The sequence below is a fragment of the Copadichromis virginalis genome, unplaced genomic scaffold, assembly GCF_057382275.1.
Source record: "Copadichromis virginalis isolate Kocher_CV1m ecotype Utaka unplaced genomic scaffold, C_Virginalis_male_GT1.1 unmapped_scaffold_1, whole genome shotgun sequence".
In the NCBI taxonomy this organism is placed as follows: domain Eukaryota; kingdom Metazoa; phylum Chordata; class Actinopteri; order Cichliformes; family Cichlidae; genus Copadichromis; species Copadichromis virginalis.
In genome coordinates, this window is record NW_028188589.1 from 4,978,363 (window position 1) to 5,033,632 (window position 55,270).

A 55,270-nucleotide genomic window follows, 5' to 3' on the forward strand; every position below is an offset into this window, starting at 1 on the left:
CTGGAACCTCAGGTTTAAGGCGGCACTCATGTCCCATCACAAAGGGGCAAACAAAACTGGCATTTACTAAATCTTTGCTGGTGCCAGAGAAGTTTAAAAAAGAAACCAGAGACAAATGTGTTCAGTTTGTTTGCCAAGACATTCGACCGTATGATACCATCTCTGGAAAAGGCTTCACACAGCTGGCCCAACATTTGGTCGACACAGCAGCAAGAATAGGAAAATTCGATGTCTGTGAGATACTACCACACCCCACAACGGTGTCAAGAAATGTTGAAATGAGGGCTCAGAGTCTACGTAAACATGTTGTGGAGGAAATCACTGCAACAATATCGAAGTTTGGATGCGCTGTTACAGCAGACATATGGACAGAAACATATCGAAAAACGTCCTTTTTGTCTGCAACCATCCATTACGTTAATGAGCAATCTGAGCTACATTCAAGAGTGCTTTTTGCTGCCCCTTTTGACCCAAGCACCTCAAAGACAGGTGAAAACATTCGAAGGCACCTGCTGCAGAATCTCAGAGTGTTTGGCATTGATGCGACAGACATGGGCAAAAAGATCATTTTTGTCACAGATCGTGGAGCCAACATGATCAGTGCCTTACGAGAATACACGAGGCTAAACTGCACAGCGCACATACTAAACGTGACTCTCTCCAGTGCGTTTGGTACTGCCATAATCGAAAAGTCTCCAGAGATCGCTAGCCTTCTGACTGATGTTAAAAAGTTGGTTACATATTTCAAACACTCAGGACAGCAGGGCAAGCTTAAAAAGTCACTGAAACAATCCATAGAGACACGATGGAACTCTAACTTTGACATGTTAAATTCTGTCTTGGAACAGTACGAAGACATTGCATCTGTGCTGACTGAGAGCAATAATTATGACAAGATCGGACGCATTAGCATCAGTACTCTTAAGTTACTAGTATCATTCCTAAAACCCTTCAAAGAGGCAACTGACGACTTGGAAACTGATAACACAGCTCCCAGTGCCTCACTTGTTCTTCCGTGGTCTGTGCGATTAATTGAGCACTGTACATCAGCCACAAAAGACCCTCTGCTCTCTGAAATTGCAACCGTCTGTGTAACACGGCTGAAAGAATTACTGTCAGCAGACAGCACTTCATCCCATTTTGTTCACATGCTTTATAAAATAGCAACCTTTCTGACACCAAATCTGCGAGGTCTGAGAATGTTAGATGAAAGAGGGCGACAGAATGTGATACAGGGAGTCAAGGAGATGATCGATGATTTAAAGTTTGATCATGCACATGATGAGGATGTTGAACCAACACCTGCCAAAAGGCCTACTGTTCTTCATAAATTTTCAGATTGGGAGGAAGAGGAAGAATCATGTGGATCAAAATCACTAGATGTTCAGATTCAGGAGTACAGGACCATGAAACTTGAATTATCAAGTCAACAAAACATTTTGCAGTGGTGGAATTCCAACAGTTCCCAGTTCCCTGCCCTGAGCAACCTTGCAAGATTTGTCCTCTGCATCCCGGCAACGAGTGCACCTTCCGAGAGAGCATTCAGCCTTTGTGGTCGGATTTTGGAGGAGAGACGTTCAGTACTGAAACCCTCATCAGTCAGTGACATTCTTTTCCTGCATGGAAATTTAAAATAATTTGGATTTTTTAAGTAAGTTTCGTTCATTTGATTAATAGTTTATAATTTTGAGATGTCGTTTATTGTTGTATTTATATATGCATATTTTCTTTTGTAGGAGAGACCTTGAATTCGACATTGGGACATTTTTTCGTTAAACTGATAGTTTAAACAACCATTTAATTTCGCAGTGGCCAACTATTTTGTTCTTTTGTTTACAATTTTAAGTGACTTTTTTTTTTTTTCGCGACACTTTCCCTACTGTGTTGACAGAAAAATGTTACGTTTGTATTTTACATAAAAATAACAAGTAGGCCACAATGCTGTATTCGTTTTTATTTATTTTATTTTTGCAACACGTTTTCCATGTTAAAAGATAAATGTTGCATGTTGACAGATAAATGCATCTTGTTTAAGAAAAATAAATACAATCATTGCACAACCTGCAGTTTTATCTGTTATCTCTATTTTTTGGTGGTACCCCATTTAAATGTGAGATTTTGGAAACCAGATCTAAATTTAGCGGGAACGGTCGGGTCGGGTAGAAAATTATTCTAAGCGGGCAGCGGGTGAACAAAGACTGAATATACAGCGGGAGCGGTCGGGTGCGGTACAAAACCTTGCGGGAGCGGGCGGGAGCGGGACTAAAAAAACATTCCCGCGCAGACCTCTAGCTTACGTGAATCGCAGCAGCTGCACATGTGCTACGCTGAATTAGAGGATATCTTTGCTCTGGATTTCTATTTCTACTTTTTCATTTCTATATGATTCTTCTTGCATCTAAACAAAGATGATTCAATTTGCTAAATGTTGATGGCTCTTCGTGCTCAGGTGTAAATGAGACGTAATATTTGCTCTTGGTTTGGTTCTCCTGTACAGAACCTTGCAGTACAACAGAAACCTAAAAACATTATTTGTAGTTGTTATTCTTAGTTGTTCTGCTGCCTAAATACCACAGGGTCTGATTATGAAGTTATTGAGCTGCACATACTTTACGACCTGCTTAAGTTCGAGGTCACAGCGTCTGTAGAGCAGCTGGAACATAATGAAGTCTACAAGGTTAAAGTTTTCTCTTCAGTTATTGTTCTTTCTGCTGCTTGGTTTGATGGATCTGAGAGCTTTTGTTTTTATTATTGTTATTATAATTATCATTAATATTTTACTCTCTAGAAGCTTTAAAATAGTGTTTGTGTTTGAAAAAATTGATTTAAGAATTGAACAGAAACATCTGTCCTTCTGAAAATCGCCCAAAGGCACGGAGACAAAGTCAAAGGATGCAACCTGTAACTTTCTCTTCCTTCATGTCAGGACCATCATCCATGATTTATATAAAATGCATATAGCAACAGTAGCACTTTAGTTTGGACTTTATGATTTCTGTAACTGGAAAATATTATTTTGTTTAAAGACAGAAGTGACCGCATAGTTGCAACATCAAAGGGAAATATTAATTAATTAGCATCAAGTATATTTGTTGCTTAAGCGTTTGCACTATAACTTAAGTAGGATTATAACTTTTAAGGAAGGAAAGATTTCAGATATTTAGTTCACTGTTTCAGTTATTTTATATGAAATTAAAACATTTACGTTGGTCAAATATGATGCTCTAAATCAAATAAAAGTTTGAAAATAAATGATGTATTTTTAAATGCTGCAACAAATGTTCACAAAAAGTAACTATAATTAAAACCAGTTAAACAAAATCAAATGTTTGAATCATGCTTAACCAAATGCCAGGCTGGAGAGCTGAACCTAAAGTATACGTAGAAAGATTTCAACATGTGAGCAGTTTTTAATGTTTTTATCACATATAAATGTCACAGCAGTGGGTCCTGGCCCAATGCTTTGTGTTTTTGGTTTTCTTTGACTCTTGTTTTTCTTGGTTTTTGTTCTTCTTATTTATCAGGCTCTCAGTAATCTTAGTTCTCCCTCCCTCAGTGTTCATTTCAGCCTGTGTTTAGTTTCTGTTCCCGTGTCCCACGTTTCATCGTTTCATGTCGAGTCAGCCCTGTCTCTCTGTTTCCTGTGTCTCCCCAGTCAGCCCCGCCTCCCTCGGGCACTCATGTGTGATACAGAGTAATAAACCTGACTACATTTGCTACACTCTCTTTATTACCTGTTACTTTAAAATTCATACACTAATTATGTCTGCCCATCTCTCTAATGTGAAGGTCAAAGGTCAACATCCCAGTGACATAAGAATAATCCCAAAGGGGCAAAGGCAGCGGTTAATTTAGCACATTTAGCATTAAGGGTACAGCAAGGATATACTTTTACTTATTGTGGCAGGGGTGTGGTCTCTGGCCTGCTGCAGTGGAGGCTGGTGGCGGGACGTTGGACGGCACAGGTGAGGGTGATGGAGCTCATGACTCTCCCCTTTATAGTGACGGAGGAGACTGGCGTGGGGGAAGCGTGTAGTGGAGGAAGCCGAGGAGAGAGCTGGTTTCTGGCTACTGAAGAAAATATAATCTGATCAAACATTATTCAGCTTTAAATATTGTTCAGCTTTAAAGTTACTGTGCAACTGTGTGCTCACGACTTTGGCCTTGAGAGCGATAAGAAGCGATCGCCTCATCCTGCAGGTGGAAGATATCTGCAAGCGAAGAGGCTAGAACACCCAAGGCCGATTTCCTTTTATGGAGTTGTTTTTCTGCTAATGCAGCACTTTCCTCACAACCCCCTCCTGTAAGTTTTAGAGAATATATACCCATCCTCACAGCAAATATTAGGAATCTCCTGATGTGAGCTGTGTTGAGAGATTGTCTCTGTCTCAATAAAAGTTCACTGATTCCCCATCTGCTGCAGGTGTCCGGTTGTCTTCATTCTCCGCCAGCCTGGTTAAGTCAATTCCTCCTTAACATCTAAAAGAACCTATTTAATGAAGGAAGACGGGTTCACTTTGTGTTTAATATTATTCTATTGCTGTTGTTGTTTTTTTTATATCCTTCAATTGGCGTCACGAACAGGATCCGCTCCAGGCCAAACTGGAACGGGTGGGAGGACATCGGCAGTGGTCTGAGTGAACGGAGTTTGGACAAAAGCTGTGTGCACACAAAAACAAGGTAAGCAGACCTTTTATTTCTGCTATATTGAACATTATAAAAATACTTAGTGTCCAAACTCCTAGTAATTCATAACCAAAATTGTCTGGCTTACTTAAGGCTTGTTGAGAATCAGACAAGTGAATAAGAGATAAGTGAATAAGAAATAAGTGAATAAGTGAATAAAGATAAGAGTGAACTGAGGTCTGACCACGGTTGCAGCCGACGGGTTGCTCTCCGGTGTTGGATAAATACCTCAGTGCAGGTCTGGGACCTTGAAAGGGTTTATTAGTAACGCCTTTCTAAACAAATTAAAAGGTTAAAGGCCTTGAGAATATTTTTTAGTAATATTCTCTAAACTACAGAAGGGTTAGGAAGGCCCAGAGGACTTTATTAGAAAAGATCCTCTAAAACTTAAAAAGGAGAAGTACTGGTTGGAGTCCAAAGGAGGGGTCCCTTTGATCAATAGGAGAAAACGGATCTCTTCTTAAAACCCCGATGATTTTAGTGTTTTAAATGTTTTGATGTTCTGTTTGATATTGGACACACATAAATACACGCTGAATGCTTGCTGTGGAACACTGGGCAGGACAGTTTGGTTCTCCGTTGTTCACAGATTACACAATTAAAGGAACTAGGTTCCTCTTTTGGTTAAAATAATACACCACACATAGAATTTTTTTTACACATTTATTACATACATAAGGAGGGTAATGAGTGACTGCAGGTAATGTATGAAGTGTGAATGAGACGTGTGAACAAGGTGACAACCAACTAGCACCCCTATCAGGAAGCTCTAGGCAAGGTTACCCGCCAGACTCCGGTTTGGTAGAAGCCTGGTAACACCTGAAGGGATATTTCAGTGCTGACTCACCTTTAAAGCAGCGCCCCAGCTGATTAGTGCCTAACAGAGGCAGAAACCCAGCTGGCCCAAATTCTCCTTTAAAATCAATAAATAGAACATAAATTACCGGTGTGTGTAAATAAGTTGTATAAATCTGTTAGATCTGAAACTCCTGCTAAAAAACTTCCTCTCTACAACTCTTTTCTCTTGTCTCCCTATTTCTCTCAGTTGGGATTCTGTGTGTGTATGTGTGCTGGAGAAATAAAAAAAAAAGGAAAAGGGTCTCTCTCTCTGTCTCTGTGAGAGGAAAAAGGTGGGGGCCGAGTGAGCCCGCGGGGCCGAGCGGGTCCGCGGGAGCGAGCGTGTATGCTGTATGAGGAAGAAGGGAGTGAGAGGGAGCGAGTGAAAAGAGTAATCGAGTATTTGGTGATTTTTTATTATTTCAGAGGCACTGGGTAAGAGTTTTGACTTTAGCTGTGAGAGTTGTGAAAAGAGCAGGTTTTTCTTTGGTTGTAGACGGTGAGTAATCGGTGTTTTTCTGCCTATTGTGCTGCGTGGAAGACACAGAAGTGTAGAAATGTTTGTGGTTTATCTTTGTTTGACGTTTTATATAGAGTTGGTTGATTCAGGGTGATTTCTCCCGTTTAAGGGAGGAGTTGCATTGTGGTTATGTTAAAGCTTTGCTGTAGGGGTATGTGTGTGATTTTGTGCTGGCTTCGCATGTTTAAATGGATGCATAGAAGTTTGTCAGTGAGAAATTGTTATGGTGGGGTTTTAAAGTTAGTAAAGAGTCAAACAACGCCCACTGTTTTAAAAAGGCCCAAAACATAATAAAAGACACCTCACATCCTGGCCACTCCCTGTTCGAACTGTTGCCCTAAGGCAGACGGTACAGGGCAATCAGAGCAAGGACTAATAGACTGAAACGCAGCTGTTATCCAACTGCAATAACACATCTGAATACTACAAAAATGTCCACCATGCCACTCTTGTGTTAATCTATGCACGGTCTGAAGCATGACGGTGGGAATACTTAGTATTTTAAGTATTCTATCTATTTTATTGATTGAATTTTATTGTTTTTTATATTTGATATTACTAGGGATGATGCAATGATCGGGGACCATTCTTAATGTCGTCGGTCTCATGACAATGACAATAAAGTTTTTGATTTTGATTCTGATTCTGAAATACACCCTCCTCAAGAGTTCAATGATTTAGGCAGTTATGTTTATACAAATACTAAATGTATGTTTAGTGTCTTCATACAGGTGTTTTTTCTTAACCTGGAAGCCTGAGTACGGCAGCAGAAGACAGGCCAAGCTTTGGCTAAAATTCACGGCTGGACACCAGAGTTGTCCTCACCCCTCCCGGTAAAACAAAAAAGAGAGAATGTAGTTTGAGGCGGGTTTTTTCTCGCTGAACTGCTCTGGGTGCTGTGTCCCTGAATCTCACCAGTGTTAACCTCTGGCGGAAGACATGGAGAAAAGGAAAAGATGTTCCTGGTAAATCACTGAAACAAATAAAACCACACACAATCAGAGAAAGATATGAGAAGGGTGAGGAACAGACACATGTGCGTGTTAGAGAAATGCCTCGTTTGAGAAAAAGTTAAAGTAACCCATATACAGACGCACCCATACATGCAATGAAGAAACAGCTTACATACATGTGCACGTACATGCAAGGTTAAAGTAGCGACACTTAACATACACCTGTTTTTAAATGATATAGTTTATACATTACTGACAATTAAACGCTTTGGGTTGCAGGACAACAACGTAACGTCAAAAGACAAAGACACTGGTCTGAGGATTAAGTGAGGACACGACAAATTTAGTGGTTAAAAGGGTCGACTTGGGACATGTTTTTGTTGATTGTTTAAGACAAATGACTACTGAATGATAGGAAATTCCTTTTTAGGTTTCTAAACAGGATCTTAAGAATTTTAACACGTACCTGTGTTGTCCTGTCAACTTGAGGGGTTATGAGTTGATTATATGGTGAAAAAAAAAAAAAAAAAAAAAACAAAAACAAAAAAGGGGGGAGACGAGATCTCGTTGTTTCTCCCCTCTCGGGATAACACAGCCAACACAGCACAGCCAACACAACATCATTTTCCTGTTCGCCTGTTTTGTTTTGTTTTTGTTTTTTCTGAGAGCCGAAGCTGACCTGGACTCCTACCCTCCCCTCTACCATCGTTGCCCTCTCCGCGACCATCTTTGACCCTTTGACCCCTGAAGGCCACAGCAGCTGGACTCACAACAACAACTTGAGGATGTCAACAGTGCTGCAAAAGAGTGATCTCATGCAGCAGAGACGGAGAGCACTAAACCTAAAGCCCATTTCACTACACGGGGGAAATTCCCAGGCTGCGTCAGCTGACAGAGCTGTGACGAGACGCGCATTAAGCCCGGAGGAAAAGGGACGGTGAGCAGAAGGATGCTGACCTCTGAGAAGAGCCGAACAGCAGAGCTGCAGAAGGCCGTGGAGCAAAGTAAGCAAAAGGGTCAAGGTACAAGGAGAAGATGCAGGCAGCTGCAACAACGGATGAAAACAGACCCAAAGAGGAGGGGAGGACCCTAGGCCATGCGTCAGGCCGCTGGTTTACCTAAACTACAGAACAGGAAGGTGATGAACACAAACATATACCAACACACGAACACACACTTCTGCATGCGCCTACTTAGAATGAAGGGAAACACACACATGAACACTTATGCACTTGTTGAGGGAGTAAAAACTGATACATACCCATGCACTAAAATCAAAATGTTGATTTAATTTACTAAGAAGTGACACACAATGCTCCAGCTGCTGCAATGAAGAATGCTTTACTGACAAAGGCTCAATGCTGCACACAACAAAGTCAAATACAGAATTTGCTATAATAATAAGCCCAGAGGGCATTTGTGTGGTCTGGGGAGCAGAGTCCGGAGCGGTTTGGTTATGAAAATGATGCCCGTGCGAGATATCTGGGGCTTAAGGCCTCGACTTAATTGTTTACTCTACACTAAAAAGAAAAGAAAACACTCTGAGCAGTGGTGCAGAGTGAAAACGAGGAATTAACAGTGTGAGTTTTATTTCAGAGCGCCACGTCATTGTGATGGAGATTTAATAAAGGAGGAACACACGGACAAAGAAGAAGAGAAGGGGGGGCAGCCCTTGAACGCGATTGCCTGAGGCATTAAAGTTCTGTACTAAATTCTGGTTTCCAGTGTGAGAAAAGTCGCGCAGGGCCAGTAGTAGAGCTAGGTTGAGTGATGATTCTAAATTACTGTAAGTAAATCATCGTACACCGTTCAAGTTTCATGATAACGGGGATCTAGACTTTGTTGAACCCTAGGCAATTTGAACAGGTAAAAGTCGAGTGACCAAGTAGCAGTTGAATAAAAGTCATTGAATAAGTGTTGAAATAAACTGGCAGAATTAAGAGAATTAAAACATTTCAAGAGCTCAACTTACTTAATGGTTCAATTTTGTTTCACGAACGCAAAACATATAGGTTTATGAATATGAAAAGGTTGAGGTGGTGTTGATTTGACTCTGTGTAGGTTTAGGTTGGTATTTTTATTGATGGGAAGAATATTCAGTGACAAGTCCTAAGACCCGGGCGTCTGCATTTTGTTTTTGTTATTTTTCATTTTATTTTGTTTTATATTTACTGATTTTTGTTTGTGAATCTTTTCTTTAAGCAGATCTGCACATCGGAAATTACAAGCATTACACGTCGGCGAGAAAATTGTTGTAAGTGAGTTTCTCCGCATTGAAATGGGTTCTGGAGGAAACACTTGTGGGGACAATTAGGAACGAGAGTCCCTGTTTAAAAAAGGATTCAGCGAGGTAATCCAAACTCAAGTTCTTGTTTCTTTTTGAGATGACGTCATTTTGCTGAGTGTGGAAACTAGATGCGACGACAGGTTTCACTATCAGCAAAGAACGGATGAATGGATGAAAGACTGGGAATAAAAACAAACGGACTGACTGGTAAAAGATGACAAGACTTGACCATGACTCAAGGTTAACCACCTCCACCTAGATAGGATAAAAGGGTGGATGAATTTATGTGGGTTTCTTTTACAGGAGTAGAAGGATGACAAAATATTCGAGGATGAGTGAACCTGTAAATGCCATTTTTGTGTCTTGTGTTGCTTACAGAGGTAACTGCGCAGCGTTACCATTTACATTTTCTTCCCTACAGGGTTACAGTTTTAATGTTTTTCTATTACAGGATTTCTGGGCGGATGTGTGAAGAAACGGTGTTTATGGGTTAGGAGTTGGGGATGCTATTACACTGTATTCAGGTGAGAGTGTTGGGGGAGACACATCCTGTCTTGAAAACTGTGATTCTTTTACAGGAAATGTTTTATAGCACCTATGGAATGAGGATGCCTGACTACGGTCAATGTGCTGCTAATGTTTGCTTTGCTTTGGTGAGAGGGGTGCAGTAGAAAACAGACAAGTGACATGAAAACAAGTAATAATAACAAATAACAAATTTGGGGACAGTTTGACCTAGAGCCCACTAACTGGCCATTAGGGGCTCTCTCGCTCTCTCTCTCTCTCTCTCTCTCTCTCTCTCTCTCTCTCTCTCTCTCTCTCTCTCTCTCTCTCTCTCTCTTGGAATAACATTGCCCAAAGGGTGAATAAAGCAAATTGTGGCAATAATAGTGATTTAATGATTGGAGAAACCTGAACATGATACTTGTCTGTTGAGCTGAATCGTTTATTACTCTTATGATTTTCCGGTGGGACTATGAAGATTTTTTGGTACAGATTGCAGGTTGTTGCTCTTTAACTCCTAGAACACGCCCTTGGCGAGGTGGGGGGAACTGGACCACCTTTCTGTGCCCCATCATCCTCTATTAGAAGACATCCAAGCTAAGTAAACATGTCTTGGCCCTTTCCCCCTGAAATGACAGGCAGGCAAAGATGTTGCGTCTTTGTTTGCTTCCTGGCCCTGGGTCTCATTCCCATTGGCATAATCCTGATCTGTGAAGGGCCCCCGACACTTCTGACACCTTCAAGTTCAAAAGCTTCGCCCCCTTCTGACAGTCCCAATCTGACAAATGTAGCCCCTAGGGTCTTGCCCACCACTGGATATAAATTGTTTTTTTTCCACACCCCTTCCTCACGTTTTACCATATTCACTTTTGAATGTCCTTAGCAGTTACCGTTCTGGGTTTATTTTACGATTGATTTATTCTTTCACATTTTCACGTTTATATCTCTCATTATTATAGTATACTCTGCACTCTCCACATTTTTATCATTACTTATGCTTTTTGGTTGCTAGGTTACAGGAACTGTTAATTTTGTGTCACTACCCTGGTTGCACTGACTCGTTGTATCCTTTTGTGCAGGACAGCTGTTACTGCTTTCATCGGGAACCGAGACTGCTTGCAGCCGACCCCTGGGCAGGGTGGTGCCTGGACTCTTTTCTCCTCATCTGCAATGACAGATAAAGACAAATGATAAGACCCGAGGAGTTTTTCGAGCCAGGCTTCGACACGTCTCTGTGTTCCTTTGAATGTTACTTATTTTTGTGTGTTGACCCATTTAAGATGGGTCAAAAGGGGGATTTGAAGAAAATATAATCTGATCAAACATTATTCAGCTTTAAATATTGTTCAGCTTTAAAGTTACTGTGCAACTGTGTGCTCACGACTTTGGCCTTGAGAGCGATAAGAAGCGATCGCCTCATCCTGCAGGTGGAAGATATCTGCAAGCGAAGAGGCTAGAACACCCAAGGCCGATTTCCTTTTATGGAGTTGTTTTTCTGCTAATGCAGCACTTTCCTCACAACCCCCTCCTGTAAGTTTTAGAGAATATATACCCATCCTCACAGCAAATATTAGGAATCTCCTGATGTGAGCTGTGTTGAGAGATTGTCTCTGTCTCAATAAAAGTTCACTGATTCCCCATCTGCTGCAGGTGTCCGGTTGTCTTCATTCTCCGCCAGCCTGGTTAAGTCAATTCCTCCTTAACATCTAAAAGAACCTATTTAATGAAGGAAGACGGGTTCACTTTGTGTTTAATATTATTCTATTGCTGTTGTTGTTTTTTTTATATCCTTCACTACAAAGACAGCGTCAAACCAGAAAAGATTGCTCGTGGTCAAATGTCAAAGGAGCTTGCAAAGAAAAGCGTCTGGACTTCTTTAAGTTACTTGAAGACGTTTCACCTCTCATCCGAGAAGCTTCTTCAGTTCTAAGGTCAAATGGTGGAGAGTCCCAGATATAAACCTAGTGGGAGTGACCCCCCACAGATGGACAAAAGGACCCCCTGATGATCCTCTAATCGCCTGAGCCAAGGTGTGAAACTGGGTGTGGGTCCCAATCAGCCAGAGTTTCAGGTGTGTTCATTGTGAAACCTGGCCCCACCTTATCATGCGAATTCCTGAGATCAGATGGCCCAGGATGTGAGTGGGCATTAAGGCGTCTGGGAAGGGATCTCAAAACTGGATTATAGATGGCAGAGAGTTGGTGTCGTAAACCCCGCCTCTGTTCAAAGATGGTCGCTCACAGTGGACATAGATGGCTTCTTTCACTCCTCTTTCAAACCATCTGTCCTCTCTGTCCAAAATGTGAACATTGGCATCCTCGAAAGAGTGACCTTTATCCTTAAGATGCAGATGGTCTGCTGAGTCTTGGCCTGTGGAGGTGGCTCTTCTGTATTGTGCCATGCGCTTGTGAAGTGGCTGTTTTGTCTCTCCAATGTAGAGGTCTGGGCATTCCTCGCTGCACTGTACAGAATACACCACATTGTTAAGTCTGTGTTTTGGCGTTTTGTCTTTTGGGTGAACCAGTTTTTGTCTGAGTGTGTTGCTGGGTCTGAAATACTCCGGGATGTCATGCTTGGAGAAAACTCTCCTGAGTTTTTCTGATACACCGGCTACATAGGGGATGACAATGTTGTTGCATCTGTCTTTCTTATCCTCCCTCGCTGGTGTCTGGTCTTCTTTTCTGTGCCTCTTTGCTGACTTTAAAGTTTAAAGTCAGCAAAGAGGCTCCTTTGACTACGATGACCTGGATGACTGAGAACCTTCACAGACACTTGTGGTCAAATAATGTGTCAATCACCTGTGAATCAAACTGTGTGTGGCTCAGTTCATGTCACAGTGTTGTTTAGTATATCTTCACTTGTCTCACTCTCCTTCTGTTCTGTCCATCAGGACGATCCTCAGCGCTTACACAGATCCTCCATCGCTGTTGTAACTGTTGGCATGATGACATTGTATATAATTTGGATTATTTCTTTATCTTGTCAAGATCTATGTCATGATTGTAAATTGTTTAAGCTGTACATTACTGTTTGTTTTTTGTAGTCAACGTTTTGGTGCTTTGTGCTTTTATTTTGAAAGTCAAGTTCGTTTACAAGTTGCGCTAGAATAAAGGTTTTTAGTGGTTTTATTATAAAGGTTTTATTATTATATATTAATGATAATAATAATATCAATAACATTGAGGCACATTGTGTGGAGGAGGTTCAGTCATATCCTGATCATCCAGACAGATTTGATGTTTATCATCAGCTGCTGTGTAGAAATGGTCTGACTGGTCGCTGTTACTGGGAGGTCGAGTGGAGAGGAAGCGTTTATATATCAGTGAGTTACAGAAGCATCAGAAGGAAAGGAGGCAGTGATGACTGTGTGTTTGGATACAATGATCAGTCCTGGAGTCTGATCTGCTCTGATGATGGTCCTCAGTCTGTCAGGCACAATTACAGAGACACATTCATCTCCTCCTCCTCCTCCTCTGTCTCTAACAGAGCAGCAGTGTATGTGGACTGTCCTGCTGGCACTCTGTCCTTCTACAGAGTCTCCTCTGACACTCTGATCCACCTCCACACCTTCAACACCACATTCACTCAAACTCTTTATCCTGGGTTTAGGTTCTGGTCTCGTGGTTCCTCAGTGTCCCTGTGCTGAGTGGAGTGTAAAGAGTGTCTCCTGTTACAGAAACACTCTGACTGTTGAACAGATAGTTCAGTCTGTACATGTCTGTCTCTTTCACTCACAAACACGTTTTCAGATTCATGGATTCAATCAGTTGATGTTTGAAACTCTTCTAAATGATTCCTTGTAAACTTCTTCCTCTTCAGTCACAAACAAACAGGAAGTGATGTCACATGTGTTCCTGTCCACACAGCAGAATGAGTCTATTGCTGACAGTGATGTACAAACAGAGTGAGCATTTCTGAGGCCCAAAATAAACTGAGTAGTTCACTGAATGAACAATGGACTGTGAGCTCAGTTCCTTCATCATTAGTATGGATTATATATGTATATGTATTATATTAGTATCATATATATCAGGTGCTGCTGCTTTCAGTCATTGTGCAAATGTGCTGTTTGTAAGCTTGTAAAGCTGCAGTCAGCTGAGACTGAAGAAGTCACCTGATCAGTGAGCAAACGTTTCTGAAAAGGTCCAGATGAACAGAATCAACCTTTTGGGATCAGCCAGCAATGCAGCATCATTGTTGTTCAGCTTCAGAGGTTTGCAGGAATGAACTGATGACCAGAAACAGCTGCAAAGTCCAAGAAAATACCAGCTGGAGTTCAGCTGCATTTGAAGAAGTCAAAGAAAAGTAAGGATGGCAAAGGGCGACGTTTTCTTCCAAAGAGCTGCAAACATGGTCGACGCCTCATTAGAAGAATCATCTGGACATTTGTGAGGAACTCTAACCAAGAAAGCAACGTCACACAGATCCAACAGACAGTTTCCATGACTGCAAGTGTTCAGTGGAAAAATGCTACATTGCATTATTGCATCCTCTCACCACAGGAGGCGCTGTTGGCACCACTGATTGCTGATCAGCTGTTCTCTGATGATCTGATTGATACTGTGAATAACGGGACTCACTGAACTCTGTGACACAGTGAAGATTACAGAGTTTAACTTCAACATCTGACTGACGTCACACAGACAGAAGGATGAACTAGTGAGGCACAGAACACCGTTACTGGAGATACTGGATCAGCTCCATGTGAACCTCTGATGGAGAAGCTGCTGAGCCAGAGAAACATCAGGACATGACAGCAGCTGCACTTATCTAACAACATGTAGCAGAGCTGATCTATGTTAGAGGATCTATCACAGCAGCTGCAGCCAAAGTCCAACACTGGATACCAGCTGAGCCTGTGCTGAGTGTAGTGTTACAGGAAAAGGGCAGAAACACTGGTATCTCCCAGTGATGCTGACTGGGGCACAGAGCTGAATGATGCAGCATCAGGACACTGTTTCAGTCTGACTGACAGAGAAACCTGTAGCTGTATCTACATGTGAGGCAGAGGCCACACAAGCAGCTTTCTATGTTTCACAGTGACTGAGATCTTCAGTGGGGGTGGACATGCTCCTGTACAGACCTCTGAGGAGAACCAAGGTGCAGTCAAAGAGTCCAGTCTGTCCTCACAGATGTGAACATGTGCTTTCATCAGGTCTGCTGTCAGCTAGCAGGCTCACATCAGAATCACTGTTCCTGAAAAACACAGTCTGTGTGACATCATCAGTCAGCTGATGGTCCCAGATCTGAATGGTTTCTGTCTCTACTGAGGAAGTCAGAGAATATCACTGAGGTGTGGATCAGGTCTGAGTGAGCTGTGGAGGGACAGCTTTAAACAGTCCACAGGTCTCACGTCCTGCTCAGTCTGGTAGCAGATACCTCGTATTGTTCCAGATGTGCTGACATCAGCAGCAGCACAGCTGTGTGATACCATGAATCTCAGTTATTGATCCAACACACAGTAAATACAAAGATCAGGATTTCTGAGAGTAATCATTATGAGTCTGAACACATGATCACTGAATGTTAGTCTCCACAATAATAAGCTAACACAAGCAAACACAGCTTTCAGCTCTTATTTTGAAACTGGCTTATTTAGAGAGCTGTGATGTGAGCGTGCCTGGCTCTGAGGCACTTGGGTCAGCCTCTGTTGTTTAGAAGTGTTACAGACTGTGAATGACACAGACCTGTCAGTTTCCATGTTTGTCTGTAACACAGCTCAGGGGCTCCATGCTGAACGCATCCATCCAGTGTTATTGATCCAGGACTGATACCAGCATTGGGATCAATACTACAACACACAATCACATGTGTCCACGTGATGTGTTTGACCAGCTTTATTCATTAATGATCAATCAGCTTATTTACTGCATCTGAGTCCAGCTTTATTTAAATGATCCAACCATGAAAATGACATCAGTCCTACAGAAGCACTTCATGCTAACAGGAAGTCATTGATTAAGGTGGAATAACACAGAGACACAACCACTCACAGCTAACCTGACCCCACTAACTGCATGTGTTTGGACTGTGGGAGGAAGCCGGAGTACCGGAGAGGACGCACACAAACACGGGAGAACATGAAGCTCTGAAACAAAGATGGTGGATTTGACCTCAGGCAGGGTTACGGGGGTCATGACCCCCCAATAATAGATCCAGCTACACTGAAACTGTCAATTTCATTTACTTTTACTGTTTTAAAGCTATCAGGCTGCTTTGTGGCTCACTCAATACTAAACTAAGAAACTTTCAGTGTGAATCATTTGCAGGAACACAGGCAGGATTTAAAGTGCAGAACTTTACAGTCTCTGTCTCAAAGTTGGTCTAAACATGCTAACAGCTCTTTGTTTTTTTCAGTTTTCACTGGTTTGATGTAATGAAAGAAATTTTAAAGAAGCAGACGATTGTTGTTATTTTAGTTCTATAGTTTCATAAATCGTGGTGTGGATCTAAGTCAACATTCAGAATAAATAAGATAATACAGCACTTTGATGGTTGCCTTTGTATTTTCCCAGCAGTGCTCAGGTTGGTTCTCGGCTACATTTACATACAGATGTTAATGTGTTCAGCAGCTGGACTCATCTGAGGAAGGAACATTGGAAAGGTGCTCAGTGCACAACTGCATCACTAATTTTATGTAAGACCCTGTCATGGTGAATTGGATTAAAGGACTCAGGTGCGAGACTCCTTGCAAAATGACAGTGGATTTATTTACAGTGAAAAAAGTGAATTAACAGTTCAAGTCCATAATCCAAAAAAGGGCAGTGCAGTGATACGGTGACCTCTCCTCACAGTGACAGTGCAGTTACAATCCACAACTACTCCTGGTGCCGGCTCCTCCTCCAATCCTTGAACCCTGGAGGCAGATGAGAAAAAACACACGCTCAATAACGAAACGTCCTCTCCTTCACAAACCGGGTATGCTAATCATGACTACGCTACCCGGTTTAGTTCAACGTTCCAGCGTTGGTTGTGACTCAATCGCCCCGTTAAATAGGTCTACGCTGGCAAGGTAATTCTGCACAGGTGCGATGATTCTAGCTGAGTACACTCCCCTCCGGTCAACTGCCGTTCCGTGCCACGGCTTCCGGAAGTACATGTTCCAGCAGAAAAACACATGCCCAGGATGGAGAGGAGAACACGACATAGTACACACAAACACCACAACAAATTGGCAAGACGATCAGTGAAGACCGTCTAGCCATGACAGTACCCCCCCATTAACGGGAGCCTCCCGGCGACCGACCAAATTTGTCAGGGTGCCGGCGGCGGAATTCCTTCACCATAGCACCATCCAGAATCGCAGACCGCGGCACCCAAGCACGCTCTTCCGGACCATACCCCTCCCAATCAACCAAAAACTGGAAGCCCCTACCGCGACGCCTGGCATCCATAATCCGCGTGATGGCATAAGCAGGAGCGCCGGCAACAACCCGGGCGGGCGGCGGGGGCCTGGAAGGCGGGCACAAAGGGCTGGTCCGGACCGGTTTCACCTGGGAAACATGAAACACATTATGAATCCTCATGTTGCGAGGAAGGGCCAAACGAACAGACACCGGATTCAACACAGCTTGGATCGAAAAGGGCCCAATAAAACGCGGGGCCAACTTCTTGGATTCAGTTCGTAAGGGAATATACCTGGAAGAGAGCCACACCTGCTGTCCAACACGATAGGCAGGGGCCGGAGTGCGGCGACGATCGGCCAACCTCTTATTCTGTGCCGTCGTCCTTAACAGAGCCGCCTTGGTGGCGCGCCACGCCCGCCTGCAGCGTCTCATATGATGCTGAACAGAGGGAACGGCCAGCTCACCTTCAGTGATGGCAAGTAATGGTGGCTGGTACCCCAGCGACGCTTCAAACGGAGACACACCAGTGGCTGCCGACGTGCTGGAATTGTGGGCGTACTCAATCCAAGCCAACTGGTCACTCCAGGTGGATTGGTTCGAGGAAACCACACAGCGTAACATGGTTTCCAACTCCTGATTCGCCCTCTCCGCCTGACCGTTCGTCTGAGGATGAAAACCTGACGACAAACTCACACGGGCCCCTAGTCCTGAACAAAACGCCCTCCAGACCCGGGAAGTAAACTGGGGGCCCCGATCAGAAACAATGTCTTGTGGAATCCCATGTAACCGAAAAACATGCTCGGTAAGAAGCCGAGCCGTCTCTAAGGCAGTCGGGAGTTTGGGCAACGCCACAAAGTGCGCCGCCTTGGAAAAACGATCTACAACAGTTAGTATGGTCGTGTTACCTGATGACGACGGTAGACCAGTGACAAAATCCAAAGCAACATGCGACCAGGGGCGCTTGGGGACTGGCAGAGGGTGCAAGAGACCGGCCTGGGGGGCACTGGGGGTCTTATTGCGAGCGCAGGTAGGGCAGGCCGCAACGTAGTCCCGAACATCCCTGAGAAGAGAGGGCCACCAAAACAAACGTCGCAGGAAACTCACGGTGCGGTTCTTACCAGGGTGGCAGGAGAACTTTGCTGTATGGGCCCAGTGTATAACCTTGCCCCGGACCGTTGTGGGAACGAACAGTCGTCCGTCAGGGCCCGTCCCTGGGTCCGGCTCCTGTTGCTGGGCCTCTTTAACCATCCTCTCGATCTCCCATGTGATAGCTCCCACGATGCAAGTGGCGGGCAGAATGGGTCTCTGCTTCTCTCCGTCATCCGTGTGTGGTGCAAATTGGCGTGAGAGAGCGTCGGGTTTCGTGTTGCGTGATCCTGGTCTGTAGGTTATAGTGATATTGAAACGTGTAAAGAACAAGGCCCACCTGGCTTGACGTGCGTTAAGACGCTTAGCTGCCTGGATATACGCCAAGTTCTTATGGTCCGTCCAAACCACAACGGGGTGTTCACTTCCCTCCAACCAGTGCCTCCATTCCTCCAGGGCCAGCTTAATGGCGAGGAGCTCCCGATCGCCCACGTCGTAATTCTGTTCCGCTTGGGTCAGCCGTCGAGAGAAGTAGGCACATGGATGCAGCTTGCCACCCACCCGCTGGGAGAGAACGGCCCCTACCCCCGAATCCGATGCGTCCACTTCCACCACAAATGGTCGGGTGAGGTCAGCCTGGATCAAAATGGGAGCAGAGGAAAACAGTTGTTTCAAACGAGCAAATGCCTGCTGCGCGGAACTAGACCATAGAAAGGGCAGTTTGGGAGAAGTGAGTTGTGTGAGGGGAGAAACCACCTGGCTAAAGTTCCTGATGAACCTCCTGTAAAAGTTGGCGAACCCAATAAACCTTTGCAGTTCTCGACGCGTCTTGGGTTCGGGCCACTCCACCACTGCCTTCACCTTAGCAGGATCGGCTCGTAGCTGCCCCTCCTCCACAATAAACCCCAAAAACGGCACAGACTGAACATGAAACTGGCATTTCTCACCCTTGACGAACAGTCGATTTTCCAGCAGACGCTGCAGCACCAGTCGCACCTGTTTCACATGTTCGGCTCGAGTCTTAGAGAAGATGAGAATGTCGTCTAAATAGACAAACACAAAATGATTAATAAAGTCACGCAGCACATCATTAACCATTGCTTGGAAGACAGCGGGGGCGTTGGTGAGTCCGAATGGCATGACCAGATATTCGAAGTGCCCCAAATGGGTGTTAAACGCAGTCTTCCATTCATCCCCCTCACGAACACGAACCAGGTGGTATGCATTACGGAGATCGAGTTTGGAGAAGATAGTCGCCCCTTGGAGTAGTTCAAACGCTGAGACAAGAAGAGGGAGGGGATATCTGTTCTTGACGGTGATCTTGTTCAGGCCCCGAAAATCAATACAGGGGCGGAGAGACCCGTCCTTCTTCTGTACAAAGAAGAATCCAGCCCCCAAAGGGGATGTAGATGGGCGAATTAAGCCGGCAGCGAGAGAATCTGTAATGTAGCGCTCCATCGTCTCACGTTCAGGCCTTGAGATGCTGTAAAGCCGGCTGGTGGGTAATGGGGCGCCAGGGTGCAGATCTATCCCGCAATCATAAGGGCGATGAGGCGGGAGAGACACTGCTAGGTCTTTGCTGAATACTTGAGCCAGGTCGTGGTACTCTGGAGGGACGGCTGAGAGATCGGGTGCCTTCACCTGAGCCGCCGGATTTAGGGGCACTAAACTGGGCACCGCTGCACGTAAACAATGTTCATGGCACCACTCGCTCCAGCCTGTCACGCGTCCCTGAGCCCAGTCGATCTGCGGATTGTGCTGTTTGAGCCATGGGAACCCCAAGACCAAAGGGGTGCCGGGGGCTTTAAACAGAAACAGGGAAACTCTCTCAACATGGTTACCAGAAAGAACTAAAGTCAGATCGACAGTGCGATGGGTTATAGCCGCTAACGGGCTGCCGTTAAGAGCTGAAACCTGAAGAGGCTCCCGGAGAGGAACCGCGGGGAAGCCCAACTGCCTAGCGAGCGATTCATCCAAAAAATTTTGTTCAGCTCCAGAGTCCACTAATGCACGGCACTGGTGAGTGTGAGATTGAAAAACCAACTTAGCAGGACAACTCAGATGGGGAGCTACGTTCATGGTCGCACCCGTCAGTACTCCCACAGCTACTGACGGGCCTGGTCGTTTCCCCGAGAGGGGCATGCGTCAGCAAAATGTCCCTTCTTTCCACTCCAGGGCCGGTAATCCAGTCCGCCACCCAGCGCCTCCCGGTGTCCGCTTGCTGAACTCCCGAAGGTGATCGTCCAACTTAATACATAAATTAATCAACGCACTCAAGGTTTTAGGCAATTCTTTGGAAGCCAACTCACGCTTCAGTCCCTCGTTCAGACTGTTCAAGAAAGCTCCCCGGAGCGCCATCTCCTCCCAACCAGTCTCCTCAGCAAGAATCCAAAAATCCACCGAAAAGTCAGCGACACTCCTCCGGCCCTGTTTCAAAACAAACATCCTATGTGCCGCACTGTCAGGGTTAGTTCCTTTATCAAAAACACTTCGAAATTTGCTCAAAAAATCAGTGTAGGAAATCTGAGGCTGGGAGTTTAGGACCGCTTGTGCCCACTGCAAGGCTCGACCTGTCAACAGCTCCACCATCAGGGTGATTTTAGAACAATCAGTGGCGTAAGCCTGAGGCTGCTGCCTAAACGTGAGGGCACACTGCATTAAAAAACCCCGACTCTTGTCCAAATCTCCGGAAAATTTTTCTGGGACTGGTAACAAATGTTCACGCCGTGGCGGAGGAGGGGAGGGGGGCAGTGGGCAAGCAGCAGCGACGTTGATCGGAGGTGGCACTGGTAAAGGCCCCCCAGCAGCTCCAGGTGGAGATAGCAACATACCTTTTAGCTCTGTCACAACCTGGATTAGCGCTGATTGCTCCTTGGAGAAATGTTGTAACATGTTCTCATGGCGTTCTAGTAGCGCCGCCTGGAGCGACAGCTCGCGCCGCCAAGGTGCCGAGTCCGCTGAGTCCACTTGGCTGGAACGTTCTGTCATGGTGAATTGGATTAAAGGACTCAGGTGCGAGACTCCTTGCAAAATGACAGTGGATTTATTTACAGTGAAAAAAGTGAATTAACAGTTCAAGTCCATAATCCAAAAAAGGGCAGTGCAGTGATACGGTGACCTCTCCTCACAGTGACAGTGCAGTTACAATCCACAACTACTCCTGGTGCCGGCTCCTCCTCCAATCCTTGAACCCTGGAGGCAGATGAGAAAAAACACACGCTCAATAACGAAACGTCCTCTCCTTCACAAACCGGGTATGCTAATCATGACTACGCTACCCGGTTTAGTTCAACGTTCCAGCGTTGGTTGTGACTCAATCGCCCCGTTAAATAGGTCTACGCTGGCAAGGTAATTCTGCACAGGTGCGATGATTCTAGCTGAGTACACTCCCCTCCGGTCAACTGCCGTTCCGTGCCACGGCTTCCGGAAGTACATGTTCCAGCAGAAAAACACATGCCCAGGATGGAGAGGAGAACACGACATAGTACACACAAACACCACAACAAATTGGCAAGACGATCAGTGAAGACCGTCTAGCCATGACAGACCCTGTGTTTTATTGTATTTATATATTTGTAACATTTGACTCAAACACTTTTGGGAAGGATGAAAATGTTTTCAGGAGGAAGTTTTTCCTTCTGTCCGACTGCAGTACACACAACACTGCGTCTCCCCCCATTATCACACTTCCTCAGGCTGCTGATGAGCGCCCCCTGGTGTCAGTGTTGATGACGTCATGCACAGTGAAACATAAACGGTGTCTGTTAATAAAAAATCATGTGTCCATTTTCATGTTTGCATCATGTTTCTGTAAAATCATCAGCTGTTTCTGAACCTTCTTCATTGTTTGACTCATTCCAACAGCTGTGAGCTGTGATGGAGTCAGAGCAGCTTCATCACTGATGTTCAGGTGAAGCTGAACTTAATAAACTGTAGAAATGATCAGGATTCAGGCTGGATGTGTAAAACACTTCTGTGTGAGGTCGCAGTGCTTCATATGTGTGTGTGGGCTGAAGCACACACGTGTGAGTCCTCAGAGGTTTCACACACATCACTGCACACACTTATAATCCTAGTTTAAGCTTGTGGATCATATCGGACACATCAGCAGCTCTTTGGAGACAAAGATTTGAGATTTAAGATGAGTCATAGTCTTTCTATCCATGGCAGCTTCCACTGCTGAGGCTCGGAAAACATGAAGAGGATAATTAAGAGCAAGCATCAGCTCTGTCTCATCTAACTACACAGTATTATGATCATGCACTTATGTCTCAAACTAAGACACAATGAGACAAAATGAGTTCTGTGAGTCTTTAGATTATCAGTAAATTCTGGTGACAGTTTGACGCTCAGTGGAGCCATTTTTGGTTTGTGATGAGTGTTTTGTGAGCTTCTGTTTTGTGAATCGCTCTTTGTAATTTAGAAGATCGTGCAGAAATGTGCGCGCCCTTATCTGAGAGGACACGGAGAGAGTGTCGCAGACTCGAGGTGAGGAGATAAACCTCGGAGCTGGATGGCCTGCATGTTACCCATGTGCATCTTTTCAGTGACATCAAGTGAACCCATAATAAGCATTTCTATGTCTTAGACATCATGTCCATTTCTAATGAGAGATTATTTTTAAATGAGGGAAACCTGGTCTAACAACACGCTTACAACAGAGCTAAAGGTTCACCACAGTGAGACGGTGGGACTCTGATAAGAACTGAAACACTGTGTATGAACAGCTGAGACAAAACTATATATAAACACTCATTTATTCCAGTTTAGTTTACAATGATTTTAAAGTAATGTGGAACGATTCATGTTCATGAGCTGTTACAAACACAACTATTGATTTGTCTATATATGGTCGGACTACAATGCTTGTGTTGAGGCTCTTGGAATAATGTGTGAATTACAGCAAGAAATGATGGTTTTCCATTTTACCAAAGTGGAATAAAATCACCACAGCAAAGAAATCATGTTATTGTCTGCAGCTAAAATATATGGTGAACATGGTTTTATAATAATGTGCAAACACAACCTCACTCTGCTCTATACGAGGAGCCAACCACAGCTGTCCGGGTCTTCATCCACCACCTCCACCATCTTTGCTCATCATCATTCACTTAATTGCTGATTGGTTTAAATCAAACTCCATTACAGGTTCAACTCCATTATATAACAGCATGTTGACTTTGGATCTGGTGTGCAGTGCCACCTTAAAAGATGAGGAAACTAAGAGATTACAAAAAAAGAAGTGGAGGAGTTAAAGAGCTGCAGCAGATTAACAGTTTCTGACAGTCATGTGTTAGAAATAGGACGATTAGATGAGCTGAGGGATCCATCTACTGCTCAGTGAAGCCTCATCAGAAACAGTCTCAGTGGAAGGATGGCTCTATTGTTAAGGAAGGACACAGGCAGAAAGACTGGCGTCTGTCACACAGGAACTGGACTGAAAATCAGCTGCACATATTCATCAGTATGTGCAAACATATTATAGGTGTGGAATTCAGGACAGTACCATCAGAAGTTGATCCACTGTGCAAATGTCTGATTGGCAGTGGCTTCATTTTTCACTATGAACAAACTGCTAATGCAGCATCACAGGACGTCAGCCATGGATTGGCCTCCCCAGACCTCAACATTACTGAAACATCTTAACAGAGGATGGAAACAAAGGGAACCAACATCCAAGAAAAGAGCTGGGGCCTGTTCTTCGTACGTCGCTTACTACATCCAAGATCAAATGACACATCCAAGACCAAACCATCGCGCTAACCGTGAGCTCGCTAATCCGGTTCCCCGAACACACCTGCTGTTGACGATTAGTACAGCTGGACGCAGTAATGTGACATCACTGGGTGTCGTAAAAGGGGCTACGCATCGATAGTAGAAACATTGATCGGCAACCCGCTGATTGGTCGGCGAAAATGTCGAAGGGGCGTGTTCGGTATTTTCCGGCAGCAGAGCAAGAACTCATGAGTGAGGGATTTCAGGAGTTTCAGAGTTTAATTAAAACGCAAGAGAACACTGCAAAGGCTGCAAAAGCAAGGAGAGAGGGCTGGCAGAAAGTTGCTGACAAATCAAACTCGTAGGTAATTTAATAATAATAATAATAATGGAGTGGGTTTATATAGCGCTTTCCAAGGCACCCAAAGCGCTTTACGATACCACTATTCATTCACTCCCACATTCACACACTGGTGGAGGCAGCTACGGTTGTAGCCACAGCTGCCCTGGGGCAGACTGACAGAAGCCAGGCTGCCATATCGCGCCATCGGCCCCTCTGGCCAACACCAGTAGGTGGTAGGGTAGATCTATCATATGACACTATATTGTCCAATATCATATGGCATTATATTATATTATAATATGTTATATTATATCCCCTTTCACATTAGAGCCACAACAGGACCCACTAGAACATGGGAACAAGTAAAAGTGAAATACAGGAGTATTCTACAGAGTGGTAATATTTATCTCTTAGATTGCTTTTCGTCTCTTGGCAAGGTAATACTGGCCTGTAATACTCTGTTAGTTTGTTCATAACAGCAACCAAGAAAAGGGCAGAGGAAAAAAAGACAGGTGGTGGTCCTGCACCCCCTCGTCAACAAGTTGGTTAAGTGAATAATACCCTCACGGGAAAATCGATATCTCTCTATGAGCACACTGTCGCGCTGAGCTAAAGGATCCTGTTTGTCCCGCAATATACGCTGAATTCTGAGGACTCTCCTTATCAATCTTGCACCTTCCGCAATGGGTTGGTCGCGTATACGGACAGGACATGGCTGCGACAGGCTTCCCAAATCCACCTTCGCTTTTATAGCCGTGGTCTCTCATCTTGATTACACCAAGTAATTTACAATTACTACTCTGAAATATGAATTACATCTGTAATAATCACATACATGTAATAGAATGTTAATAGTACATTTCCCTTTTTTAGGAAATGACCTGTATGTATCTGTGTGACATCAATAAAAGGATCAAGTGCTGCATTATCTTTAGTTACATTGATAATATTTATTTATGGTGAAACAGTGGAAAAATATCGCTGTTGCTTTCGTATAAATGAAGCGGACATACCTGCGTGGCCGCGATCTAATCCTGTTTACATAAAGTAAACCTGCTCCCGAGCAGGTTTACGCTTACGGCTCTGTTGCTATGACAGCAAGTCCCGGATGAGCTTCGGGGAACCGAACGATCCAGGATCACGCGAAATCGTCAACAATCTAATCCAGCTAACTTACTTAGCGAGGTACGAAGAACAGGCCCCAGCTGCTGAAAACTTCCTCACAGAAAACACAAACAAGCTTGACTAAGAGACTCCAGGCTGTGCTGAATTATAAAGGTGGACTGACCTTCAGGGTCCTTAGTATCATATAAGCTCAGTTTGTGTCTTATATACTTTCCATTTATATAACAAAATATATAGAAAGGAGGGTGGTTTAAGATGTGTGTAGAGTTTTATTCATTATCTTTAGACAAACAAAGAAAGCACCATCTATTCGTCTCCAGTCTGTATGAAAAACAGGGGAAAGGTCAAATTAAACCTTTGAAATTCCTTTCACAATAAATCCATAAATAAACAAAATAAATCACAGAAAAGTGTTTAAACCCACTTTTCCATAAAGCTGTCAATAGGAAATGTTCCAGTAAACATGTCTGTGTTTCTGCTGTTTTCCTTTCATGCGTCCACAGCTGACAGGTAACCCTATTGGAGTCGCCATAGTGACGGGTGGCGTCTCAGCTTCAGCGTGTTGATGGGCACAGCCATGGTTACCACAGCTGGAGTTGGTGTACGGCGAGCTGTGAGAGGACAGAGATGGAGAACGCACATTTAACTCTTTAACAGGAGATACGTTACGACTAACAGACGACTGCTGTCTACATGATGTCTTTGCAGCCCTTATGCTACATGTTACACAACTTTTCTTCATGCCAACAAGACTGAGGTGCCACATAGTCGACACATACAGCTGATTATGATGCATGTTTTACTATTGCTATGTTCACATCATCTGCTTGGCTTTATTACTGAAAGCCTGGAGATCCTCTGACGTGTGCATGGCTGATGTGAAGTATGATTAGTCCTACATGACATCAACAACAGAGGCAATGAAAGCTTTGTTGTTAACAGGTTGTAGGTAAAGTCAAATGTCTACTTCTACACTTGTGTTGGGTAAAGTTCTTCTCACTGCAGCAGATTTATATCTGTGCTTTCACAGGGCGTGATGTGGAGCTCAGCGCTGAGGTGCAGGTCTCCTTGGAGACGGCATCCTGGCTGAAATATTATCATGCTTCCAAAACATTTCAGCTTTTATTTTGAAAGAAACAAGACTTGAAAACGAATCCCCTTCTTCCTCTTTGTCTTTGTTCTTCAGAGGAGTGTCACCTGGACAAACTCAGGGCTGTTCTAGAGCCTTTCTTATTATTTGACTCCATAGAAATAAAACTGAATCGAATCAAACAAAAACTCCCAAACAGCTAAAACACTTTGCTTTATTCTCTTTTTTAACAAATACGTTGAAGTCCATCCATAACAACACAGCTGAGATCTCCTTTGTAATCACGTGTTTACATCCTTTGTACAGATCTGCATACAAAACAATCATTTACGTCCCACAGAAGTCTAGTTACACGTAACTATACAAGAACTGGTAAATGACAGAAACATAAGACACATGATCACAGGTGATAACAAAAAGAGAAAGAATTCATGTGTTAGTGATGTTTTTCAGCCCTGATGGCTCATGTTGGAGAAACAAGCTGAGGTACGTGGAAAGTTCACACACACAAGTGGGCGTGAGCGCACACACAGAGAGAAACACAACTGAAGCATCTGTTTGCTGTTTCTGCTTTCATCATCTCTGCTGCTGTGTCAGGCTGGGGTCTCTCAGTGACGTGGTTGAGGTGAAGTATGACGAGTATCCCTGATTCAGTCCATCGAGACAAAGGGCAAAGAAAGCTGTTGTTAACAAACTCTATGGTGATGTGGCATTTAGCTCTGACTCTACGCTCTGCTCAATCCTTTGAACCTGCTGATCAGTAAAGCTCTACGTGCTGCAGCAGATTGACCTCATCTGTGTTCACAGGTGTGGACCTCAGCGCTGAGGTGCAGGAGACTTTCATTCAGTTCTCCCTGCAAACAGCATCCAGCCTGGAAATACTGTCATCTTTCCCACAAATGCTGCTCTTATCTCAGAGAAGAAGTCTGATGTAAATAACTGCAATCAACATAACTGCAATCAATAATGCCAACATGATGACTGTTCATAGCTCCTGCTTTGAAATACTAAACTTAAACATTGACCTGATGAAAGATCACAATTCACAGTGGCCCACTGTCAGAATCATTCTGAATATAAACTCATCGAGTTAATCTGAACCTTTCTCAAATGTGCTGTGAATAAATGCTGCTGCAAGCCACTGTGGGAAAGCTGTGTTATTATCATGGAAACATCTGTGACATATTCACAGAGGACGAGGACACAAAGGGACGACACGCAGAGGCTGTGTTAAAGTCAAAAATCCAAATCTTTAGTCCTAAACAGGCAGTGGTTACAAACAGGAAGACGAGCAGTCCATTAAACAGTCTACAGGGTCAAACATACAGAGAATTCAAACAGCTATTAAAAACAAATAACTGGACACTGAAAAACTTCAGTGATGTGTGAGGCACCAAAGGGAAGCAGCTGAGTATATTCAATGAATTATCTTCAAATACAAAGACAGAAACTCCTACAGGCAGCATGCAAACTGAGCAGGATACACAAAAATCAGAGATTAGAAAAGAAATCAGAAAAGGATTTCAAACTTACTGAGAGCAAGGCCTCTGTTACAAATCTGTCTAATAGAAAAACATGCTGTACAGATACAATACGCTCAGTGTTCATGGTCATTTAAAAACTGGCTCTACCTGAACCACTTCAATATTTTATGAAGTCACTGAGTCGACCATTTCTACAGTTTGTTTCCTTCATTGCAGTTAGAGTGCGGCTGGTAAGGATGAAAACACACACAGAGCGTAAATTGTCTTTGTTAGTAACAAACGTCAGCAAAGAAAAGACAAAACACACAAACACTCTCATGATATTCATGAATCATTAGAAAGCATCCAAACATTCTGCTCGTGGACTTTTACAGTCTTATTTGCACTCGCTCATCTTCATAATCATCCTGATCAATACATGACAGGGGAGGCTTTGAGGTAGGCGGGGCTCTCTGCTGATGTCAGCATGAAAGGCAGGACCAGCGTCTGCCACATGTTGGTGAAACATCACAGTACACTGGCGTGGTTTCCTTTCCAGATGTTGGACGTTTGACACTTCAACGTTGAGGCCAACAAGAAGACACAGTTTTGGGTCGGGTTGCTGCAGGGTTTCTAACTGAGCAAAAGCAGAAGCACACAGACCAACAGGGATCAGATGCTGAGTGTTAGAGGAACATCTGTGCTGATCACTGAATGCTGCTGTGGTCTCTTGTTGAAGTTGGCTGGTGGGACAGTCTAATAGTGATATCCTGCCCATCGGAGGAACACTTTTAAAAACACATGCAATACTTTGTTTGTGTTACAGTCACAGTTTATGTTATTTTTGTCCTTTAAAAGTGTTGCTGTACTATAAAGTCCTATAATTTGAGGCTAAAATGGCTCAGAGAGTCTCTCTCTCAGAGGATCTCCTTTGAAAGTGGAGACGGCTTTATCCGCTGATCCACGTCACTTTACCTGGATGTTTTCTTTGAAGCTGGATGAAGACTCCTCTCCCTCACTCCTGCTGCAGCTGTGTGGTCCAGTTGGCCTCTGAGGTCACAGTCAACATCTGTAGCAGAAGAGGGGAAATAAAAGTCCAGGTTACCAAAACTGGGAGCTTTTCCAAAATAGAGCGTAACTGGACTTTTTCAGCCTTACAGGCAGATAGTCGTCTGAAGCTGCAGCTTTTTCTTTTTAGCTTTTTCCAATCTCTGCTCTCGGCTTTCTTTGAGAACATGTCTGCTTTCTTGGCATGGGTCTGTCTGCTGTTGGTGAAGAGACTAAATCCACATACTCGCTACTAAGATCTCCTCAAGTAGTCTCAACCAGATTACAGTTTAAGAGTAAATGTCTCCTGAGAGTTTCACCTTGGGGAGATGCTGTCTTGCTAACATGCAATCATGAGCATTAATCTATGAGGTGAAAAAGTCATTTTAAAAGCTCCAGCCACAAGTTTTATTTCATCTGTGTTTTGGTCAGAGTCCCATCAGACCTCCAGAATGGTGTCAGAGTGTTTTCTATCCACGTGATGAGCACAGGCCTCAGGTCCAGACCTCCACGGGCACCATAGCCTCTTTGGAGCTAATAGGTGCAAGAAGGTTTTGTTGAGATAGGAATTTAATCTAATTTTAATATTGATTAAATGGCCCATGAAATAATAGAAAGCTCATATATGAAAATGTATTTTAAGAAGTAAAATGTTAATCTGAGTACAAAGGAGTACACTCACCTTCTGGTAGATGGAGGTGTAGCGAGCGCTGGTGAACATCCAGGCCTCCTCGTAGAACTGATCACTGATTGGATCCAAAACATCGATGGAGGATCTGTGTAAGCGCTGAGGATCGTCCTGATGGACAGAACAGAAGGAGAGTGAGACAAGTGAAGATATACTAAATAACACGGTGACATGAACTGAGCCACACACAGTTTGATTCACAGGTGATTGACACATTATTTGACCACGAGCAATCTTTTCCGGTTTGACGCTGTCTTTGTAGCCAGAAACCAGCTCTCTCCTCGGCTTCCTCCACTACACGCTTCCCCCACGCCAGTCTCCTCCGTCACTATAAAGGGGAGAGTCATGAGCTCCATCACCCTCACCTGTGCCATCCAACGTCCCGCCACCAGCCTCCACTGCAGCAGGCCAGAGACCACACCCCTGCCACAAGAAGTAAAAGTATATCCTTGCTGTACCCTTAATGCTAAATGTGCTAAATTAACCGCTGCCTTTGCCCCTTTGGGATTATTCTTATGTCACTGGGATGTTGACCTTTGACCTTCACATTAGAGAGATGGGCAGACATAATTAGTGTATGAATTTTAAAGTAACAGGTAATAAAGAGAGTGTAGCAAATGTAGTCAGGTTTATTACTCTGTATCACACATGAGTGCCCGAGGGAGGCGGGGCTGACTGGGGAGACACAGGAAACAGAGAGACAGGGCTGACTCGACATGAAACGATGAAACGTGGGACACGGGAACAGAAACTAAACACAGGCTGAAATGAACACTGAGGGAGGGAGAACTAAGATTACTGAGAGCCTGATAAATAAGAAGAACAAAAAGCAAGAAAAACAAGAGTCAAAGAAAACCAAAAACACAAAGCATTGGGCCAGGACCCACTGCTGTGACATTTATATGTGATAAAAACATTAAAAACTGCTCACATGTTGAAATCTTTCTACGTATACTTTAGGTTCAGCTCTCCAGCCTGGCATTTGGTTAAGCATGATTCAAACATTTGATTTTGTTTAACTGGTTTTAATTATAGTTACTTTTTGTGAACATTTGTTGCAGCATTTAAAAATACATCATTTATTTTCAAACTTTTGTTTGATTTAGAGCATCATATTTGACCAACGTAAATGTTTTAATTTCATATAAAATAACTGAAACAGTGAACTGAATATCTGAAATCTTTCCTTCCTTAAAAGTTATAATCCTACTTAAGTTATAGTGCAAACAGTTAAGCAACAAATATACTTGATGCTAATTAATTAATATTTCCCTTTGATGTTGCAACTATGCGGTCTCTTCTGTCTTTAAACAAAATAATATTTTCCAGTTACAGAAATCATAAAGTCCAAACTAAAGTGCTACTGTTGCTATATGCATTTTATATAAATCATGGATGATGGTCCTGACATGAAGGAAGAGAAAGTTACAGGTTGCATCCTTTGACTTTGTCTCCGTGCCTTTGGGCGATTTTCAGAAGGACAGATGTTTCTGTTCAATTCTTAAATCAATTTTTTCAAACACAAACACTATTTTAAAGCTTCTAGAGAGTAAAATATTAATGATAATTATAATAACAATAATAAAAACAAAAGCTCTCAGATCCATCAAACCAAGCAGCAGAAAGAACAATAACTGAAGAGAAAACTTTAACCTTGTAGACTTCATTATGTTCCAGCTGCTCTACAGACGCTGTGACCTCGAACTTAAGCAGGTCGTAAAGTATGTGCAGCTCAATAACTTCATAATCAGACCCTGTGGTATTTAGGCAGCAGAACAACTAAGAATATTCAATTCAATTCAATTCTTTATTTATTTGTCACATGTAGTTATAGCTGGTACAACATACAGTGAAATGTTTTTTCTGGCTAAAAAAGTACTCCCCCCGACTGTGCAAACATGCTAAAAAGGATTTTACATAAGCTAAGAAAAAAAGGAAAAGAAACAAAAGTTAAAAGTAAAAAAAATATATAAAAAAACAATGTAAAAGTCCATATGTTTGTGCTTATAAATATATATCCATGACGTGCAAGATATTGCACTGTAATGATTTGAATGAGAAGACTATAAAAATATACATATTTACATAGTACAGCTGTATATAATAAGGTACGGATAAGGTTCAGAGAAGAAAGATAAAGTGCAAATTATGTACTGTGTTTGAGATTGTCCATCATGTTGTCCGGTTTGTGTTTTGGTTGAGGAGTCTCACAGTTTGTGGGTAAAAACTCCTCCTGAACCTTTCTGTTCTTGTTTTCAGGCTACAGAGGCGCTTCCCTGACCTCAGTGGCCTGAACAGTTTGTGGGCGGGATGGCTAGAATCCCTAATGATCCTGATGGCCCTGGATCTGCACCTTTCAGCATAGATGTCCTGCAGTGCTGGTAGAGATGTTCCCATAGTGCGTTCAGCTGTGCTGAATAACAACTACAAATAATGTTTTTAGGTTTCTGTTGTACTGCAAGGTTCTGTACAGGAGAACCAAACCAAGAGCAAACATTACGTCTCATTTACACCTGAGCACGAAGAGCCATCAACATTTAGCAAATTGAATCATCTTTGTTTAGATGCAAGAAGAATCATATAGAAATGAAAAAGTAGAAATAGAAATCCAGAGCAAAGATATCCTCTAATTCAGCGTAGCACATGTGCAGCTGCTGCGATTCACGTAAGCATTCGGCTCGTCGCTGTTGCAGATTTTTCTCTCGCTGTTCTGGCTCACAGCGCTGCAAACACAAAAATAAATATCCCCAAAGGTGTGAAAGGGAGCTAATTAGTAAGAGTATTGTTACTCTCCGCAGGAGTAGTCCAGCAGTAGAAATCAGTCCAATAACAAGGTGTGTAACATCTAGCAGGGTGACAGAAAAACCCAGGGTAACTTCTAAGGACCTCAACGTCTCTCTCACATTGTGTTTTTTAAACATGCTTCCATTTGTCACTTCAGTCTTTACTCTGAAATACAGGAAGAGAAATCATGGCTGAAACAATTTCTCATGAAACCAGGGGTGTGGTCCAACAGTCAGTTTGGTGAGGAAGGTTCCTAACTGAGAGAAGTGACCCAGAAGTATCTGTGTAGCAGCCACAATGAATCCAGATCATGAGCTTTATTAATTGATCAAAGTCTCTTCTTTCATCTTCTGTATCATTCAGTTTGCATTGGTAATGCCCATTATTGTAATGCTTTTTTAAGACGAGCAAAACTTTATTTCACTTTGGGTTAGCTGGGATAAGTGATGGATGGAGGGAATTTTACTTCAGCCACAGAAATCCTAAACAGGAAGGAGGAGCAGAGTTACAGTGGATCACTATCCAGCAGGGAAACAAGGTTTATTTCAATTTCTTGGCCATGAGTGAGATTTACTGAGTGGGCAAATTAGGGAGACGACACCATCAGATCCCGAGCCCTCCATGTGTTAATCAAGAGACGGCTGCTGTGCTACATCCATAAATAATGAATAAATTAGGAGCTAAAGCTGAAAGGACAGTTTATTTGTACCATCTTCACGTGAACACATTCAAGAACATCACAGATGAAGAAACATTAAAAACTTCCACAATACATAAAGCAAGAAAAATAGTTTTTCTTTCAGGTGGTTTCAGAAAAACAGAAACATCAAACATCTCCAAGACTCTCTTTGAAAGAACTAAAAACCTTTGTTCTCATGCTCCAATCATGAGTGAACTCCCCGATGAAGCCTTGTGTGCTAAAACATGTCAGAGTTTTAAAGGTTAAACATGAGTTTCCAAAACGTTTTGCTGGAGAACAATGAACTATTTGACTGAGTTTCAATCATTTACAGACGAGCAAAACCAGGACAGAGAAAAAAGGACAAAACTGACTCAGTAAAACAACAGAAAAGAAGATCCCATGTAGATCTGTATTATGTAGAAGTTCAGCCCAGCAACCAGTTCAGTTCAACACAAGTTTAAATGATTCTATCTGAACTCTGTGGAGCCTGATCTCAAGCTTTTTGAGTCTGACACAGAAACCAGAGGATCTTTCTGTGTCTTCAGATTCACTGTGATCCAGTGATGGGAGTGATTTCAGCCCTGAGTGATCGCGCTGATGTTTGCACAGAGCAGACAATGAGGTGAATGTTTGGGCACACTGGTAACAGTGAAACAGTTTATTAGTAACGTGGGATCGTTTGTGTGCAGAGTATGAACTGAGATTCCTGAAGCTCTTGTCACACTGGTCACAGCTGTAGTTTCCTTCCATGTGTGCACGTTCATGAATGTTACGACTATGTGAATGTGAGAAGCTTCTCTCACAGTGTCTGCACTTGTGTGGTTTCTCTCCTGTGTGGACTCATTTGTGTGATTTAAGCTTCCATGCAGTGGTGAAGGATGACCCACACTGATCACAGAGGTGCTTTTTAACCCCACTGTGAATCAGTTCATGTCGTTTTAACTCACTTGGTGTGGTGAAGCTTCTCCCACATTCTTTGCAGTATTTCAGTTTGTCTCCAGTGTGTCTACGTTGATGTGTTATAAGGGCAGCTTGCTGACTGAAAGTTTTTCCACAGAGGTCACAATGAAAGTCTTTCCCACCACCACAGTGATGACAGGGTTGAGAACTGGATCCATCTGTGTCGCTCTGCTTCTAAACAAAGACACAAAGACAGTGTAAGTCAGTCCTTCAACATTTGTATCCTGAACGTCGCCTGAAATAAAGAGCATCTCTGCAGACGTCCAACTACATTTGACTGTTTCAGTTAACACACTCAGTTTACTGGGCTGCAATAACTACAATACTACCACCATAATACTACAGTAATACTAAAATCATAACTGAAAGGAAAATCTGAATAATCACTCAGAGCTGCTTTTCCATGCAGTAGAATTGCTAACATGTTAACACAGTTTAATGAGCAGAGTTGTTCCAAACAGTCAGGCTAAAATGACAAGATAACAATATAAATACATACCTCACAGTAGCTGCACTTGTAGAGTCTCTTTCTGGTGTGGATCTGTTGGTGTTGTCTCAGGTGACGTGGAGATTTAAAAGTCTTCTCACACAGGTCACATCGATGAGGTCTCTCCTCAGTGTGGGTAAACATGTATTGTTATAACTGTGCGTCTGTTGTAAACTCTTTGCCACACTGTTCACAGCAGTACACATCATGTCTGGTGTGAATGCGTAGGTGTGTATTTCGGCTCCCTCTCCAGCTGAAAGTTTTTCCACAGATGTCACAGCTGTATGCCTTAATTCCAGAGTGGGTAACTAGATGACTCTGTAAGTGGCTACTTTGAGTAAAAGCTCTGCCACACTGATCACAGCTGTACGCTTTAACTCCACTGTGGATGAGTTGGTGTGTTTTTAGGTGACCCTTCAAGGAAAAAGACTTTCCACACAAGTCACAGCTGAACGGTCTCTCTCCAGTGTGGATGACCTGATGCCGTTTTAGTTTAGCCCTCACAGTAAAACCCTTCCCACACTCGTCACAGGTGTGTTTTTTCTCTCCCTTTCTTCTGTGAGGTTTGTCGGCCTCCTGAGAGCGCTGACTTCTGGCTCCATGTTGGTCCTGCAGTGACAGAGATACAAACAGAGGCAGTGAGTGAAATGCAGTCGTGGAACAAACTCAACCTTCAAACTCCATTAACACTAGTTTTAAACCTGAAGGTGGAGCGTGGCACCAAACACCTTAAAGGTCTCTTATCCCCACCTGCTGGTAGTTCTAACACATTACATCCAACCTGCTGTTAAAGATAATTCATGACTGTTCAAACACTAAAATCATGCCCATCCCTCCTGATTGTACACACACACACGCATTATTTTATAATTTAGATTATTTTGTTGTTTCCTATTACATATTTCTATAATTTGTATAGATTTATACAGAATTATTCAGTGATAATAAATCCTATGTTTGTTTATTCTAAAGGAACCCCGTTAGCTTCCACAACAGATGTTGCTCGTCTTCCGTCAAATACTCACATAAAATATTACACAATAAAGTGGATTCAAGATATCCACATAATTTCACTCTTACATCCACAGTGAGGTTTCACAATTGTTCAAATATAAGCAATCAATAATAATAATAATAATATCAATAACATTGAGGCACATTACACAAATTTCAAAAACAAATCATGTCTTACAATATTTACAACAACTAAAAGCTCTGTAAATCGGCTTTTAAGTGCTCATTGAAGTTTTGAATAATTCTCTAATTTTTTAAGGCAACTTATTCCACTTAAAAGTTGCTCTAAATGTAACAGTTTTACAAAACGTTACTTTTAACTCGAGCATTTACTAAATTGCAGTTTGTTGAAAACTGTGTAATATGATGATGTATTTCATCTGGATACTGCAGCTGAGCAGAATAAATGTGGTGTGTTTAACAGAATTGCTTTCTTTAGAACTACAAGTAAGCCATAGAATATTTTAGCCTGTACAGGAAGCCAAGAAAGGTTATTATGCATTTTATCAATATTAGTATAGTATGAACATCTTCACACTAATCTGGACGCCTTATTCTGGACTAACTGAAGTCTGTTAAGATCTGTCTTATTAGCTGCTGACCAAATGATTGAACAATACTCCAGATGAGACATTACTAGTGCATTAATGACATCTTTCATAATGAAGAAGTGATACACAAAGAGCATTTCATAGCCATAGCTATGCCTTGTCGGCAGAGTTATGTGACATTAGTGATGTTTGTACTTTCAGCGTTAACTTGGTTTTAAAGCCTTTAAAATATACGCCGTTCAATAGTCGACCTTAATCTGACAGAGAATGTGATGATTTTGTGGATAATTAAAGTCAGTCATATATCCACAAACACAACAAGCTGAAAGTCAGTGATGCTGCTCGGTTTGCAGTCCTGAACATCACGGCACAAGCAGGATTCACTGCACTGTTAATGTTAGCTGTGTTATATTGCTGCCTCTGTTCGGTGGTGTCGAGCCAAACGCACTTTAACGTGTGTTTGAACGAGCTGACGGTTCACTCGTTAAGCTGAAAGAAAGATGCTTTAATCACAGCAGTCACACATGTGTCCACTGCACCATCTGGAACTCTTCTTGTTTACACTCGTAATAACACAAACACTAAATCCTGCTTCTCTGGTGCTGTTGTGTAGCAGTGTGTACACCTGAGACTGTCACCTGTCTGTCTGTCCTGCACTCTCTCTCTGTTTCTTTCTCTCTGATTGTGGAATAAAAGTATGAACATGTGTTTATAAGTTACACTTGTGTTTGAATCCTGCAGCTTATCACACATTTGATTTCCATGTGTGACGACTGCAAGTGTCCAGAGTGAGGACAGACTGAGGGAGCCACTGCTGCACATCATCTGTGAGGCTTTGCAGCCCTGATGATCCACCAGGACAAACTCAGCAGTGTGTGAGGAAGAGGAGGAGGAAGAGCCAGCAGCAGCTGACAGATGGAGAGAATAGACAGACTGTTCCCTGTTTGTGAAGGACTGCTAGGAAAGTTTAACATAACTGTCTGTGCTGAATCAGTCTTATTAGGTAATGTTCAAATAATGTGATCATTCCAGTGTTTTCAGTGTGGGAGAAAGTACTCAGGGCCTTCAAGCTACACACTATGAAAGGCAGCAACAAGTTTAATGTTCAGAAACCTAAAGTCTGTATCAGCAGCAGAATGGAGCTAAAAATAAATGTTGGTTTCAGTTCTATGAAGCTTTGAGTATTTTGGATCAGTAGCTGCTGTGTTTGTTGCATCATATTGCTGTAACTGTTTATATGCTTTATATATTCTGAGCTAAGTTGATCTATAGTGTTACATCATATTCTATAAGGATGTTATGTGTTTGTAGACGTTCTGCCCAGTTTGACCCATTTAGCAGACGTCAGCCTGTTTAAGGCTCTGATATCTATTCTGTGTGACTTACAGCAGTTATGACATGGTCTGATTTTCTCACCCAATAAAGGAATATTTCATATATCAGTCGACTCTTCATTCTATCAGACACAGTTATCACAGCTCCTACATTTGCTTTTTACACATATATGTAAGCATTGAGCCACATTTAGTACCAACATATTAAAAGAACAATATTTGTCTCTTATATATGATACATCTGTATACACACTGTCACAGATACTTGTCTGTGAGTGAAGTGATTAATATAATAACTATAATATTGGCCATATTATATTTACATTACCACAGTGAGATGACTTTAGTCTCATGAACAACATCAGCTAATTGTTATTTACAGCTAATCTTAAACGACTGTTCAGCACAGAAATGAAGCCCAACAATCATGTTTCACAGTCCTGTGGTCTCAGCCTCAGATACTCATCAAATCACACAGAGCTCATGTAGAAACAAATGAACTAAATATGTTCTCCTTCATTTCTGTCAAACAAAGCTGTATGAAACGTTTCCAGCTGTTAGTATCATGGTTGCTAGGCAACCTGGGCAGCGCGACGGAGGCTAGACGTCCCATTTCACGAGCCTACGAGCCTCGCACTTCGGCCTTAGCGGTCTTTGAGTACGCGGCCCTTGAGGACTTTAAAGCTGCAGAACCTGAATCGGGATACAGCCATGATGATCTCCAGCCTCGTGCTCGCCAACATTCTCACCTGAGTTAAGAAGACGATCACTGAAATGGTCTCAGCAGGTCCTTTGATGACAGCAATGAAATGCAGTGGTAAGGCTTTTTGGGGATTAAGTTCGTTTTCATGGCAAAGAAGGACGATGCGGTTCATCTGATCACTCCTCATAACATTCTGGAGTGCAGGCAAAATGCTATTATAAAATCTTAAGCAGCAACTTCTCCAGGTTCCAATATTTATGCAATTCTCAAACCTTTTGGCCACGACTGTATAACCTCTTCTGAAGTTTAGTGGATATTATACATGGTTATGCTCAGGATGTGTCGGCCAGTTTCCACTGGAAACGCCTTTTGGTTAAACTGTCAGCGAGGAATTTGCATTTGCACTGTTACATTTTTATATAACTTTAATGCACATAAACAACAGCTGCTTGTTTCAGTGAAAATACATTGATGGGTTTTTAATAAAGTTGTGCAGCTGTAAAGTATTTTGTCTGCTGTCAATTCTATCGTCAGCTACATCGTTATGGCAAATGTTCAAATGTATATGGTGATAAATATCTTTGGTCATATGGTCCTGCTCTGTCTGTCACCTTCTGTGTTGAGCTCATTGTTTCCTCTGTAGTGGCTGAGCTGAGTCCAAGTAGCTGAAAATGTTCCTCTGCTGCTCCGTCAGACTCTCCTCCTCCTGCTGATCAGCTGGGACACAAAACAGATCTTTGTTAGGCTCCACACTGCACTGAAGAGTCAAAGTGTCTCATATGTTCATCTGACAAGTAAAAGAACACATTTTTGTTTCCCGAGGTGGGCAACTTGTTGGAAACAAACACAAAAGGTTTGAGCACTGATACCTGCCATTGCTGGCATTGAAAGATGCAACGCCAGCAATGTGGATTGTCAAGACTCAAACCAATCATCAAGCAAAGACAACAGGGATCAAATGTACCGCATTTTGTTCCGGGACGTACTCTGCATGAAAACAAGCGCTCACTCTTCCTGCTCAACAAATGACAAGGGCGGAGCCTAATACCACGTGATACAGAAGCTGTGCCGTGTGATGCTAAAATTAGCAGGGAAAAAACAACGGAGAGCACGTCAGGGATGACGAGAAAGTGACAGGAGAAAATCCGTCCCGGTCAACCACCTAAACATCAATAACGGGAACCTTATACAGCGCTTCCCTATACACGTCGAACTCCCGCAGGCACAAAGACATTACGGAGGCTGTCACTTATCACCTGACCAAAGATATGGCTCCATCAACACTGTGCAAAACGAGGGATTTAGGAAAACGATCAACACCCTAGACAAACGCTACACAGTGCCGTCCCGCAACTATTTTTCTATTGTTGCACTACCTGCTCTGTACACGCAGCGTCGAGCAACGGTGGAGACGGAATTTCAAGCAGGACAACATTTTGCTGCAACAACAAAACGTGAGACATTTGTTGATTTATGTTTATTTATTGTTATGAGAGAATCATGATCTCAATTCTAAGCCAAAAAAATCGTGATTCTCATTTTATGCAAAATCGTGCAGCCCTAACATTAACACAAAACTATTGTTTCACCAGAGAAACACACATGAAGAGAGAGAGAGAGACAATAACAGCTACCAAACAGTCGTCATAATTCGTCACACAATGAGAAAAGGACAAATCAACAAGTAACAATGACTAATTAATATTAAAATCTGTAACATAATGTATTGTTTGGAGTTTAGTCTGATTGGTTCAGGATGAGCTGCCATTATCCAATCACACGTCTGCTTACCTGCATCTTTTCTCTTTTTTCTAACCTGAGCACCTGATGGCTTTGAACTTTTGTTGTCCATCTTCCATTGGATTGAATTTTGCGCTCCAGTACAAACGCAAATCCCCCAACCTGAGGATCAGCACAATTAACCTAACAGCAGGCACGTGCAGGGGGGGGGGGTTAGAGGGGCTTGAGCACCCGCCCCTTTCCTGATGGGTGCCCAAGGTGCCCTTTTGTTGAGGCAACTTTTTTTTTTTTAATTTTTTTTTTTTTTTTTAATGTGTGTGTGCGTGCGGAGTCCTGTCTGTGCCCCTCAACAATAATATTTAACTATTAATCACAGTTTCGCTAAATAAAAGGATCTGGCTTGCATCAGTCACATGATCACATTTAACCAATGATCACCCTTGACAGCAGAACGCGGTGGTTACGAGCCGGGAACGAGCTCACAAAGAGCACGCGCATTTGTTGCGGTCCGGAGCTGTAGGAGAAACACAAGTTAACTCAGAGACACAGACTGATGCGACAAAACCAGTAAGTAGGTGTACAGCACACACTGTAGTGTGTAGCACACAGGAGTATTAGCTTATTACGTACACGTTGGTAAGCTGTCTTGTTGCTACTGACAAACTGAAACAAACGAGCGTGCTGTGTGTGCAACAGCGTGACAAACATTACCTGTCCTTTTATTAACTGCACAGGTTAATAACTCGTACAGCGTAACTAGCATGACGGAGTTTATATACTGCTGGGCGGGTGCTATGAAGTTACTGATAGTAAATTTTATTTTATGCTTAAGGTTATTTTCTCAAACTTCTCAAAATCTTAACAAATTGTGCCAATCCTTACATGTTGCACCAGGCTGATTTATCATCAAAAGTGGAGAAGTCTGTGACAGAGGAGACAGAAGAGCAGGAGAGAGAGATGGAAGAGCAAGAGAGAGAGATGGAAGAGCAAGAGAGAGAGATGGAAGAGCAAGAGAGAGAGATGGAAGAGCAAGAGAGAGAGATGGAAGAGCAAGAGAGAGAGAGATGGAAGAGCAAGAGAGAGAGATGGAAGAGCAAGAGAGAGACATGGAAAAGCAAGAGAGTGAGATGGAAGAGCGAGAGAGAGATGGAAGAGCAAGAGAGAGAGATGGAAGAGCAAGAGAGAGACATGGAAAAGCAAGAGAGAGAGATGGAAGAGCAAGAGAGAGAGATGGAGCAAGAGAGTGAGATGGAAGAGCAAGAGAGAGAGATGGAAGAGCAAGAGAGAGAGAGATGGAAGAGCAAGAGAGAGAGATGGAAGAGCAAGAGAGAGAGATGGAAGAGCAGGAGAGAGAGATGGAAGAGCAAGAGAGAGAGATGGAAGAGCAAGAGAGAGACATGGAAAAGCAAGAGAGAGAGATGGAAGAGCAAGAGAGAGAGATGGAGCAAGAGAGTGAGATGGAAGAGCAAGAGAGAGAGATGGAAGAGCAAGAGAGAGAGAGATGGAAGAGCAAGAGAGAGAGATGGAAGAGCAAGAGAGAGAGATGGAAGAGCAGGAGAGAGAGATGGAAGAGCAGGAGAGAGAGAAGAGCAAGAGAGAGAGATGGAAGAGCAAGAGAGAGAGATGGAGCAAGAGAGAGAGATGGAAGAGCAGGAGAGAGAGATGGAGCAAGAGAGAGAGATGGAAGAGCAAGAGAGAGAGATGGAGCAAGAGAGAGAGATGGAAGAGCAAGAGAGAGAGATGGAGCAAGAGAGAGAGATGGAGCAAGAGAGAGAGATGGAAGAGCAAGAGAGAGAGATGGAAGAGCAAGAGAGAGAGATGGAGCAAGAGAGAGAGATGGAAGAGCAGGAGAGAGAGATAGAAGAGCAGGAGAGAGAGATGGAAGAGCAGGAGAGAGAGATAGAAGAGCAGGAGAGAGAGAGCCAGGGCATCGATTACTTTGCTCGCCCTGAACCTGCCATATTACAGGCCTTCTTAGATTACCACCCACAGCAGAACAGTAGCAGTGCAGTTGTGATGAGGGTGTTCAGCTGTAAAGATGGCACCAACAGGAAGTGGCTTACTTATTGCAAAGAACGCCATTTATTGTTCTGCTTTGTGTGTCTGGCATTTGCAAGGCTGACTGACACCAGCACATTTATAACAGGCATGAGTGACTGGCGACATATACATCTGCGCACAGAGGAGCATGAAAAGAGCAATACACACCAGACCTGTGCTGAAGCTTTTTTCTTAAGGTGCTCAAAAGGCAACATCAGGAGCTTGTTTGCTGGCAGTCAGTTGTCAGCTCACAGAGCACAAGTGAAAAAGAGACGGCAAGTTTTAGAGCGTATAGTGGATGTGATCAAAGTACTTGGGAAGAGGGGACTCAGCTATAGGCATGTGGAGAATGAGGCTGCATACACTTTAGGTGATAACACCATCGATCATGGTAACTTTCTGGAACTGATTGTGTTATTAGGCAAGTATGATATGTGCCTTGGAGAACATTTGAATGACTGCATTGAAAAAAGCAAGAAGTTGCATCAGACCAGTGGATCAAGAGGTAGAGGATCTCTCATCACCCTACTCTCCAAAACAACTGTCAACTCAGTGATTGATGCACTTGGCCATCTCCTTCAAGAGAGCATCGCCAGTGATGTCCAGAAAGCTGGGATGTTTTCTGTTCAGCTAGACACAACCCAAGACATCACAGGTTATGATCAGTGTTCAGTAATCATCAGGTATGTTACTGAGTCTGTGCAGGAGAGGCTTGTCTCCATAGTGAGGTGCGAAGCATCCACGGGGCAGTACTTTGTAAACTTGCTTTCTGGAGTTTTAGAGCATCTGAATCTAGACAAGGCCATGTGCATTGGGAATGCAACAGATGGTGCTTCAAATATGCAGGGCCAGTACAAAGGCTTTTCAGCACTTATGACTGCCCAGTCTCCAACTCATGTGCATGTGTGGTGCTATGCACACATACTTAATCTTGTGATTGCTGACACAACACAAAGTGTCATTGAAAGTGGATCACTCTTTAATTTACTTAATGACATAGCTGTGTTCATCAAGGAGTCCTATCACAGGGTTAATCTGTGGGAGAAACAAACCGAAAACACAAGACACAGACGCCTCAGTCCAATAGGTGAGACACGGTGGTGGGCCAAGCACGATGCCCTCCAGAAAATCTTTGGACATTTTGGAAAACCAGATGATGGCCTCTTCGTTGATGTAGTGCTGACGATGGAAGCCATTGAAAAGAGGGAAAAAGAAAAGCCAGCTGTTTGTGCCAAAGCACGAGGCTTTAAAGAGTGTCTCTTGAAGCATGAAACTGTGTTAACAGCACAGATATTTCTTAGAGTGTTTGAGCAACAACTCCTCTGTCAAAGTACCTCCAGTCAAAGGGGATGGACATTCTCTCTGCCCATCATATGGTGACTGCCACACAAGATGGCCTCAAAAGTATTGCCAGGGACTTTCCAACTGTGAAGACAGCTGCAGACACATTTGTGAAACAGACAAATCAAAAACTAGAGGAGAGGGAGAACAACACAGACATGGAAGTGGAGGCTGAACTACCTAAAAAGAGAGCCAAAAAGAGAAAAGGCATGGCCGGAGAGATGCCTGAAGATGAGTTGCAAATCAATGCTGAGAAATCATATGAGGTGAAAGTGCACAACATCATCCTGGACAGTTATTGAAGCAATCCACAGACGATTTGTCATACATGGCCCTCTTCTTGCCGATTTGGCATGGTTGGACCCCAGGAAGTTTAGCCAGGTCAGAACAGTTTCTCTTCCAAGTAATGCATTTCAGAACCTCAGCGCCTGTCTACTTAAATTTGACAGCAGGGCTACAGTTAATAACCTTCAGTCAGAACTGAAACGTTTTGCTGAACAGTGGGAAAGGCTTAAGACATCACATGTAGATGAGTACACGACCAGAACAGCAAAGGACAGATCTGAAGAATGGGACGAAGAAAGTGAAATTGTGACCGAAAGCTGTGGTTCTTGCAAAAATTGCCCACTGTGCTGCTATCAAATACTCAGGCGGTTCAACATGCTGTCTGATGCCTATCGTCTCCTTGGGCTGGCATACAAGTACCTGCTGACCCTCTCCCTCACTCAGGTTGCCTGTGAAAGAACGTTCTCTACACTCAACTTCATTAAAAGCAGACTCCGAAGCAGCCTGTCTGCAAACAAGCTGGAGATGTTTATGCTGATGGCCACTGAAAAGGACATTCTCATGTCATTGGACTCTGACATGGTCATTGACAGGGTAGCTGAGAAGAGTGACCTGCTGAGAAAGCTCCTTTTGTAACCTGGTGAGGTGAAATAAAAATGAGCAAAACATTCCTAATTATCTATTGTTAATATTAAATTCAGCTTTATTGTTATTGCCTAAATGAATACGTTTAGTATCTACCTTCACTTCAAACAAGTCAAGTGATTGGTAAATGCTTAGAATTTGTCCATCTTAATAGATAGAATAAATATGAGATTGGAGTATTAGGCATTTATAAACATATATTCTTACAGTCTTAATCTGTCATTGTTTCATTTCAGATGCTGTCAGTCATTTTAGGAGGACTGAAGTGTGTTCATTTTAAGTAAGTACTATATGGAATATGATTCAACCATTTTTCTAGAGTAAGCATACCAGTACTGTCATCGTCTCTAAAAATCTATTAAGTACAATTCTTTCTCAACCTTCACTGTCTGTCCTTTCACTTCATAAAGGTTTCCATGTCTTAAGATATGTTCAGTGTTGCTGCTGTGGAAGTGTTGTAGGTGACCTTTTATTGATGAGTGAATAGTCTTTGGTGATACAATTCAATCATAATCTGTCCTTTATAGATTTTAATATTCATCTAATCTTTATTCCTTTCTGTCCTGTTTGTCAGGGTCTGATCATACATTGTTTGTTTAAGAGGTTCGAGACCATTCAACTTTTTAAGTTCATCAACGTAAGTACTAGTGTATATGATTTCTCTAATTCCTTTCTGGAATAAAGATGCCAGTACTGTGATCATCTGAGCAAGTCCATCAATTGCCATTCACAGTTCTTTGTCCTTTCACTTGTGTCCTGTTTTTCAGGGTCGCATATAATTTCTTCAGAAGTAAGTACTGTATATGATGCCAGTATTTTCCCATATTTTCTAGATACTGTATTAGTACTGTGTGTAAAATGCCATCAAAAACTCAATTAAGTGTTATTCTTATTCTTCTTTCTCACCTTTCTTTCTCTGTCTCCTTTCATATTTAAAGGTTGCTGTGTTAGCAAAATATATTGTGCTACCATGCTGTTTTCTATTGTTTTGGTAAATAAATACTTTATGAAAATATCTCTAAATCTGTCATTTATTAATTTTAATATTAATTAATGATCATGTCTCACCTCTAGTGTTCTTGGTCTTAATTTCAGGTTTCTACCATGTGTTGTAGATAGTTCAGGAGGTTAACTCTACCAAGCAGTCTTTTTGTTTCCGCTATGTACTGTTTAAAATCCCGAATAGGGAGAATGGTGTAGGTTTAACTTCATCAGATTGATACATATATACCAACAAGGCAGTGTACATCAAAGCAGTTGTTTTCATGCAAAGGCTTTATGGTTTTTCCTATAGCGATTGACAGACCACGTGACTTTGCGCATTGCATGCCGGGAACTCCTGGCAAAACAATCCAAGAACCGCATCAAATACAAGCATTTGCAATTGCAGCACCGCAAAACGTTCATTCTCCGGTTCCAATACCTTCTTGATTTTTCTTTGCCGCACAAAAAAGGTATGTACAAAACGACGGAGAACAATGCCGGTCCGTACAAAGACAGACTCGACGAAAAGACAAAGAAAAGATACGAGGAAAAATCAAAGGAGTGAAAGGGTCAGACCCTTACGAGCACACAGAGGGACAAAAGACGTTAGCGTGCTGCCCAACTTTCACCACGCTCAGATTTATAATTATACGGTTCTTGGAGTGAGTGCATACACTCATGAAGTTTAGTAACTTCAGCTCACTGCAACAAGCCCAGGTACAGTTTACCGACGGATGGGTACAGGACCTTGAAATGCACCGAAAGACCATCGTACGAACAAAGGTACGTTTACCTTTGTTCGTCTCACAAATCGTCGTCATAAATACACATTCGTTAACCGTGTATTAATATAACCTTTGAGCTCAACGGTAATTAATTAGTAGTGGAAAAATAATTGTAATATTTGAGCCATTTCTGCTGTCCAACTACTTCTTACAAAATACATTTTTAATGTTAATTAGATTTTTTTTACGGCATAAATAAAGGTTATATAAAAGTCACTGCCACAGACTGATTGCGGCTTCTACCTTGTTACACTAATGTTGTTTGTAGCTCAGTATGACTTTATGTCATCCATGAGGGATGCATTTGACATATGTTTCACATATTATAGCCCAACAAGTTATTTATAGCAATTTAAATACGAGCAATCAGTTTCTTTGCAAATACCGGAAATCAGTTTTTGGCAGACAATCACTTTTTGGCACAACACCGGCTATTGCAGTTAATAATACAGCAGCTTCTTGCCATTTTTTGTGTTTCTTTTTATCGCTGTGTAACTGAGTTCAATTGAAAGCCTGCATGCGCTAGTACCGCTTGCCAAAAGTTCCCAGAATCCTTTGCGGTTTTATCCATGAATGACGTCACATTTTTGGTGGGCCCTCCAGCACTATCCACAGCAACCCCTCAACAGCAACATTGTACCCATCAGGTAAAGCATCGGCTACGTTTGCTTTGCCTTGTTGCCCATATTAGATTCTTGATGAAAGTGTGTTGTTGTTATTCAGCCTGGTTCAATGTGCCCCTTTTTAACTTTGAGCACCCGCCCCTTTAAACCTCTCTGCACGGCCCTGCCTAACAGACCTACACCTTAGTTCACAGATTCACTTTGTCTAAGGTTGATTTCTGGGATTTCACACAACCCAGGATTCAGATCGTGAATCCATGATGGGCTTGGATTTACATCATTATAAATGAAATGTGCTCTACTTGGAAGCAGCCGGCCCCGCCCCTTTTGACGGCTTGTGTGAGACTTTAAATCATCAAACTGTAAATTATAAATTTAAATTGTTATTGATCCTTTACCCCGAGTCCTAAAGTGTAGATTTATTTTCTTACTCTTCTTATATTTATTGTTTGTTTACTTGCACCGCTGTAACTGCAGCCTCGTCGTCTCGTCTCTCTATATGCTGGACTGTCTGTAGCGGAGATGACAATAAAGTTTACTTTGACTTCAGCAGCGCGCAGGCGCACCGAGGGCTCTCGCGCTCACTTTATAGAATTTAGAAAAAACATGGGTGCAGATTATAAGTCTGTATCATAATATCTGTTTGTTGTTTTTATTTTGTTTTGCGAGTTGGTTATTAGATGCCGCTCCAGCCAGCCAGAGACTCCCCGCCGCCCCGCCCTCTCCTCCCTGTGCCGCCAGCAGCAGGCGCACCTCGCAAACGGAGGGCGCCCTTACTCCCAGCAAATGGCTGATAGAAAACCGATCGGTGCCTACGAATTTCCCAATATGCGCTGGCATGACGTCGGGGAAGCATGGGTACGACCGATTATTTTATTTTTTTCTTGCCAATGCCCGTGATGCCCCCCCACCACGATGCATTCTATTGGTTTGCACACTTACACACACCCAGCTGTGGTTTCCTGTTTTGCTGGACTCTGGAGAGCCCCGCCTTTAACGCTCTTCTCTCACAGAGAGCAACAGAAAACTTGGAAAAACTCCAGATTGACTGAACTCAGTTCAAAGTTACCTTGACACCTTTAGATGTGAGACGTAGTGATGGTCCGCTTGAAGCTGACGCTCCGGTGCGTGTGTCAGAAAGATCAACGCGCTGCTTCAGAAGCACCGTGTCGAGGCTTGATTCGTTTGGCCAGAGTCACGTGATCAGTGACGTCTGAAGCTTCGTTTAGAACGTACCTTTTTTTAAATCGAACTTTATTGAAACACAATGAGTATACAACATACAAACAGATGAAGTTTACAAAAGAACAGAACATGAACATACAGAACCAGGAGTAAAAAAATGATGATATGAGTAGGCGAAAAAAATCAACATATAAATATTGTTCTGAGAGGCTTTTTGTTGGTTGAGTCTGAAATTGATTGTATGTACAATTCATATCCTTATAAAACGGCAGAAATATGGTGTTTTATTAATAAACTTTCATTTATGGATATAAAATAGCTAAAAGTATTAACAAATATTTATAAAAAAACATTTATCATTCTTCCTGGGGAACTTAAAGAAACAGAATAAAACATTTTCCCATCGTAAAGAAAACTCCCTTAAAATATGGACAATAACAAAACTGCTAAATTCTTCCAGAATCTGTGTAGAGGAACCAAAAGAGATGTGCCACAGTTTCTGGATGATCCCCACAGAAAGTTCAATTAGTATTTATGTCTCTTTTAAATGTTACCATATAGTGACTGGCTGGGTAACATTTATGAAGAATTTTATATGAGATTTCCTTCACCTTGTTCACAATTAGATATTTATGGGATCATCCAGACTGTCTTCCAGGTGATATCTGGAACATGTCGGTTCCAGTAAGATATTCTATATATGGGAGAGACGATATCTTCTTGGAATAAACTACGTATTCTCTTATTGCTGTTACCAAGTTCCTGTGAAAAGCAGATTTTTCCCACTGCTGACTCAGCTGGATCAGGGAGAGTGACTGAGGCAGATATTGAGCTGTCAGTGTTTTTATATAACATTAAAGTCCCTGAGGGTATGGCACCAAGCACCATTGAGAATTCCCCAACACTGACGGGAAAATTATATAGTGTAAGGAATTCATTGTAAGTAAGTAGTACTCCCTCGTTAAATTTTAAAACTTAGTAGCGGCCGCCATTGTTGGCAGCTGAAATTTGGCTGGGCCGCGCTATGAATTCTGGGATATGGTGGGCCACGAAGGACACACCCGACCCATCCTTCAAACTCGGGGGAATGAAGGACGCATTTGAAGGAGTCGAGGAATCGGGACAGCCTTCGTCGCCTGGCTGTGACGTCATCGGCCTTCAAATGCGGCCTCCGGAGGATGCAGCCGACGTTTTGGGACACAGCTTGTGTGTCTTTGTTGGTCATGTGACCTCCCAGGGACTACACATGGAAACGAGCAGTTTAGCTCAAATCTGGCAGGTTTCCATCGTCTGTTTTTGTCCTGATGTCCATGAACATGAACACTGTCCCTGTCAAACACGTCCAGATCATCTGATCCAGTGTTGTTCTTCTTCTGTGGTGTTTGTGATGGAGCTGCTGATCCTGATGTCCTCCACCAAGGGGGCAGCAAATTCAGCTGACTGTCATCATTTATTAAAAAGATGTAACAATGTGACATAATGCAATATAATAGTGTCAGTTACACATTGTGGGTTGCACTGTGGCCAGAATGGACATTACCTCCTGCCTAATGGAAGCTGTCAGCCATCCTGCAACCATGAATTAGATAAGCAGAAGTGAAGGGATTGTTAACAACAATTTAATAATAAAATGTAATGTGATAGTTGCACTTTATTAGCTCCCCACAATCGTATGAATAATAACCATGAATGCACTGCATGCTCATAGCAAGTTCTTTAGGTTTAAAGTGAGATCCTGCTTTAAAGGGCGCTTCATCTGCTGGGAATGACATGTTTCTTCTAGTATGTAAGGCTCAGCCCATCTTACTGGGACTTACTTTTGTAGATCCACATGCTCTAAACCTGCTGCTCCATGATTGGTGCAGAAGCTTTAAGCTACTATTAACAAATAATAACCATGGACTTAGTTGTTACTACAATAACTTATCATTGAGCAACTTTTAATTTTACTTGTAAAACTATGCAAGTAGAATTGAATGGGGCACAGTGAGCTGAGCACAGGCCCACTCTGTGACACTCAGAGGTTTGTGGATATCATACTGAGAGTATTGGACACAGTGCAGCCAGCTTGCAGCCACTTTCCCACCACTTTAGCACAATGTTTACATGAGACTCAGCCACACTAATGTTCCTGGGCAGACATGTGGTGCAGCATGGCTGATGGCACTGTACCTGCAGCTGTCATGGACAAGAACCACTCAATACCTCACCCAAGCCAAGCCTGTGCTGATGTTGTGATCTGAGACCGAGACACTAACCCAGGATCATGATATGATGTTGTGAGAGTTTCACTAAGAATTAGCTCTGATTACAAGATTTCAATCTATGGTAACTCTAATTTGTATTTACTTCAGTTTGTTCATCTTGGAGCTGTGTGCAGCTGAGGACAGTCTTATTATTACCAGGTGAGGATATGTAACAGCCACAGTCTGTAGAGATGATGTCACCATGGAGTGGTGATGTCACTGGAGCTGCCAATATGTGCTCCAGCCAAAGCTACACCAGAGGGTTGTGCTGTGTAACAGGTTGGTGCAGGTGGTGTTATCTACATTTGAACATTAGGCAACAGTCTCATGAAGACACTTTCTATTGTTCACTAAAGACCAACAATAACAGAGACAAAGGGAGAGCAGCAGAACTAGTGCTAACAATTAGCACTGCTAGCCTGCCCACCAACACCAGCTAATGTTCTAAAAACGATGATCAATGATTTTGCTGTAACGGCTCCAGCTGTCTGTGTCAGGGACACGTTGGAGATGAAGTGAGTGATCCAGTGACAAAGGTTTGGAAAGCTGCAGTCAGCTGAGACTAAAGGAGTCACCTGACCGAGAGACCAAATGTTTCACTGAGAACGTCCAGATGAACAGAATCAACCTTTGGGATAATCTGTTCCACACATCCATGTTTCACTTACTGCATTATATTTCCTCATTGCTGTGCACACAGGCCTGTGGCTTATAACCAACTCCAAGTTCAGACTCAGAGGCTGCTGAAGCTGTTTTCTGGAACAGAGACGTGTTGGATATAAAACCAACTCTTCTTTATGTGTCAGCACTGAGGAAAGGAGCAGCTTCGTTTCTAAGTGTATGAAGGACTGTAGCAGTGTGTGTGTGAGCTTTATTTCACAGACAGAACCATGTCAAAAACACAACTTCAGGTAAAAACAATACAAAATCAAAGAGTCTGATCAGAAGGATTAAACAGAGGAGTGTGGGACTGTTTTTAACAGACAGCAGGTTAAGCCAGGCTGGAGGAGTAAACTGAGCCTCGGTGTGAGCAGCAGTGTGTTTGACAGGAAGCTGAGATAAACAGTCTGGAGCCCATTTAGTGCTTCATATGAAAGTGTGAGGATTTGAAAGCAAATCTAAAATCAAGCAGGAGTCAGTGTGAGAATGATTTGTGCTTTTCCTCAGTCAGATGCTGGGAGTTTCAGTTCATCCATGTTCAGCGTGCTGTGCTTTGTGTAACAGGAGAATATGACAGTATAAATCAAGTCTTCATGTCACTGAAAGCCTCCACAGTCTGCTATGGAGGTGCAGCAGTTTGGATTTACAAGAAGAACATTTCTTAAACCTGCCACAAGATGGCGCTCCAACAGAAGGGATGTCCACAGTGTAACACAGACACACACATACTGTGTGAATGTGTGAGTGAATGGGCTTTCAACACAAGGCTTCTGCTGCTACCTTTAATTACATAATTAGCTAACAAGAACAAACTGTTAATTACCACCAAAGAACGGCTCCAGATTTTAGCTGCTGACCATTTTGTGAAACGTTGATTACATCAGCTTATTGTTGATTTTTCAACCTTAATATCAGCTGCTTTAAAGGAGCCTCGTTCTCTGGCAGTAACACTTTTCTTCACTAGATGCAGTGCAGGCACAGTCTGTGTTTCTAAACTACACACTAATGTTCATTGTTGTGCAGCTAAATCCTCCCTCTGGATGGGAAGAATCCCTGTCAGGCTTCAAACACCTGGCTTGGTGTTCTGGAGCTAATGTGTCACCTGTGAGGACTCTGAGATGAACACACAGCAGACACTTCAGTTCTCCGTCTGTGTGTCCTCAGTTTCCCAGCATGCCTTGGCTGTGGTGGTGGAGGTGAATGAGGGGGAACATGCTGCTCTGTCAGCACTCAGGTTTCATACCTGGTGATCTCAGAGGACAAAGCGGCGTTACAGCAGCGCACGTTGATGAGACCTGATGCTCTGAACAGTTCAGACTTCAGCCTCACTCTGAGAAAACAAACGACTGACTGTCAGCAGCAACTACACCTGCTCCATCAGTGACGGAGAGAAGAACTGAGACTGAGAGACATACAGCTGCAGGTCAAAGGTCAGAAACGCCCGCTCTTTGTACGGGTCAGGAGTTAGTACTGCAGAGGTCAGAGGTCAGCTTGCTGACAAACCATTTGAAACAGTTTGGAGCTAAAAGCACAACAGCAGAGGAAAGAAGAGACACTGCAGAGATGATGCAAAATATTGTGTTTTGTTCTCAGCTGTCAAAAAGTGTAACACACGTGTTCCAGCACAGCCTTTGTGTACTTTCACTTCTCCATACTGTCCATTGGAAATCCTGTTTGTTACTTTTTGATTTCAGTCCATGTGTCCAAAGCAAACTTCTGTCCCACACTTTCTCTGCTGACTCTTCACCGATGCTCAGATGATCTCAGATGATTTCACCAGAACTCATCAAAATTCGGGCTCCACAGAAACCCAGACGTCACTAAACAAGCGTAACAAGCAAAGTGAAAACTGGTCGTTCAGCTTTATTGACCAAAGATAAGCTCACATGTCACCTCATGACACAGACACTTATTTCCACAGCATGCACGAGGACTGACAATAAGTGTCTATAAAGCCACTTCTATCTGCCACACCTGTGCTTCTGTCATGGTTGCTCTCCTCTCACTCTGTCATTTATCCACAGTCTGCCTCCCTCTGCTCCGTCAGCTGACGTCCTCTCTACACCACCTGCTGTGTTTTATCCTGCAAAAACACATTTAAGAAGCGTTGCACCGAGTAACGGGAGGAACTGCTATAAAATCCATTTAAAGGAGGTGGTGCTGAGTGCTGTGACTGGGGTCCCACCACTGACATCACGGGTGGAGGACATGTTGGAAAACTGCTACAAAGTGCTGTGCAGCCAGCAGAGCTTACAGTCTGTCCTGTGTGTCATACAGGCTCTCACACTTAGTGTTTCTGTGACACATTGAAGAGAAGTTTGTGTTGTTCACAGTTGTGCTTGTACTGAGTGACAGCTGACATGACCTAACAGGAATAATGTGTCTGTGCTGAATGAGAAGTAACACACAATGAAGTCTTGATGCATCTCAATCATCCAGGAAAGTGAGTCTGTTGCTTCTGTTCATCTGGACGCAGCGTTTTGTGGGAGAAACGTGTCGTCATCATCAGGTGACGTCTTCAGTCTCAGCTGCAGGTTTCAGTCTTACAAACAGGACATTTGCATAAAGACTGAAAGCAGCTGCAGGAACGATGGGCTGGGAGCTCCGTTCCTTCATCTTAATTATGCAGATTCTCAGGACCATTGATCAACAACCACTGATCCATGTCCATGAGTCCCATTCACAGAGATGTGGGAATGGCTGCAGTCACAGCATGTAAGATGGAAATAAATGAGAAGTATTTAGCTGAAGTGGATTTGATTTATGTTACTTCTTTTTTAACTTGTAGTTCTACATTGGAAGATTATTGTGATATTGAAATATAAAAATTAATTTATATTCTATTATTTTCTCAAAATAAGCGTCACACTCGTGGAAGCCGGTGTAGCCGCCGAAACGCCTGCATTTATGGAGACTTTCAGCCCCAGGTAGGCCAGTTATGGATCTTCGGATCCACATTATGTCAGTAGCTGTTCTCCACCGTGAACTGTGTTCAAACAAACACGCTCACGCCTCACAGACGACAGCTTACAGTCCTGTAGAGATAAAGTGACTTCGTACAGCCCCGACCTGCAGACGCTGTGCGCAGAGGTTCAGGAGCAGAAGTCCCGTTGTAAACATATCACGGCAGACCCGACGATGTTTGCATGAACGCGCTTTTCAGCATCTCTTTATTGACCACTTTACACACACGGTTGCTGTGCGCACACAGCCGGCTGTAGCTAGTGATGGGACGTTCTGTATCGAGGCTTCGGAGCGTGTGTCGAGTAATGGAGGGGGCGTTTCCGCGAAGCGCGTATCGAGGCTTGCTTCATTTATGGGAGGAGCTGAAAATGATGACGTCCGAAGCCTCGCTGCCCGGCTGTACCACGTGACTGGTTCATGAAGTGGTTCGAACTTTGCCGCGAGATATGACAGCGATATAAACCCTCAGACTTCAATCAAAATGTGGGTGTTTGATGGAGAGTTGCGGTTAGAGAGAGTTTGGAGACAGTTTGGAGGTTTATGAGAGTGAGGAGAGAAAGTCAGGAGAGAATGGAGCCAGCTAAGAAGAGGAGGATGTCCTCCCCTGTGTGGGAACATTTTGATCTTATTCCTCCCAACAAGGTATGTAAATTTCTACAGAAGATGTATTTTCATAATACTGATGGTGCAATACAATTTATGTTAAGCTGTCTGTACTTTTGTACAAGGTGAAGTGTTTGCTATGTGCCAGGGAGCTGGGATATAACAACAACACCTCATCCATGCTTAGGCACTACAGAGCTTTGCATGAGAATAAGGGGAACACCGATTGTGGAGCAAGACCAGGTGAGCCATCAAATGCAATGATAATATAGCATGCTGTAATGTTACTAAATGATATAACAATATTATACAACTGTTATAAGTTACGTGTGTGATATTTATATTTGTGCTTTATCTTTATTGTCTTTCCTCAGGAGAACAATCTCAAATAGATGAAGACCTGGTCAGCATGGTGATTGAGGACTCCCAGCCATTTAGCATTGTGGAGGACAAAGGATTCAAAAGATTTGTTAAATCATTAAATCCCAGCTATGTTCTCCCCACTAAAAAGGCCATAAAAGCAGTGAAAATTTAGTTTTTACAGAATAAAATATGAACAGGCAGGACTGAGGCTCAAAGCCTCAGTGTGTAGCTGTTCATACCTCAACGTTACAAAAGCACAACTACTGTCCACACCCCAACCACACCTCACCTCACAGTAAATGATCATTTCCATTTCAAGCATTTCCAAATAATCATTTTCCATACTGCCACTATAAATATACACAGTATACTGCATCACTACAATATACATGTTTTACACACTCCTTTTGTTGTTGACATTTACAGGCTGTGTGCAAAATGCCACACTCTTCAAATTCATGCCAGCTATTATTTTTATGTCCAGTAGGTGTCCTGCTAGAGCAAATGAAGCTTCATGAAGCTTCGCATTGGGGTGAACCAATTGGATGAAAAGCTTCAGTGCTTCATGGGGCTTCATCTGCCCATCACTAGCTGTAGCTTT

At 42.9% G+C, this 55,270-nt stretch overlaps 3 long non-coding RNA genes across 3 annotated transcripts; 2 read left to right on the forward strand and 1 right to left on the reverse strand.

Annotated features, from left to right (window-relative positions):
• Positions 1-4,078: 4,078 nt before the first annotated feature.
• Positions 4,079-7,556, forward strand: LOC146679625 (uncharacterized). The gene is made up of 2 exons (XR_014918555.1): positions 4,079-4,455; positions 4,585-7,556. It is a non-coding gene; the product is annotated as an uncharacterized LOC146679625 (long non-coding RNA).
• A 27,519-nt stretch (positions 7,557-35,075) lies between these two features.
• LOC146679626 (uncharacterized) lies at positions 35,076-47,816 on the reverse strand. The gene is made up of 3 exons (XR_014918493.1): positions 47,718-47,816; positions 38,817-38,922; positions 35,076-35,212 (listed from the first exon to the last, which is right to left on the reverse strand). It is a non-coding gene; the product is annotated as an uncharacterized LOC146679626 (long non-coding RNA).
• On the forward strand, positions 44,688-45,331 carry LOC146679627 (uncharacterized). The gene is made up of 3 exons (XR_014918611.1): positions 44,688-44,893; positions 45,024-45,046; positions 45,195-45,331. It is a non-coding gene; the product is annotated as an uncharacterized LOC146679627 (long non-coding RNA).
• Positions 47,817-55,270: the final 7,454 nt, after the last annotated feature.